Raw genomic sequence first — 68,223 nt, 5'->3', positions numbered from 1 at the left:
ACGCCACCTCTTCCTGTGCCGCGGGAGCGCGCACGCCGCCTTTCCCTGTGCCTGGGGAGCGCGCACGCTGCCTGTCCCAGTGCTGCGGGAGCGCGCACGCCGCCTTTCCCTGTGCCAGGGGAGCGCGCACGCCGCCTCTCCCTGGGCCAAGGGAGTGCGCACGCCGCCTCTCCCTGGGCCAATGGAGCGCACACGCCGCCTTTCCCTGTGCCTGGGGAGCGCGCACGCCGCCTCTCCCTGTGCCCGGGGAGCGCGCACGCCGCCTTTCCCTGTGCCTGGGGAGCGCGCACGCTGCCTCTCCCTGTGCCGAGGGAGCGCGCACGCCGCCTCTCCCTGTGACGAGGGAGCGCGCACGCCACCTCTCCCTGTGCCTGGGGAGCGCGCGCGCCGCCTCTCGCTGTGCCTGGCGAGCGCGCACGCCGCCGCTCCCTGGGCCGAGGGAGCGCGCACGCCGCCTCTCCCTGTGCCTGGGGAGCGCGCACGCCGCGGCTCCCTGGTCCGAGGGAGCGCGCACGCCGCCTCTCCCTGTGTCGCGGGAGCGCGCACGCAGCCTCTCCCTGTGCCGGGGGAGCGCGCACGCCGCCTCTCCCTGTGCCGGGGGAGCGCGCACGCCGCCTCTCCCTGTGCCCGGGGAGCGCGCACGCCGCCTCTCCCTGTGCCGGGGGAGCGCACACGCCGCCTCTCCCTGGGCCGAGGGAGCGCGCACGCCACCTCTTCCTGTGCCGCGGGAGCGCGCACGCCGCCTTTCCCTGTGCCCGGGGAGCGCGCACGCCGCCTATCCCTGGGCCGCGAGAGCGCGCACGCCACCTCTTCCTGTGCCGCGGGAGCGCGCACGCCGCCTTTCCCTGTGCCAGGGGAGTGCGCACGCTGCCTCTCCCTGGGCCAAGGGAGTGCGCACGCCGCCTCTCCCTGGGCCAAGGGAGCGCACACGCCGCCTTTCCCTGTGCCTGGGGAGCGCGCACGCCGCCTTTCCCTGTGCCTGGGGAGCGCACACGCCGCCTCTCCCTGTGACGAGGGAGCACGCACGCCACCTCTCCCTGTGCCTGGGGAGCGCGCGCGCCGCCTCTCGCTGTGCCTGGGGAGCGCGCACGCCGCCTCTCCCTGTGCTGAGGGAGCGCGCACGCCACCTCTCCCTGTGCCTGGGGAGCGCGCACGCCGCCTTTCCCTGTGCCTGGGGAGCGCGCACGCTGCCTGTCCCAGTGCTGCGGGAGCGCGCACGCCGCCTTTCCCTGTGCCAGGGGAGCGCGCACGCCGCCTCTCCCTGGGCCAAGGGAGTGCGCACGCCGCCTCTCCCTGGGCCAATGGAGCGCACACGCCGCCTTTCCCTGTGCCTGGGGAGCGCGCACGCCGCCTCTCCCTGTGCCTGGGGAGCGCGCACGCCGCCTCTCCCTGTGCCCGGGGAGCGCGCACGCCGCCTTTCCCTGTGCCTGGGGAGCGCGCACGCTGCCTCTCCCTGTGCCGAGGGAGCGCGCACGCCACCTCTCCCTGTGACGAGGGAGCGCGCACGCCACCTCTCCCTGTGCCTGGGGAGCGCGCGCGCCGCCTCTCGCTGTGCCTGGGGAGCGCGCACGCCGCCTCTCGCTGTGACGAGGGTGCGCGCACGCCACCTCTCCCTGTGCCTGGGGAGCGCGCGCGCCGCCTCTCGCTGTGCCTGGGGAGCGCGCACGCCGCCGCTCCCTGGGCCGAGGGAGCGCGCACGCCGCCTCTCCCTGTGCCTGGGGAGCGCGCACGCCGCGGCTCCCTGGGCCGAGGGAGCGCGCACGCCGCCTCTCCCTGTGTCGCGGGAGCGCGCACGCAGCCTCTCCCTGTGCCGGGCGAGCGCGCACGCCGCCTCTCCCTGTGCCGGGGGAGCGCGCACGCCGCCTCTCCCTGTGCCCGGGGAGCGCGCACGCCGCCTCTCCCTGTGCCGGGGGAGCGCACACGCCGCCTCTCCCAGGGCCGAGGGAGCGCGCACGCCACCTCTTCCTGTGCCGCGGGAGCGCGCACGCCACCTTTCCCTGTGCCCGGGGAGCGCGCACGCCGCCTATCCCTGGGCCGCGGGAGCGCGCACGCCGCCTCTCCCTGTGCCCGGTGAGCGCGCACGCCGCCTTTCCCTGTGCCTGGGGAGCGCGCGCGCCGCCTATCCCTGGGCCGCGGGAGCGCGCACGCCGCCTTTCCCTGTGCCTGGGGAGCGCGCACGCCGCCTCTCCCTGTGCCTGGGGAGCGCGCGCGCCGCCTCTCGCTGTGCCTGGGGAGCGCGCACGCCGCCTCTCGCTGTGACGAGGGTGCGCGCACGCCACCTCTCCCTGTGCCGCGGGAGCGCGCACGCCGCCTTTCCCTGTGCCTGGGGAGCGCGCGCGCCGCCTCTCGCTGTGCCTGGGGAGCGCGCACGCCGCCTCTCCCTGGGCCGAGGGAGCGCGCACGCCACCTCTTCCTGTGCCGCGGGAGCGCGCACGCCGCCTTTCCCTGTGCCTGGGGAGCACGCACGCTGCCTGTCCCAGTGCTGCGGGAGCGCGCACGCCGCCTTTCCCTGTGCCAGGGGAGCGCGCACGCCGCCTCTCCCTGGGCCAAGGGAGTGCGCACGCCGCCTCTCCCTGGGCCAATGGAGCGCACACGCCGCCTTTCCCTGTGCCTGGGGAGCGCGCACGCTGCCTCTCCCTGTGCCGAGGGAGCGCGCACGCCGCCTCTCCCTGTGACGAGGGAGCGCGCACGCCACCTCTCCCTGTGCCTGGGGAGCGCGCGCGCCGCCTCTCGCTGTGCCTGGCGAGCGCGCACGCCGCCGCTCCCTGGGCCGAGGGAGCGCGCACGCCGCCTCTCCCTGTGCCTGGGGAGCGCGCACGCCGCGGCTCCCTGGGCCGAGGGAGCGCGCACGCCGCCTCTCCCTGTGTCGCGGGAGCGCGCACGCAGCCTCTCCCTGTGCCGGGGGAGCGCGCACGCCGCCTCTCCCTGTGCCGGGGGAGCGCGCACGCCGCCTTTCCCTGTGCCTGGGGAGCGCGCACGCCGCCTTTCCCTGTGCCTGGGGAGCGCGCACGCTGCCTGTCCCAGTGCTGCGGGAGCGCGCACGCCGCCTTTCCCTGTGCCAGGGGAGCGCGCACGCCGCCTCTCCCTGGGCCAAGGGAGTGCGCACGCCGCCTTTCCCTGTGCCAGGGGAGCGCGCACGCCGCCTCTCCCTGGGCCAATGGAGCGCACACGCCGCCTTTCCCTGTGCCAGGGGAGCGCGCACGCCGCCTCTCCCTGTGCCGCGGGAGCGCGCACGCCGCCTTTCCCTGTGCCTGGGGAGCGCGCACGCCGCCTCTCCCTGTGCTGAGGGAGCGCGCACGCCACCTCTCCCTGTGCCTGGGGAGCGCGCACGCCGCCTTTCCCTGTGCCTGGGGAGCGCGCACGCTGCCTGTCCCAGTGCTGCGGGAGCGCGCACGCCGCCTTTCCCTGTGCCAGGGGAGCGCGCACGCCGCCTCTCCCTGGGCCAAGGGAGTGCGCACGCCGCCTCTCCCTGGGCCAATGGAGCGCACACGCCGCCTTTCCCTGTGCCCGGGGAGCGCGCACGCCGCCTATCCCTGGGCCGCGAGAGCGCGCACGCCACCTCTTCCTGTGCCGCGGGAGCGCGCACGCCGCCGCTCCCTGGGCCGAGGGAGCGCGCACGCCGCCTCTCCCTGTGTCGCGGGAGCGCGCACGCAGCCTCTCCCTGTGCCGGGGGAGCGCGCACGCCGCCTCTCCCTGTGCCGGGGGAGCGCGCACGCCACCTCTCCCTGTGCCCGGGGAGCGCGCACGCCGCCTCTCCCTGTGCCGGGGGAGCGCACACGCCGCCTCTCCCTGGGCCGAGGGAGCGCGCACGCCACCTCTTCCTGTGCCGCGGGAGCGCGCACGCCGCCTTTCCCTGTGCCCGGGGAGCGCGCACGCCGCCTATCCCTGGGCCGCGAGAGCGCGCACGCCACCTCTTCCTGTGCCGCGGGAGCGCGCACGCCGCCTTTCCCTGTGCCTGGGGAGCGCGCACGCTGCTTGTCCCAGTGCTGTGGGAGCGCGCACGCCGCCTTTCCCTGTGCCAGGGGAGCGCGCACACCGCCTTTCCCTGTGCCAGGGGAGTGCGCACGCTGCCTCTCCCTGGGCCAAGGGAGTGCGCACGCCGCCTCTCCCTGGGCCAAGGGAGCGCACACGCCGCCTTTCCCTGTGCCTGGGGAGCGCGCACGCCGCCTCTCCCTGTGCCCGGGGAGCGCGCACGCCGCCTTTCCCTGTGCCTGGGGAGCGCACACGCCGCCTCTCCCTGTGACGAGGGAGCGCGCACGCCACCTCTCCCTGTGCCTGGGGAGCGCGCGCGCCGCCTCTCGCTGTGCCTGGGGAGCGCGCACGCCGCCTCTCCCTGTGCTGAGGGAGCGCGCATGCCACCTCTCCCTGTGCCTGGGGAGCGCGCACGCCGCCTTTCCCTGTGCCTGGGGAGCGCGCACGCTGCCTGTCCCAGTGCTGCGGGAGCGCGCACGCCGCCTTTCCCTGTGCCAGGGGAGCGCGCACGCCGCCTCTCCCTGGGCCAATGGAGCGCACACGCCGCCTTTCCCTGTGCCTGGGGAGCGCGCACGCCGCCTCTCCCTGTGCCTGGGGAGCGCGCACGCCGCCTCTCCCTGTGCCCGGGGAGCGCGCACGCCGCCTTTCCCTGTGCCTGGGGAGCGCGCACGCTGCCTCTCCCTGTGCCGAGGGAGCGCGCACGCCGCCTCTCCCTGTGACGAGGGAGCGCGCACGCCACCTCTCCCTGTGCCTGGGGAGCGCGCACGCCGCCTTTCCCTGTGCCTGGGGAGCGCGCACGCTGCCTGTCCCTGTGCCTGGGGAGCGCGCACGCCGCCTCTCCCTGTGCCCGGGGAGCGCGCACGCCGCCTTTCCCTGTGCCTGGGGAGCGCGCACGCTGCCTCTCCCTGTGCCGAGGGAGCGCGCACGCCGCCTCTCCCTGTGACGAGGGAGCGCGCACGCCACCTCTCCCTGTGCCTGGGGAGCGCGCGCGCCGCCTCTCGCTGTGCCTGGGGAGCGCGCACGCCGCCTCTCGCTGTGACGAGGGTGCGCGCACGCCACCTCTCCCTGTGCCTGGGGAGCGCGCGCGCCGCCTCTCGCTGTGCCTGGGGAGCGCGCACGCCGCCGCTCCCTGGGCCGAGGGAGCGCGCACGCCGCCTCTCCCTGTGCCTGGGGAGCGCGCACGCCGCCGCTCCCTGGGCCGAGGGAGCGCGCACGCCGCCTCTCCCTGTGCCTGGGGAGCGCGCACGCCGCGGCTCCCTGGGCCGAGGGAGCGCGCACGCCGCCTCTCCCTGTGACGCGGGAGCGCGCACGCAGCCTCTCCCTGTGCCGGGCGAGCGCGCACGCCGCCTCTCCCTGTGCTGGGGGAGCGCGCACGCCGCCTCTCCCTGTGCCCGGGGAGCGCGCACGCCGCCTCTCCCTGTGCCGGGGGAGCGCACACGCCGCCTCTCCCAGGGCCGAGGGAGCGCGCACGCCACCTCTTCCTGTGCCGCGGGAGCGCGCACGCCACCTTTCCCTGTGCCCGGGGAGCGCGCACGCCGCCTATCCCTGGGCCGCGAGAGCGCGCACGCCGCCTCTCCCTGTGCCCGGTGAGCGCGCACGCCGCCTTTCCCTGTGCCTGGGGAGCGCGCACGCCGCCTATCCCTGGGCCGCGGGAGCGCGCACGCCACCTCTCCCTGGGCCGCGGGAGCGCGCACGCCGCCTTTCCCTGTGCCTGGGGAGCGCGCACGCCGCCTATCCCTGGGCCGCGAGAGCGCGCACGCCACCTCTTCCTGTGCCGCGGGAGCGCGCACGCCGCGGCTCCCTGGGCCGAGGGAGCGCGCACGCCACCTCTTCCTGTGCCGCGGGAGCGCGCACGCCGCCTTTCCCTGTGCCTGGGGAGCGCGCACGCCGCCTATCCCTGGGCCGAGGGAGCGCGCACGCCACCTCTTCCTGTGCCGCGGGAGCGCGCACGCCGCCTTTCCCTGTGCCTGGGGAGCGCGCGCGCCGCCTCTCGCTGTGCCTGGGGAGCGCGCACGCCGCCTCTCGCTGTGACGAGGGTGCGCGCACGCCACCTCTCCCTGTGCCTGGGGAGCGCGCGCGCCGCCTCTCGCTGTGCCTGGGGAGCGCGCACGCCGCCGCTCCCTGGGCCGAGGGAGCGCGCACGCCGCCTCTCCCTGTGCCTGGGGAGCGCGCACGCCGCCGCTCCCTGGGCCGAGGGAGCGCGCACGCCGCCTCCCCCTGTGTCGCGGGAGCGCGCACGCCGCCTCTCCCTGGGCCGCGAGAGCACGCACGCCACCTCTTCCTGTGCCGCGGGAGCGCGCACGCCGCCTTTCCCTGTGCCTGGGGAGCGCGCACGCTGCCTGTCCCAGTGCTGCGGGAGCGCGCACGCCGCCTTTCCCTGTGCCAGGGGAGCGCGCACGCCGCCTCTCCCTGTGCCGGGGGAGCGCACACGCCGCCTCTCCCTGGGCCGAGGGAGCGCGCACGCCACCTCTTCCTGTGCCGCGGGAGCGCGCACGCCGCCTTTCCCTGTGCCCGGGGAGCGCGCACGCCGCCTATCCCTGGGCCGCGAGAGCGCGCACGCCACCTCTTCCTGTGCCGCGGGAGCGCGCACGCCGCCTTTCCCTGTGCCTGGGGAGCGCGCACGCTGCTTGTCCCAGTGCTGTGGGAGCGCGCACGCCGCCTTTCCCTGTGCCAGGGGAGCGCGCACACCGCCTTTCCCTGTGCCAGGGGAGTGCGCACGCTGCCTCTCCCTGGGCCAAGGGAGTGCGCACGCCGCCTCTCCCTGGGCCAAGGGAGCGCACACGCCGCCTTTCCCTGTGCCTGGGGAGCGCGCACGCCGCCTCTCCCTGTGCCCGGGGAGCGCGCACGCCGCCTTTCCCTGTGCCTGGGGAGCGCACACGCCGCCTCTCCCTGTGACGAGGGAGCGCGCACGCCACCTCTCCCTGTGCCTGGGGAGCGCGCGCGCCGCCTCTCGCTGTGCCTGGGGAGCGCGCACGCCGCCTCTCCCTGTGCTGAGGGAGCGCGCATGCCACCTCTCCCTGTGCCTGGGGAGCGCGCACGCCGCCTTTCCCTGTGCCTGGGGAGCGCGCACGCTGCCTGTCCCAGTGCTGCGGGAGCGCGCACGCCGCCTTTCCCTGTGCCAGGGGAGCGCGCACGCCGCCTCTCCCTGGGCCAATGGAGCGCACACGCCGCCTTTCCCTGTGCCTGGGGAGCGCGCACGCCGCCTCTCCCTGTGCCTGGGGAGCGCGCACGCCGCCTCTCCCTGTGCCCGGGGAGCGCGCACGCCGCCTTTCCCTGTGCCTGGGGAGCGCGCACGCTGCCTCTCCCTGTGCCGAGGGAGCGCGCACGCCGCCTCTCCCTGTGACGAGGGAGCGCGCACGCCACCTCTCCCTGTGCCTGGGGAGCGCGCACGCCGCCTTTCCCTGTGCCTGGGGAGCGCGCACGCTGCCTGTCCCTGTGCCTGGGGAGCGCGCACGCCGCCTCTCCCTGTGCCCGGGGAGCGCGCACGCCGCCTTTCCCTGTGCCTGGGGAGCGCGCACGCTGCCTCTCCCTGTGCCGAGGGAGCGCGCACGCCGCCTCTCCCTGTGACGAGGGAGCGCGCACGCCACCTCTCCCTGTGCCTGGGGAGCGCGCGCGCCGCCTCTCGCTGTGCCTGGGGAGCGCGCACGCCGCCTCTCGCTGTGACGAGGGTGCGCGCACGCCACCTCTCCCTGTGCCTGGGGAGCGCGCGCGCCGCCTCTCGCTGTGCCTGGGGAGCGCGCACGCCGCCGCTCCCTGGGCCGAGGGAGCGCGCACGCCGCCTCTCCCTGTGCCTGGGGAGCGCGCACGCCGCCGCTCCCTGGGCCGAGGGAGCGCGCACGCCGCCTCTCCCTGTGCCTGGGGAGCGCGCACGCCGCGGCTCCCTGGGCCGAGGGAGCGCGCACGCCGCCTCTCCCTGTGACGCGGGAGCGCGCACGCAGCCTCTCCCTGTGCCGGGCGAGCGCGCACGCCGCCTCTCCCTGTGCTGGGGGAGCGCGCACGCCGCCTCTCCCTGTGCCCGGGGAGCGCGCACGCCGCCTCTCCCTGTGCCGGGGGAGCGCACACGCCGCCTCTCCCAGGGCCGAGGGAGCGCGCACGCCACCTCTTCCTGTGCCGCGGGAGCGCGCACGCCACCTTTCCCTGTGCCCGGGGAGCGCGCACGCCGCCTATCCCTGGGCCGCGAGAGCGCGCACGCCGCCTCTCCCTGTGCCCGGTGAGCGCGCACGCCGCCTTTCCCTGTGCCTGGGGAGCGCGCGCGCCGCCTATCCCTGGGCCGCGGGAGCGCGCACGCCACCTCTCCCTGGGCCGCGGGAGCGCGCACGCCGCCTTTCCCTGTGCCTGGGGAGCGCGCACGCCGCCTATCCCTGGGCCGCGAGAGCGCGCACGCCACCTCTTCCTGTGCCGCGGGAGCGCGCACGCCGCGGCTCCCTGGGCCGAGGGAGCGCGCACGCCACCTCTTCCTGTGCCGCGGGAGCGCGCACGCCGCCTTTCCCTGTGCCTGGGGAGCGCGCACGCCGCCTATCCCTGGGCCGAGGGAGCGCGCACGCCACCTCTTCCTGTGCCGCGGGAGCGCGCACGCCGCCTTTCCCTGTGCCTGGGGAGCGCGCGCGCCGCCTCTCGCTGTGCCTGGGGAGCGCGCACGCCGCCTCTCGCTGTGACGAGGGTGCGCGCACGCCACCTCTCCCTGTGCCTGGGGAGCGCGCGCGCCGCCTCTCGCTGTGCCTGGGGAGCGCGCACGCCGCCGCTCCCTGGGCCGAGGGAGCGCGCACGCCGCCTCTCCCTGTGCCTGGGGAGCGCGCACGCCGCCGCTCCCTGGGCCGAGGGAGCGCGCACGCCGCCTCCCCCTGTGTCGCGGGAGCGCGCACGCCGCCTCTCCCTGGGCCGCGAGAGCACGCACGCCACCTCTTCCTGTGCCGCGGGAGCGCGCACGCCGCCTTTCCCTGTGCCTGGGGAGCGCGCACGCTGCCTGTCCCAGTGCTGCGGGAGCGCGCACGCCGCCTTTCCCTGTGCCAGGGGAGCGCGCACGCCGCCTCTCCCTGGGCCAAGGGAGTGCGCACGCCGCCTTTCCCTGTGCCAGGGGAGCGCGCACGCCGCCTCTCCCTGGGCCAAGGGAGCACACACGCCGCCTTTCCCTGTGCCTGGGGAGCGCGCACGCCGCCTCTCCCTGTGCCCGGGGAGCGCGCACGCCGCCTTTCCCTGTGCCTGGGAAGCGCGCACGCCGCCTCTCCCTGTGACGAGGGAGAGCGCACGCCACCTCTCCCTGTGCCTGGGGAGCGCGCACGCCGCCTCTCCCTGTGCCCGGGGAGCGCGCACGCCGCCTTTCCCTGTGACGAGGGAGCGCGCACGCCACCTCTCCCTGTGCCTGGGGAGCGCGCACGCCGCCTCTACCTGTGCCCGGGGAGCGCGCACGCCGCCTTTCCCTGTGACGAGGGAGCGCGCACGCCACCTCTCCCTGTGCCTGGGGAGCGCGCGCGCCGCCTCTCGCTGTGCCTGGGGAGCGCGCACGCTGCCTCTCGCTGTGACGAGGGTGCGCGCACGCCACCTCTCCCTGTGCCTGGGGAGCGCGCGCGCCGCCTCTCGCTGTGCCTGGGGAGCGCGCACGCCGCCGCTCCCTGTGTCGCGGGAGCGCGCACGCCGCCTCTCCCTGTGCCCGGGGAGCGCGCACGCCGCCGCTCCCTGGGCCGAGGGAGCGCGCACGCCGCCTCTCCCTGGGCCGAGGGAGCGCGCACGCCGCCTCTCCCTGTGCCTGGGGAGCGCGCACGCCGCCGCTCCCTGGGCCGAGGGAGCGCGCACGCCGCCTCTCCCTGTGTCGCGGGAGCGCGCACGCCGCCTCTCCCTGTGCCCGGGGAGCACGCACGCAGCCTCTCCCTGTGCCTGGGGAGCGTGCACGCCGCCTTTCCCTGTGTCGAGGGAGCGCGCACGCCACCTCTCCCTGTGTCGAGGGAGCGCGCACGCCGCCTCTCCCTGTGTCTGGGGAGCGCGCACGCCGCCTCTCCCTGTGTCTGGGGAGCGCGCACGCTCCTGTGCCTGGGAAGCGCGCAGGCCGCCGCTCCCTGTGTCTGGGGAGCGCGCACGCCGCCTCTCCCTGTGCCGGGGGAGCGCGCACGCCCCTGTGCCTGGGAAGCGCGCAGGCCGCCTCTCCCTGTGCCTGGGGAGCGCGCAGGCCGCCTCTCCCTGTGCCTGGGGAGCGCGCACGCCGCCTCTCCTTGTGCCGGTGGACCGCGCACGCCGCCTCTCCCTGTGCTTGGGGAGCGCGCACGCCGCCTCTCCCTGTGCCTGGGGAGCGCGCATGCCCCTGTTCCTGGGAAGCGCGCACGCCGCCCCTCCCTGTGTCGAGGGAGCGCGCACGCCACCTCTCCCTGTGTCGAGGGAGCGCGCACGCCGCCTCTCCCTGTGTCTGGGGAGCGCGCACGCCGCCTCTCCCTGTGTCTGGGGAGCGCGCACGCTCCTGTGCCTGGGAAGCGCGCAGGCCGCCTCTCCCTGTGTCTGGGGAGCGCGCACGCCGCCTCTCCCTGTGCCGGGGGAGCGCGCACGCCCCTGTGCCTGGGAAGCGCGCAGGCCGCCTCTCCCTGTGCCTGGGGAGCGCGCAGGCCGCCTCTCCCTGTGCCTGGGGAGCGCGCACGCCGCCTCTCCTTGTGCCGGTGGACCGCGCACGCCGCCTCTCCCTGTGCTTGGGGAGCGCGCACGCCGCCTCTCCCTGTGCCTGGGGAGCGCGCATGCCCCTGTTCCTGGGAAGCGCGCACGCCGCCCCTCCCTGTGTCGCGGGAGCGCGCACGCCGCCTCTCCCTGTGCCTGGGGAGCGCGCACGCCGCCTCTCCCTGTGCCTGGGGAGCACGCACGCCGCCTCTCCTTGTGCCGGGGGACCGCGCACGCCGCCTCTTCCTGTGCCTGGGGAGCGCGCATGCCCCTGTTCCTGGGGAGCGCGCACGCCGCCCCTCCCTGTGTCGCGGGAGCGCGCACGCCGCCCCTCCCTGTGTCGCGGGAGCGCGCACGCCCCTGTGCATGGGGAGCGCGCACGCCGCCTCTCCCTGTGCTTGGGGAGCGCGCACGCCGCCTCTCCTTGTGCCGGGGGACCGCGCACGCCGCCTCTCCTTGTGCCTGGGGAGCGCGCACGCCGCCTCTCCCTGTGCCTGGGGAGCGCGCACGCCGCCTCTCCCTGTGCCTGGGGAGCGCGCACGCCGCCTCTCCCTGTGCCTGGAGAGCGCGCACGCCGCCCCTCCCTGTGCCCGGGGAGCGCGCACGCCGCCTCTCCCTGTGCCTGGGGAGTGCGCACGCCGCCTCTCCCTGTGTCTGGGGAGCGCACACGCCACCTCACCCTGTGCCTGGGGAGCGCGCACGCCGCCTCTCCCTGTGCCTGGGGAGCGCGCACGCCGCCTCTCCCTGTGCCTTGGGAGCACGCACGCCGCCTCTCCTTGTGCCGGGGGACCGCGCACACCGCCTCTTCCTGTGCCTGGGGAGCGCGCATGCCCCTGTTCCTGGGGAGCGCGCACGCCGCCCCTCCCTGTGTCGCGGGAGCGCGCACGCCGCCCCTCCCTGTGTCGCGGGAGCGCGCACGCCCCTGTGCATGGGGAGCGCGCACGCCGCCTCTCCCTGTGCTTGGGGAGCGCGCACGCCGCCTCTCCTTGTGCCGGGGGACCGCGCACGCCGCCTCTCCTTGTGCCTGGGGAGCGCGCACGCCGCCTCTCCCTGTGCCTGGGGAGCGCGCACGCCGCCTCTCCCTGTGCCTGGGGAGCGCGCACGCCGCCTCTCCCTGTGCCTGGAGAGCGCGCACGCCGCCCCTCCCTGTGCCCGGGGAGCGCGCACGCCGCCTCTCCCTGTGCCTGGGGAGTGCGCACGCCACCCCTCCCTGTGTCTGGGGAGCGCACACGCCACCTCTCCCTGTGCCTGGGGAGCGCGCAAGCCACCTCTCCCTGTGCCTGGGGAGCGCGCACGCTGCCTCTCCCTGTGCCTGGGGAGCGCGCACGCCGCCTCTCCCTGTGTCGCGGGAGCGCGCACGCCACCTCTCCCTGTGCCTGGGGAGCGCGCACGCCACCTCTCCCTGTGCCTGGGGAGCGCGCACGCCGCCTCTCCCTGTGTCTGGGGAGCGCGCACACCTCCTCTCCCTGTGCCTGGGGAGCGCGCACGCCGCCTTTCCCTGTGCCTGGGGAGCGCGCACGCTGCCTGTCCCAGTGCTGCGGGAGCGCGCACGCCGCCTTTCCCTGTGCCAGGGGAGCGCGCACGCCGCCTCTCCCTGGGCCAAGGGAGTGCGCACGCCGCCTTTCCCTGTGCCAGGGGAGTGCGCACGCCGCCTCTCCCTGGGCCAAGGGAGCACACACGCCGCCTTTCCCTGTGCCTGGGGAGCGCGCACGCCGCCTCTCCCTGTGCCCGGGGAGCGCGCACGCCGCCTTTCCCTGTGCCTGGGAAGCGCGCACGCCGCCTCTCCCTGTGCCGGGGGAGAGCGCACGCCGCCTCTCCCTGTGACGAGGGAGCGCGCACGCCACCTCTCCCTGTGCCTGGGGAGCGCGCACGCCGCCTCTACCTGTGCCCGGGGAGCGCGCACGCCGCCTTTCCCTGTGACGAGGGAGCGCGCACGCCACCTCTCCCTGTGCCTGGGGAGCGCGCGCGCCGCCTCTCGCTGTGCCTGGGGAGCGCGCACGCTGCCTCTCGCTGTGACGAGGGTGCGCGCACGCCACCTCTCCCTGTGCCTGGGGAGCGTGCACGCCGCCTTTCCCTGTGACGAGGGAGCGCGCACGCCACCTCTCCCTGTGCCTGGGGAGCGCGCACGCTGCCTCTCGCTGTGACGAGGGTGCGCGCACGCCACCTCTCCCTGTGCCTGGGGAGCGCGCGCGCCGCCTCTCGCTGTGCCTGGGGAGCGCGCACGCCGCCGCTCCCTGTGTCGCGGGAGCGCGCACGCCGCCTCTCCCTGTGCCCGGGGAGCGCGCACGCCGCCGCTCCCTGGGCCGAGGGAGCGCGCACGCCGCCTCTCCCTGGGCCGAGGGAGCGCGCACGCCGCCTCTCCCTGTGCCTGGGGCGTGCGCCGCTCCCTGGGCCGAGGGAGCGCGCACGCCGCCTCTCCCTGTGTCGCGGGAGCGCGCACGCCGCCTCTCCCTGTGTCGCGGGAGCGCGCACGCCGCCTCTCCCTGTGCCCGGGGAGCACGCACGCAGCCTCTCCCTGTGCCTGGGGTGTGCGCACGCCGCCTCTCCCTGCGGCAGTTGGGAGCGCGCACGCCGCCTCTCCCTGTGCCTGGGGAGCGTGCACGCCGCCTTTCCCTGTGTCGAGGGAGCGCGCACGCCACCTCTCCCTGTGTCGAGGGAGCGCGCACGCCGCCTCTCCCTGTGTCTGGGGAGCGCGCACGCCGCCTCTCCCTGTGTCTGGGGAGCGCGCACGCCGCCTCTCCCTGTGCCGGGGGAGCGCGCACGCCCCTGTGCCTGGGAAGCGCGCAGGCCGCCTCTCCCTGTGCCTGGGGAGCGCGCAGGCCGCCTCTCCCTGTGCCTGGGGAGCGCGCACGCCGCCTCTCCTTGTGCCGGTGGACCGCGCACGCCGCCTCTCCCTGTGCTTGGGGAGCGCGCACGCCGCCTCTCCCTGTGCCTGGGGAGCGCGCATGCCCCTGTTCCTGGGAAGCGCGCACGCCGCCCCTCCCTGTGTCGCGGGAGCGCGCACGCCGCCTCTCCCTGTGCCTGGGGAGCGCGCACGCCGCCTCTCCCTGTGCCTGGGGAGCGCGCACGCCGCCTCTCCTTGTGCCGGGGGACCGCGCACGCCGCCTCTCCCTGTGCCTGGGGAGCGCGCATGCCCCTGTTCCTGGGAAGCGCGCACGCCGCCCCTCCCTGTGTCGCGGGAGCGCGCACGCCGCCCCTCCCTGTGTCGCGGGAGCGCGCACGCCCCTGTGCATGGGGAGCGCGCACGCCGCCTCTCCCTGTGCTTGGGGAGCGCGCACGCCGCCTCTCCTTGTGCCGGGGGACCGCGCACGCCGCCTCTCCTTGTGCCTGGGGAGCGCGCACGCCGCCTCTCCCTGTGCCTGGGGAGCGCGCACGCCGCCTCTCCCTGTGCCTGGGGAGCGCGCACGCCGCCTCTCCCTGTGCCTGGAGAGCGCGCACGCCGCCCCTCCCTGTGCCCGGGGAGCGCGCACGCCGCCTCTCCCTGTGCCTGGGGAGTGCGCACGCCACCCCTCCCTGTGTCTGGGGAGCGCACACGCCACCTCACCCTGTGCCTGGGGAGCGCGCACGCCACCTCTCCCTGTGCCTGGGGAGCGCGCACGCTGCCTCTCCCTGTGCCTGGGGAGCGCGCACGCCGCCTCTCCCTGTGTCGCGGGAGCGCGCACGCCGCCTCTCCCTGTGCCTGGGGAGCGCGCACGCCACCTCTCCCTGTGTCGAGGGAGCGCGCACGCCACCTCTCCCTGTGTCGAGGGAGCGCGCACGCCACCTCTCCCTGTGCCCGGGGAGCGCGCACGCCGCCTCTCCCTGTGCCTGGGGAGCGCGCACGCCGCCTCTCCCTGTGCCTGGGGAGCGCGCACGCCGCCTCTCCCTGTGCCTGGGGAGCGCGCACGCCGCCTCTCCCTGTGCCTGGGGAGTGCGCACGCTGCCTCTCGCTGTGCCGAGGGAGCGTGCACGCCGCCTTTCCCTGTGTCGAGGGAGCGCGCACGCCGCCTCCCCCTGTGCCGAGGGAGCGCGCACGCCGCCTCTCCCTGTGCCTGGGGAGCGCGCACGCCGCCTCTCCCTGTGTCTGGGGAGCGCGCACGCCGCCTCTCGCTGTGTCTGGGGAGCGCACACGCCGCCTCTCCCTGTGCCTGGGAAGCGCGCACGCCGCCTCTCCCTGTGTCTGGGGAGCGCGCAGGCCGCCTCTCCCTGTGTCTGGGGAGCGCGCACGCCGCCTCTCCCTGTGTCTGGGGAGCGCGCACGCCGCCTCTCCCTGGGCCAAGGGAGCGCACACGCCGCCTTTCCCTGTGCCTGGGGAGCGCGCACGCCGCCTCTCCCTGTGCCCGGGGAGCGCGCACGCCGCCTTTCCCTGTGCCTGGGGAGCGCGCACGCCGCCTCTCCCTGTGACGAGGGAGCGCGCACGCCACCTCTCCCTGTGCCTGGGGAGCGCGCACGCCACCTCTCCCGGGCCAAGGGAGCGCGCACGCCGCCTCTCCCTGTGCCGGGGGAGCGCACACGCCGCCTCTCCCTGGGCCGAGGGAGCGCGCACGCCACCTCTTCCTGTGCCGCGGGAGCGCGCACGCCGCCTTTCCCTGTGCCCGGGGAGCGCGCACGCCGCCTATCCCTGGGCCGCGAGAGCGCGCACGCCACCTCTTCCTGTGCCGCGGGAGCGCGCACGCCGCCTTTCCCTGTGCCTGGGGAGCGCGCACGCTGCCTGTCCCAGTGCTGCGGGAGCGCGGACGCCGCCTTTCCCTGTGCCAGGGGAGCGCGCACGCCGCCTCTCCCTGGGCCAAGGGAGTGCGCACGCCGCCTCTCCCTGGGCCAATGGAGCGCACACGCCGCCTTTCCCTGTGCCTGGGGAGCGCGCACGCCGCCTCTCCCTGTGCCCGGGGAGCGCGCACGCCGCCTTTCCCTGTGCCTGGGGAGCGCGCACGCCGCCTCTCCCTGGGCCAAGGGAGCGCGCACGCCGCCTCTCCCTGTGCCTGGGGAGCGCGCACGCCGCCGCTCCCTGGGCCGAGGGAGCGCGCACGCCGCCTCTCCCTGTGTCGCGGGAGCGCGCACGCCGCCTCTCCCTGTGCCTGGGGAGCGCGCGCGCCGCCTCTCCCTGTGCCGGGGGATCGCGCACGCCGCATCTCCCTGTGTCGAGGGAGCGCGCACACAGCCTCTCCCTGTGCCTGGGGAGCGCGCACACCTCCTCTCCCTGTGCCTGGGGAGCGCGCACGCCGCCTCTCCCTGTGTCGAGGGAGCGCGCACACAGCCTCTCCCTGTGCCTGGGGAGCGCGCACACCTCCTCTCGCTGTGCCGAGGGAGCGCGCACGCCGCCTCTCCCTGTGCCTGGGGAGCGCGCACGCTGCCTCTCCCTGTGCCGGGGGAGCGCGCACGCTGCCTCTCCCTGTGCCTGGGGAGCGCGCACGCCGCCTCTCCCTGTGCCGGGGGAGCGCGCACGCCGCCTCTCCCTGTGCCTGGGGAGCGCGCACGCTGCCTCTCCCTGTGCCGGGGGAGCGCGCACGCCGCCTCTCCCTGTGCTTGGGGAGCGCGCACGCCGCGGCTCCCTGGGCCGAGGGAGCGCGCACGCCGCCTCTCCCTGTGCCCGGGGAGCGCGCACGCCGCCTCTCCCTGTGCCGGGGGAGCGCACACGCCGCCTCTCCCTGGGCCGAGCACGCCGCCTTTCCCTGTGTCGCGGGAGCGCGCACGCCGCCTATCCCTGGGCCGAGCACGCCGCCTCTCCCTGTGTCGCGGGAGCGCGCACGCCGCCTATCCCTGGGCCGCGAGAGCGCGCACGCCACCTCTTCCTGTGCCGCGGGAGCGCGCACGCCGCCTTTCCCTGTGCCAGGGGAGCGCGCACGCCGCCTCTCCCTGTGCCTGGGGAGCGCGCACGCCGCCTCTCCCTGTGACGAGGGAGCGCGCACGCCACCTCTCCCTGTGCCTGGGGAGCGCGCGCGCCGCCTCTCGCTGTGCCTGGGGAGCGCGCACGCCGCCGCTCCCTGGGCCGAGGGAGCGCGCACGCCGCCTCTCCCTGTGCCTGGGGAGCGCGCACGCCGCCGCTCCCTGGGCCGAGGGAGCGCGCACGCCGCCTCCCCCTGTGTCGCGGGAGCGCGCACGCCGCCTCTCCCTGTGCCGCGAGAGCACGCACGCCACCTCTTCCTGTGCCGCGGGAGCGCGCACGCCGCCTTTCCCTGTGCCTGGGGAGCGCGCACGCTGCCTGTCCCAGTGCTGTGGGAGCGCGCACGCCGCCTTTCCCTGTGCCAGGGGAGCGCGCACGCCGCCTCTCCCTGGGCCAAGGGAGTGCGCACGCCGCCTTTCCCTGTGCCAGGGGAGCGCGCACGCCGCCTCTCCCTGGGCCAAGGGAGCACACACGCCGCCTTTCCCTGTGCCTGGGGAGCGCGCACGCCGCCTCTCCCTGTGCCCGGGGAGCGCGCACGCCGCCTTTCCCTGTGCCAGGGGAGCGCGCACGCCGCCTCTCCCTGTGTCTGGGGAGCGCACACGCCGCCTCTCGCTGTGTCTGGGGAGCGCACACGCCGCCTCTCCCTGTGCCTGGGAAGCGCGCACGCCGCCTCTCCCTGTGACGAGGGAGAGCGCACGCCACCTCTCCCTGTGCCTGGGGAGCGCGCACGCCGCCTCTCCCTGTGCCCGGGGAGCGCGCACGCCGCCTTTCCCTGTGACGAGGGAGCGCGCACGCCACCTCTCCCTGTGCCTGGGGAGCGCGCACGCCGCCTCTCCCTGTGCCCGGGGAGCGCGCACGCCGCCTCTCCCTGTGCCGGGGGAGCGCGCACGCCGCCTCTCCCTGTGCCGGGGGAGCGCGCACGCCGCCTCTCCCTGTGCTTGGGGAGCGCGCACGCCGCGGCTCCCTGGGCCGAGGGAGCGCGCACGCCGCCTCTCCCTGTGCCCGGGGAGCGCGCACGCCGCCTCTCCCTGTGCCGGGGGAGCGCACACGCCGCCTCTCCCTGGGCCGAGGGAGCGCGCACGCCACCTCTTCCTGTGCCGGGGGATCGCGCACGCCGCCTCTCCCTGTGTCACGGGAGCGCGCACGCCGCCTCTCCCTGTGCCGGGGGAGCGCGCACGCCGCCTCACCCTGTGTCCGGGGAGCGCGCACGCCGCCTCTCCCTGTGCCGGGGGAGCGCACACGCCGCCTCTCCCTGGGCCGAGCACGCCGCCTTTCCCTGTGCCCGGGGAGCGCGCACGCCGCCTATCCCTGGGCCGCGAGAGCGCGCACGCCACCTCTTCCTGTGCCGCGGGAGCGCGCACGCCGCCTTTCCCTGTGCCTGGGGAGCGCGCACGCTGCCTGTACCAGTGCTGCGGGAGCGCGCACGCCGCCTTTCCCTGTGCCAGGGGAGCGCGCACGCCGCCTCTCCCTGGGCCAAGGGAGCGCGCACGCCGCCTCTCCCTGTGACGAGGGAGCGCGCACGCCACCTCTCCCTGTGCCTGGGGAGCGCGCGCGCCGCCTCTCGCTGTGCCTGGGGAGCGCGCACGCCGCCTCTCGCTGTGACGAGGGTGCGCGCACGCCACCTCTCCCTGTGCCTGGGGAGCGCGCGCGCCGCCTCTCGCTGTGCCTGGGGAGCGCGCACGCCGCCGCTCCCTGGGCCGAGGGAGCGCGCACGCCGCCTCTCCCTGTGCCTGGGGAGCGCGCACGCCGCCGCTCCCTGGGCCGAGGGAGCGCGCACGCCGCCTCCCCCTGTGTCGCGGGAGCGCGCACGCCGCCTCTCCCTGGGCCGCGAGAGCACGCACGCCACCTCTTCCTGTGCCGCGGGAGCGCGCACGCCGCCTTTCCCTGTGCCTGGGGAGCGCGCACGCTGCCTGTCCCAGTGCTGCGGGAGCGCGCACGCCGCCTCTCCCTGGGCCAAGGGAGTGCGCACGCCGCCTTTCCCTGTGCCAGGGGAGCGCGCACGCCGCCTCTCCCTGGGCCAAGGGAGCACACACGCCGCCTTTCCCTGTGCCAGGGGAGCGCGCACGCCGCCTCTCCCTGGGCCAAGGGAGCACACACGCCGCCTTTCCCTGTGCCTGGGGAGCGCGCACGCCGCCTCTCCCTGTGCCCGGGGAGCGCGCACGCCGCCTCTCCCTGGGCCAAGGGAGTGCGCACGCCGCCTCTCCCTGGGCCAATGGAGCGCACACGCCGCCTTTCCCTGTGCCTGGGGAGCGCGCACGCCGCCTCTCCCTGTGCCCGGGGAGCGCGCACGCCGCCTTTCCCTGTGCCTGGGGAGCGCGCACGCTGCCTCTCCCTGTGACGAGGTAGCGCGCACGCCACCTCTCCCTGTGCCTGGGGAGCGCGCGCGCCGCCTCTCGCTGTGCCTGGGGAGCGCGCATGCCGCCGCTCCCTGGGCCGAGGGAGCGCGCACGCCACCTCTTCCTGTGCCGCGGGAGCGCGCACGCCGCCTTTCCCTGTGCCCGGGGAGCGCGCACGCCGCCTATCCCTGGGCCGCGAGAGCGCGCACGCCGCCTCTCCCTGTGCCCGGTGAGCGCGCACGCCGCCTTTCCCTGTGCCTGGGGAGCGCGCACGCCGCCTCTCCCTGTGACGAGGGAGCGCGCACGCCACCTCTCCCTGTGCCTGGGGAGCGCGCGCGCCGCCTCTCGCTGTGCCTGGGGAGCGCGCACGCCGCCTCTCGCTGTGACGAGGGTGCGCGCACGCCACCTCTCCCTGTGCCTGGGGAGCGCGCGCGCCGCCTCTCGCTGTGCCTGGGGAGCGCGCACGCCGCCTCTCCCTGTGCTGAGGGAGCGCGCACGCCACCTCTCCCTGTGCCTGGGGAGCGCGCGCGCCGCCTCTCGCTGTGCCTGGGGAGCGCGCACGCCGCCGCTCCCTGGGCCGAGGGAGCGCGCACGCCGCCGCTCCCTGGGCCAAGGGAGCGCGCACGCCGCCTCTCCCTGTGCCTGGGGAGCGCGCACGCCGCCGCTCCCTGGGCCGAGGGAGCGCGCACGCCGCCTCTCCCTGTGTCGCGGGAGCGCGCACGCCGCCTCTCCCTGTGCCTGGGGAGCGCGCGCGCCGCCTCTCCCTGTGCCGGGGGATCGCGCACGCCGCATCTCCCTGTGTCGAGGGAGCGCGCACACAGCCTCTCCCTGTGCCTGGGGAGCGCGCACACCTCCTCTCCCTGTGCCTGGGGAGCGCGCACGCCGCCTCTCCCTGTGTCGAGGGAGCGCGCACACAGCCTCTCCCTGTGCCTGGGGAGCGCGCACACCTCCTCTCGCTGTGCCGAGGGAGCGCGCACGCCGCCTCTCCCTGTGCCTGGGGAGCGCGCACGCTGCCTCTCCCTGTGCCGGGGGAGCGCGCACGCTGCCTCTCCCTGTGCCTGGGGAGCGCGCACGCTGCCTCTCCCTGTGCCGGGGGAGCGCGCACGCCGCCTCTCCCTGTGCCGGGGGAGCGCGCACGCCGCCTCTCCCTGTGCCGGGGGAGCGCGCACGCCGCCTCTCCCTGTGCTTGGGGAGCGCGCACGCCGCGGCTCCCTGGGCCGAGGGAGCGCGCACGCCGCCTCTCCCTGTGCCCGGGGAGCGCGCACGCCGCCTCTCCCTGTGCCGGGGGAGCGCACACGCCGCCTCTCCCTGGGCCGAGGGAGCGCACACGCCGCCTCTCCCTGGGCCGAGCACGCCGCCTTTCCCTGTGTCGCGGGAGCGCGCACGCCGCCTATCCCTGGGCCGAGCACGCCGCCTCTCCCTGTGTCGCGGGAGCGCGCACGCCGCCTATCCCTGGGCCGCGAGAGCGCGCACGCCACCTCTTCCTGTGCCGCGGGAGCGCGCACGCCGCCGCTCCCTGGGCCGAGGGAGCGCGCACGCCGCCTCTCCCTGTGCCTGGGGAGCGCGCACACCGCCGCTCCCTGGGCCGAGGGAGCGCGCACGCCGCCTCTCCCTGTGCCTGGGGCGTGCGCCGCTCCCTGGGCCGAGGGAGCGCGCACGCCGCCTCTCCCTGTGTCGCGGGAGCGCGCACGCCGCCTCTCCCTGTGTCGCGGGAGCGCGCACGCCGCCTCTCCCTGTGCCCGGGGAGCACGCACGCAGCCTCTCCCTGTGCCTGGGGTGTGCGCACGCCGCCTCTCCCTGCGGCAGTTGGGAGCGCGCACGCCGCCTCTCCCTGTGCCTGGGGAGCGTGCACGCCGCCTTTCCCTGTGTCGAGGGAGCGCGCACGCCACCTCTCCCTGTGTCGAGGGAGCGCGCACGCCGCCTCTCCCTGTGTCTGGGGAGCGCGCACGCCGCCTCTCCCTGTGTCTGGGGAGCGCGCACGCCGCCTCTCCCTGTGCCGGGGGAGCGCGCACGCCCCTGTGCCTGGGAAGCGCGCAGGCCGCCTCTCCCTGTGCCTGGGGAGCGCGCAGGCCGCCTCTCCCTGTGCCTGGGGAGCGCGCACGCCGCCTCTCCTTGTGCCGGTGGACCGCGCACGCCGCCTCTCCCTGTGCTTGGGGAGCGCGCACGCCGCCTCTCCCTGTGCCTGGGGAGCGCGCATGCCCCTGTTCCTGGGAAGCGCGCACGCCGCCCCTCCCTGTGTCGCGGGAGCGCGCACGCCGCCTCTCCCTGTGCCTGGGGAGCGCGCACGCCGCCTCTCCCTGTGCCTGGGGAGCGCGCACGCCGCCTCTCCTTGTGCCGGGGGACCGCGCACGCCGCCTCTCCCTGTGCCTGGGGAGCGCGCATGCCCCTGTTCCTGGGAAGCGCGCACGCCGCCCCTCCCTGTGTCGCGGGAGCGCGCACGCCGCCCCTCCCTGTGTCGCGGGAGCGCGCACGCCCCTGTGCATGGGGAGCGCGCACGCCGCCTCTCCCTGTGCTTGGGGAGCGCGCACGCCGCCTCTCCTTGTGCCGGGGGACCGCGCACGCCGCCTCTCCTTGTGCCTGGGGAGCGCGCACGCCGCCTCTCCCTGTGCCTGGGGAGCGCGCACGCCGCCTCTCCCTGTGCCTGGGGAGCGCGCACGCCGCCTCTCCCTGTGCCTGGAGAGCGCGCACGCCGCCCCTCCCTGTGCCCGGGGAGCGCGCACGCCGCCTCTCCCTGTGCCTGGGGAGTGCGCACGCCACCCCTCCCTGTGTCTGGGGAGCGCACACGCCACCTCACCCTGTGCCTGGGGAGCGCGCACGCCACCTCTCCCTGTGCCTGGGGAGCGCGCACGCTGCCTCTCCCTGTGCCTGGGGAGCGCGCACGCCGCCTCTCCCTGTGTCGCGGGAGCGCGCACGCCGCCTCTCCCTGTGCCTGGGGAGCGCGCACGCCACCTCTCCCTGTGTCGAGGGAGCGCGCACGCCACCTCTCCCTGTGTCGAGGGAGCGCGCACGCCACCTCTCCCTGTGCCCGGGGAGCGCGCACGCCGCCTCTCCCTGTGCCTGGGGAGCGCGCACGCCGCCTCTCCCTGTGCCTGGGGAGCGCGCACGCCGCCTCTCCCTGTGCCTGGGGAGCGCGCACGCCGCCTCTCCCTGTGCCTGGGGAGTGCGCACGCTGCCTCTCGCTGTGCCGAGGGAGCGTGCACGCCGCCTTTCCCTGTGTCGAGGGAGCGCGCACGCCGCCTCCCCCTGTGCCGAGGGAGCGCGCACGCCGCCTCTCCCTGTGCCTGGGGAGCGCGCACGCCGCCTCTCCCTGTGTCTGGGGAGCGCGCACGCCGCCTCTCGCTGTGTCTGGGGAGCGCACACGCCGCCTCTCCCTGTGCCTGGGAAGCGCGCACGCCGCCTCTCCCTGTGTCTGGGGAGCGCGCAGGCCGCCTCTCCCTGTGTCTGGGGAGCGCGCACGCCGCCTCTCCCTGTGTCTGGGGAGCGCGCACGCCGCCTCTCCCTGGGCCAAGGGAGCGCACACGCCGCCTTTCCCTGTGCCTGGGGAGCGCGCACGCCGCCTCTCCCTGTGCCCGGGGAGCGCGCACGCCGCCTTTCCCTGTGCCTGGGGAGCGCGCACGCCGCCTCTCCCTGTGACGAGGGAGCGCGCACGCCACCTCTCCCTGTGCCTGGGGAGCGCGCACGCCACCTCTCCCGGGCCAAGGGAGCGCGCACGCCGCCTCTCCCTGTGCCGGGGGAGCGCACACGCCGCCTCTCCCTGGGCCGAGGGAGCGCGCACGCCACCTCTTCCTGTGCCGCGGGAGCGCGCACGCCGCCTTTCCCTGTGCCCGGGGAGCGCGCACGCCGCCTATCCCTGGGCCGCGAGAGCGCGCACGCCACCTCTTCCTGTGCCGCGGGAGCGCGCACGCCGCCTTTCCCTGTGCCTGGGGAGCGCGCACGCTGCCTGTCCCAGTGCTGCGGGAGCGCGGACGCCGCCTTTCCCTGTGCCAGGGGAGCGCGCACGCCGCCTCTCCCTGGGCCAAGGGAGTGCGCACGCCGCCTCTCCCTGGGCCAATGGAGCGCACACGCCGCCTTTCCCTGTGCCTGGGGAGCGCGCACGCCGCCTCTCCCTGTGCCCGGGGAGCGCGCACGCCGCCTTTCCCTGTGCCTGGGGAGCGCGCACGCCGCCTCTCCCTGTGACGAGGTAGCGCGCACGCCACCTCTCCCTGTGCCTGGGGAGCGCGCGCGCCGCCTCTCGCTGTGCCTGGGGAGCGCGCATGCCGCCGCTCCCTGGGCCGAGGGAGCGCGCACGCCACCTCTTCCTGTGCCGCGGGAGCGCGCACGCCGCCTTTCCCTGTGCCCGGGGAGCGCGCACGCCGCCTATCCCTGGGCCGCGAGAGCGCGCACGCCGCCTCTCCCTGTGCCCGGTGAGCGCGCACGCCGCCTTTCCCTGTGCCTGGGGAGCGCGCACGCCGCCTCTCCCTGTGACGAGGGAGCGCGCACGCCACCTCTCCCTGTGCCTGGGGAGCGCGCGCGCCGCCTCTCGCTGTGCCTGGGGAGCGCGCACGCCGCCTCTCGCTGTGACGAGGGTGCGCGCACGCCACCTCTCCCTGTGCCTGGGGAGCGCGCGCGCCGCCTCTCGCTGTGCCTGGGGAGCGCGCACGCCGCCTCTCCCTGTGCTGAGGGAGCGCGCACGCCACCTCTCCCTGTGCCTGGGGAGCGCGCGCGCCGCCTCTCGCTGTGCCTGGGGAGCGCGCACGCCGCCGCTCCCTGGGCCGAGGGAGCGCGCACGCCGCCGCTCCCTGGGCCAAGGGAGCGCGCACGCCGCCTCTCCCTGTGCCTGGGGAGCGCGCACGCCGCCGCTCCCTGGGCCGAGGGAGCGCGCACGCCGCCTCTCCCTGTGTCGCGGGAGCGCGCACGCCGCCTCTCCCTGTGCCTGGGGAGCGCGCGCGCCGCCTCTCCCTGTGCCGGGGGATCGCGCACGCCGCATCTCCCTGTGTCGAGGGAGCGCGCACACAGCCTCTCCCTGTGCCTGGGGAGCGCGCACACCTCCTCTCCCTGTGCCTGGGGAGCGCGCACGCCGCCTCTCCCTGTGTCGAGGGAGCGCGCACACAGCCTCTCCCTGTGCCTGGGGAGCGCGCACACCTCCTCTCGCTGTGCCGAGGGAGCGCGCACGCCGCCTCTCCCTGTGCCTGGGGAGCGCGCACGCTGCCTCTCCCTGTGCCGGGGGAGCGCGCACGCTGCCTCTCCCTGTGCCTGGGGAGCGCGCACGCCGCCTCTCCCTGTGCCGGGGGAGCGCGCACGCCGCCTCTCCCTGTGCCGGGGGAGCGCGCACGCCGCCTCTCCCTGTGCCGGGGGAGCGCGCACGCCGCCTCTCCCTGTGCTTGGGGAGCGCGCACGCCGCGGCTCCCTGGGCCGAGGGAGCGCGCACGCCGCCTCTCCCTGTGCCCGGGGAGCGCGCACGCCGCCTCTCCCTGTGCCGGGGGAGCGCACACGCCGCCTCTCCCTGGGCCGAGCACGCCGCCTTTCCCTGTGTCGCGGGAGCGCGCACGCCGCCTATCCCTGGGCCGAGCACGCCGCCTCTCCCTGTGTCGCGGGAGCGCGCACGCCGCCTATCCCTGGGCCGCGAGAGCGCGCACGCCACCTCTTCCTGTGCCGCGGGAGCGCGCACGCCGCCTTTCCCTGTGCCAGGGGAGCGCGCACGCCGCCTCTCCCTGTGACGAGGGAGCGCGCACGCCACCTCTCCCTGTGCCTGGGGAGCGCGCGCGCCGCCTCTCGCTGTGCCTGGGGAGCGCGCACGCCGCCTCTCGCTGTGACGAGGGTGCGCGCACGCCACCTCTCCCTGTGCCTGGGGAGCGCGCGCGCCGCCTCTCGCTGTGCCTGGGGAGCGCGCACGCCGCCGCTCCCTGGGCCGAGGGAGCGCGCACGCCGCCTCTCCCTGTGCCTGGGGAGCGCGCACGCCGCCGCTCCCTGGGCCGAGGGAGCGCGCACGCCGCCTCCCCCTGTGTCGCGGGAGCGCGCACGCCGCCTCTCCCTGTGCCGCGAGAGCACGCACGCCACCTCTTCCTGTGCCGCGGGAGCGCGCACGCCGCCTTTCCCTGTGCCTGGGGAGCGCGCACGCTGCCTGTCCCAGTGCTGTGGGAGCGCGCACGCCGCCTTTCCCTGTGCCAGGGGAGCGCGCACGCCGCCTCTCCCTGGGCCAAGGGAGTGCGCACGCCGCCTTTCCCTGTGCCAGGGGAGCGCGCACGCCGCCTCTCCCTGGGCCAAGGGAGCACACACGCCGCCTTTCCCTGTGCCTGGGGAGCGCGCACGCCGCCTCTCCCTGTGCCCGGGGAGCGCGCACGCCGCCTTTCCCTGTGCCAGGGGAGCGCGCACGCCGCCTCTCCCTGTGTCTGGGGAGCGCACACGCCGCCTCTCGCTGTGTCTGGGGAGCGCACACGCCGCCTCTCCCTGTGCCTGGGAAGCGCGCACGCCGCCTCTCCCTGTGACGAGGGAGAGCGCACGCCACCTCTCCCTGTGCCTGGGGAGCGCGCACGCCGCCTCTCCCTGTGCCCGGGGAGCGCGCACGCCGCCTTTCCCTGTGACGAGGGAGCGCGCACGCCACCTCTCCCTGTGCCTGGGGAGCGCGCACGCCGCCTCTACCTGTGCCCGGGGAGCGCGCACGCCGCCTCTCCCTGTGCCGGGGGAGCGCGCACGCCGCCTCTCCCTGTGCCGGGGGAGCGCGCACGCCGCCTCTCCCTGTGCTTGGGGAGCGCGCACGCCGCGGCTCCCTGGGCCGAGGGAGCGCGCACGCCGCCTCTCCCTGTGCCCGGGGAGCGCGCACGCCGCCTCTCCCTGTGCCGGGGGAGCGCACACGCCGCCTCTCCCTGGGCCGAGGGAGCGCGCACGCCACCTCTTCCTGTGCCGGGGGATCGCGCACGCCGCCTCTCCCTGTGTCACGGGAGCGCGCACGCCGCCTCTCCCTGTGCCGGGGGAGCGCGCACGCCGCCTCACCCTGTGTCCGGGGAGCGCGCACGCCGCCTCTCCCTGTGCCGGGGGAGCGCACACGCCGCCTCTCCCTGGGCCGAGCACGCCGCCTTTCCCTGTGCCCGGGGAGCGCGCACGCCGCCTATCCCTGGGCCGCGAGAGCGCGCACGCCACCTCTTCCTGTGCCGCGGGAGCGCGCACGCCGCCTTTCCCTGTGCCTGGGGAGCGCGCACGCTGCCTGTACCAGTGCTGCGGGAGCGCGCACGCCGCCTTTCCCTGTGCCAGGGGAGCGCGCACGCCGCCTCTCCCTGGGCCAAGGGAGCGCGCACGCCGCCTCTCCCTGTGACGAGGGAGCGCGCACGCCACCTCTCCCTGTGCCTGGGGAGCGCGCGCGCCGCCTCTCGCTGTGCCTGGGGAGCGCGCACGCCGCCTCTCGCTGTGACGAGGGTGCGCGCACGCCACCTCTCCCTGTGCCTGGGGAGCGCGCGCGCCGCCTCTCGCTGTGCCTGGGGAGCGCGCACGCCGCCGCTCCCTGGGCCGAGGGAGCGCGCACGCCGCCTCTCCCTGTGCCTGGGGAGCGCGCACGCCGCCGCTCCCTGGGCCGAGGGAGCGCGCACGCCGCCTCCCCCTGTGTCGCGGGAGCGCGCACGCCGCCTCTCCCTGGGCCGCGAGAGCACGCACGCCACCTCTTCCTGTGCCGCGGGAGCGCGCACGCCGCCTTTCCCTGTGCCTGGGGAGCGCGCACGCTGCCTGTCCCAGTGCTGCGGGAGCGCGCACGCCGCCTCTCCCTGGGCCAAGGGAGTGCGCACGCCGCCTTTCCCTGTGCCAGGGGAGCGCGCACGCCGCCTCTCCCTGGGCCAAGGGAGCACACACGCCGCCTTTCCCTGTGCCAGGGGAGCGCGCACGCCGCCTCTCCCTGGGCCAAGGGAGCACACACGCCGCCTTTCCCTGTGCCTGGGGAGCGCGCACGCCGCCTCTCCCTGTGCCCGGGGAGCGCGCACGCCGCCTCTCCCTGGGCCAAGGGAGTGCGCACGCCGCCTCTCCCTGGGCCAATGGAGCGCACACGCCGCCTTTCCCTGTGCCTGGGGAGCGCGCACGCCGCCTCTCCCTGTGCCCGGGGAGCGCGCACGCCGCCTTTCCCTGTGCCTGGGGAGCGCGCACGCTGCCTCTCCCTGTGACGAGGTAGCGCGCACGCCACCTCTCCCTGTGCCTGGGGAGCGCGCGCGCCGCCTCTCGCTGTGCCTGGGGAGCGCGCATGCCGCCGCTCCCTGGGCCGAGGGAGCGCGCACGCCACCTCTTCCTGTGCCGCGGGAGCGCGCACGCCGCCTTTCCCTGTGCCCGGGGAGCGCGCACGCCGCCTATCCCTGGGCCGCGAGAGCGCGCACGCCGCCTCTCCCTGTGCCCGGTGAGCGCGCACGCCGCCTTTCCCTGTGCCTGGGGAGCGCGCACGCCGCCTCTCCCTGTGACGAGGGAGCGCGCACGCCACCTCTCCCTGTGCCTGGGGAGCGCGCGCGCCGCCTCTCGCTGTGCCTGGGGAGCGCGCACGCCGCCTCTCGCTGTGACGAGGGTGCGCGCACGCCACCTCTCCCTGTGCCTGGGGAGCGCGCGCGCCGCCTCTCGCTGTGCCTGGGGAGCGCGCACGCCGCCTCTCCCTGTGCTGAGGGAGCGCGCACGCCACCTCTCCCTGTGCCTGGGGAGCGCGCGCGCCGCCTCTCGCTGTGCCTGGGGAGCGCGCACGCCGCCGCTCCCTGGGCCGAGGGAGCGCGCACGCCGCCGCTCCCTGGGCCAAGGGAGCGCGCACGCCGCCTCTCCCTGTGCCTGGGGAGCGCGCACGCCGCCGCTCCCTGGGCCGAGGGAGCGCGCACGCCGCCTCTCCCTGTGTCGCGGGAGCGCGCACGCCGCCTCTCCCTGTGCCTGGGGAGCGCGCGCGCCGCCTCTCCCTGTGCCGGGGGATCGCGCACGCCGCATCTCCCTGTGTCGAGGGAGCGCGCACACAGCCTCTCCCTGTGCCTGGGGAGCGCGCACACCTCCTCTCCCTGTGCCTGGGGAGCGCGCACGCCGCCTCTCCCTGTGTCGAGGGAGCGCGCACACAGCCTCTCCCTGTGCCTGGGGAGCGCGCACACCTCCTCTCGCTGTGCCGAGGGAGCGCGCACGCCGCCTCTCCCTGTGCCTGGGGAGCGCGCACGCTGCCTCTCCCTGTGCCGGGGGAGCGCGCACGCTGCCTCTCCCTGTGCCTGGGGAGCGCGCACGCTGCCTCTCCCTGTGCCGGGGGAGCGCGCACGCCGCCTCTCCCTGTGCCGGGGGAGCGCGCACGCCGCCTCTCCCTGTGCCGGGGGAGCGCGCACGCCGCCTCTCCCTGTGCTTGGGGAGCGCGCACGCCGCGGCTCCCTGGGCCGAGGGAGCGCGCACGCCGCCTCTCCCTGTGCCCGGGGAGCGCGCACGCCGCCTCTCCCTGTGCCGGGGGAGCGCACACGCCGCCTCTCCCTGGGCCGAGGGAGCGCACACGCCGCCTCTCCCTGGGCCGAGCACGCCGCCTTTCCCTGTGTCGCGGGAGCGCGCACGCCGCCTATCCCTGGGCCGAGCACGCCGCCTCTCCCTGTGTCGCGGGAGCGCGCACGCCGCCTATCCCTGGGCCGCGAGAGCGCGCACGCCACCTCTTCCTGTGCCGCGGGAGCGCGCACGCCGCCGCTCCCTGGGCCGAGGGAGCGCGCACGCCGCCTCTCCCTGTGCCTGGGGAGCGCGCACACCGCCGCTCCCTGGGCCGAGGGAGCGCGCACGCCGCCTCCCCCTGTGTCGCGGGAGCGCGCACGCCGCCTCTCCCTGGGCCGCGAGAGCACGCACGCCACCTCTTCCTGTGCCGCGGGAGCGCGCACGCCGCCTTTCCCTGTGCCTGGGGAGCGCGCACGCTGCCTGTCCCAGTGCTGTGGGAGCGCGCACGCCGCCTTTCCCTGTGCCAGGGGAGCGCGCACGCCGCCTCTCCCTGGGCCAAGGGAGTGCGCACGCCGCCTTTCCCTGTGCCAGGGGAGCGCGCACGCCGCCTCTCCCTGGGCCAAGGGAGCACACACGCCGCCTTTCCCTGTGCCTGGGGAGCGCGCACGCCGCCTCTCCCTGTGCCCGGGGAGCGCGCACGCCGCCTTTCCCTGTGCCAGGGGAGCGCGCACGCCGCCTCTCCCTGTGTCTGGGGAGCGCGCACGCCGCCTCTCGCTGTGCCTGGGGAGCGCACACGCCGCCTCTCCCTGTGCCTGGGAAGCGCGCACGCCGCCTCTCCCTGTGACGAGGGAGAGCGCACGCCACCTCTCCCTGTGCCTGGGGAGCGCGCACGCCGCCTCTCCCTGTGCCCGGGGAGCGCGCACGCCGCCTTTCCCTGTGCCTGGGGAGCGCGCACGCTGCCTCTCCCTGTGACGAGGTAGCGCGCACGCCACCTCTCCCTGTGCCTGGGGAGCGCGCGCGCCGCCTCTCGCTGTGCCTGGGGAGCGCGCATGCCGCCGCTCCCTGGGCCGAGGGAGCGCGCACGCCACCTCTTCCTGTGCCGCGGGAGCGCGCACGCCGCCTTTCCCTGTGCCCGGGGAGCGCGCACGCCGCCTATCCCTGGGCCGCGAGAGCGCGCACGCCGCCTCTCCCTGTGCCCGGTGAGCGCGCACGCCGCCTTTCCCTGTGCCTGGGGAGCGCGCACGCCGCCTCTCCCTGTGACGAGGGAGCGCGCACGCCACCTCTCCCTGTGCCTGGGGAGCGCGCGCGCCGCCTCTCGCTGTGCCTGGGGAGCGCGCACGCCGCCTCTCGCTGTGACGAGGGTGCGCGCACGCCACCTCTCCCTGTGCCTGGGGAGCGCGCGCGCCGCCTCTCGCTGTGCCTGGGGAGCGCGCACGCCGCCTCTCCCTGTGCTGAGGGAGCGCGCACGCCACCTCTCCCTGTGCCTGGGGAGCGCGCGCGCCGCCTCTCGCTGTGCCTGGGGAGCGCGCACGCCGCCGCTCCCTGGGCCGAGGGAGCGCGCACGCCGCCGCTCCCTGGGCCAAGGGAGCGCGCACGCCGCCTCTCCCTGTGCCTGGGGAGCGCGCACGCCGCCGCTCCCTGGGCCGAGGGAGCGCGCACGCCGCCTCTCCCTGTGTCGCGGGAGCGCGCACGCCGCCTCTCCCTGTGCCTGGGGAGCGCGCGCGCCGCCTCTCCCTGTGCCGGGGGATCGCGCACGCCGCATCTCCCTGTGTCGAGGGAGCGCGCACACAGCCTCTCCCTGTGCCTGGGGAGCGCGCACACCTCCTCTCCCTGTGCCTGGGGAGCGCGCACGCCGCCTCTCCCTGTGTCGAGGGAGCGCGCACACAGCCTCTCCCTGTGCCTGGGGAGCGCGCACACCTCCTCTCGCTGTGCCGAGGGAGCGCGCACGCCGCCTCTCCCTGTGCCTGGGGAGCGCGCACGCTGCCTCTCCCTGTGCCGGGGGAGCGCGCACGCTGCCTCTCCCTGTGCCTGGGGAGCGCGCACGCTGCCTCTCCCTGTGCCGGGGGAGCGCGCACGCCGCCTCTCCCTGTGCCGGGGGAGCGCGCACGCCGCCTCTCCCTGTGCCGGGGGAGCGCGCACGCCGCCTCTCCCTGTGCTTGGGGAGCGCGCACGCCGCGGCTCCCTGGGCCGAGGGAGCGCGCACGCCGCCTCTCCCTGTGCCCGGGGAGCGCGCACGCCGCCTCTCCCTGTGCCGGGGGAGCGCACACGCCGCCTCTCCCTGGGCCGAGGGAGCGCACACGCCGCCTCTCCCTGGGCCGAGCACGCCGCCTTTCCCTGTGTCGCGGGAGCGCGCACGCCGCCTATCCCTGGGCCGAGCACGCCGCCTCTCCCTGTGTCGCGGGAGCGCGCACGCCGCCTATCCCTGGGCCGCGAGAGCGCGCACGCCACCTCTTCCTGTGCCGCGGGAGCGCGCACGCCGCCGCTCCCTGGGCCGAGGGAGCGCGCACGCCGCCTCTCCCTGTGCCTGGGGAGCGCGCACGCCGCCGCTCCCTGGGCCGAGGGAGCGCGCACGCCGCCTCCCCCTGTGTCGCGGGAGCGCGCACGCCGCCTCTCCCTGGGCCGCGAGAGCACGCACGCCACCTCTTCCTGTGCCGCGGGAGCGCGCACGCCGCCTTTCCCTGTGCCTGGGGAGCGCGCACGCTGCCTGTCCCAGTGCTGTGGGAGCGCGCACGCCGCCTTTCCCTGTGCCAGGGGAGCGCGCACGCCGCCTCTCCCTGGGCCAAGGGAGTGCGCACGCCGCCTTTCCCTGTGCCAGGGGAGCGCGCACGCCGCCTCTCCCTGGGCCAAGGGAGCACACACGCCGCCTTTCCCTGTGCCTGGGGAGCGCGCACGCCGCCTCTCCCTGTGCCCGGGGAGCGCGCACGCCGCCTTTCCCTGTGCCAGGGGAGCGCGCACGCCGCCTCTCCCTGTGTCTGGGGAGCGCGCACGCCGCCTCTCGCTGTGCCTGGGGAGCGCACACGCCGCCTCTCCCTGTGCCTGGGAAGCGCGCACGCCGCCTCTCCCTGTGACGAGGGAGAGCGCACGCCACCTCTCCCTGTGCCTGGGGAGCGCGCACGCCGCCTCTCCCTGTGCCCGGGGAGCGCGCACGCCGCCTTTCCCTGTGACGAGGGAGCGCGCACGCCGCCTCTCCCTGTGCCGGGGGAGCGCGCACGCCGCCTCTCCCTGTGTCCGGGGAGCGCGCACGCCGCCTCTCCCTGTGCCGGGGGAGCGCACACGCCGCCTCTCCCTGGGCCGAGCACGCCGCCTTTCCCTGTGCCCGGGGAGCGCGCACGCCGCCTATCCCTGGGCCGCGAGAGCGCGCACGCCACCTCTTCCTGTGCCGCGGGAGCGCGCACGCCGCCTTTCCCTGTGCCTGGGGAGCGCGCACGCTGCCTGTACCAGTGCTGCGGGAGCGCGCACGCCGCCTTTCCCTGTGCCAGGGGAGCGCGCACGCCGCCTCTCCCTGGGCCAAGGGAGCGCGCACGCCGCCTCTCCCTGTGACGAGGGAGCGCGCACGCCACCTCTCCCTGTGCCTGGGGAGCGCGCGCGCCGCCTCTCGCTGTGCCTGGGGAGCGCGCACGCCGCCTCTCGCTGTGACGAGGGTGCGCGCACGCCACCTCTCCCTGTGCCTGGGGAGCGCGCGCGCCGCCTCTCGCTGTGCCTGGGGAGCGCGCACGCCGCCGCTCCCTGGGCCGAGGGAGCGCGCACGCCGCCTCTCCCTGTGCCTGGGGAGCGCGCACGCCGCCGCTCCCTGGGCCGAGGGAGAGCGCACGCCGCCTCCCCCTGTGTCGCGGGAGCGCGCACGCCGCCTCTCCCTGGGCCGCGAGAGCACGCACGCCACCTCTTCCTGTGCCGCGGGAGCGCGCACGCCGCCTTTCCCTGTGCCTGGGGAGCGCGCACGCTGCCTGTCCCAGTGCTGCGGGAGCGCGCACGCCGCCTCTCCCTGGGCCAAGGGAGTGCGCACGCCGCCTTTCCCTGTGCCAGGGGAGCGCGCACGCCGCCTCTCCCTGGGCCAAGGGAGCGCACACGCCGCCTTTCCCTGTGCCTGGGGAGCGCGCACGCCGCCTCTCCCTGTGCCCGGGGAGCGCGCACGCCGCCTTTCCCTGTGCCTGGGAAGCGCGCACGCCGCCTCTCCCTGTGACGAGGGAGAGCGCACGCCACCTCTCCCTGTGCCTGGGGAGCGCGCACGCCGCCTCTCCCTGTGCCCGGGGAGCGCGCACGCCGCCTTTCCCTGTGACGAGGGAGCGCGCACGCCACCTCTCCCTGTGCCTGGGGAGCGCGCACGCCGCCTCTACCTGTGCCCGGGGAGCGCGCACGCCGCCTTTCCCTGTGACGAGGGAGCGCGCACGCCACCTCTCCCTGTGCCTGGGGAGCGCGCGCGCCGCCTCTCGCTGTGCCTGGGGAGCGCGCACGCTGCCTCTCGCTGTGACGAGGGTGCGCGCACGCCACCTCTCCCTGTGCCTGGGGAGCGCGCGCGCCGCCTCTCGCTGTGCCTGGGGAGCGCGCACGCCGCCGCTCCCTGTGTCGCGGGAGCGCGCACGCCGCCTCTCCCTGTGCCCGGGGAGCGCGCACGCCGCCGCTCCCTGGGCCGAGGGAGCGCGCACGCCGCCTCTCCCTGGGCCGAGGGAGCGCGCACGCCGCCTCTCCCTGTGCCTGGGGAGCGCGCACGCCGCCGCTCCCTGGGCCGAGGGAGCGCGCACGCCGCCTCTCCCTGTGTCGCGGGAGCGCGCACGCCGCCTCTCCCTGTGCCCGGGGAGCACGCACGCAGCCTCTCCCTGTGCCTGGGGTGTGCGCACGCCGCCTCTCCCTGCGGCAGTTGGGAGCGCGCACGCCGCCTCTCCCTGTGCCTGGGGAGCGTGCACGCCGCCTTTCCCTGTGTCGAGGGAGCGCGCACGCCACCTCTCCCTGTGTCGAGGGAGCGCGCACGCCGCCTCTCCCTGTGTCTGGGGAGCGCGCACGCCGCCTCTCCCTGTGTCTGGGGAGCGCGCACGCCCCTGTGCCTGGGAAGCGCGCAGGCCGCCTCTCCCTGTGTCTGGGGAGCGCGCACGCCGCCTCTCCCTGTGCCGGGGGAGCGCGCACGCCCCTGTGCCTGGGAAGCGCGCAGGCCGCCTCTCCCTGTGCCTGGGGAGCGCGCAGGCCGCCTCTCCCTGTGCCTGGGGAGCGCGCACGCCGCCTCTCCTTGTGCCGGTGGACCGCGCACGCCGCCTCTCCCTGTGCTTGGGGAGCGCGCACGCCGCCTCTCCCTGTGCCTGGGGAGCGCGCATGCCCCTGTTCCTGGGAAGCGCGCACGCCGCCCCTCCCTGTGTCGCGGAAGCGCGCACGCCGCCTCTCCCTGTGCCTGGGGAGCGCGCACGCCGCCTCTCCCTGTGCCTGGGGAGCGCGCACGCCGCCTCTCCTTGTGCCGGGGGACCGCGCACGCCGCCTCTTCCTGTGCCTGGGGAGCGCGCATGCCCCTGTTCCTGGGGAGCGCGCACGCCGCCCCTCCCTGTGTCGCGGGAGCGCGCACGCCGCCCCTCCCTGTGTCGCGGGAGCGCGCACGCCCCTGTGCATGGGGAGCGCGCACGCCGCCTCTCCCTGTGCTTGGGGAGCGCGCACGCCGCCTCTCCTTGTGCCGGGGGACCGCGCACGCCGCCTCTCCTTGTGCCTGGGGAGCGCGCACGCCGCCTCTCCCTGTGCCTGGGGAGCGCGCACGCCGCCTCTCCCTGTGCCTGGGGAGCGCGCACGCCGCCTCTCCCTGTGCCTGGAGAGCGCGCACGCCGCCCCTCCCTGTGCCCGGGGAGCGCGCACGCCGCCTCTCCCTGTGCCTGGGGAGTGCGCACGCCGCCTCTCCCTGTGTCTGGGGAGCGCACACGCCACCTCACCCTGTGCCTGGGGAGCGCGTACGCCACCTCTCCCTGTGCCTGGGGAGCGCGCACGCTGCCTCTCCCTGTGCCTGGGGAGCGCGCACGCCGCCTCTCCCTGTGTCGCGGGAGCGCGCACGCCACCTCTCCCTGTGCCTGGGGAGCGCGCACGCCGCCTCTCCCTGTGCCTGGGGAGCGTGCACGCCGCCTTTCCCTGTGTCGAGGGAGCGCGCACGCCACCTCTCCCTGTGCCCGGGGAGCGCGCACGCCGCCTTTCCCTGTGTCGAGGGAGCGCGCACGCCACCTCTCCCTGTGCCCGGGGAGCGCGCACGCCGCCTTTCCCTGTGCCGAGGGAGCGTGCACGCCGCCTCTCCCTGTGCCTGGGGAGCGCGCACGCCGCCTCTCCCTGTGCCTGGGGAGCGCGCACGCCGCCTCTCCCTGTGCCTGGGGAGTGCGCACGCCGCCTTTCCCTGTGTCGAGGGAGCGTGCACGCCGCCTTTCCCTGTGTCGAGGGAGCGCGCACGCCGCCTCCCCCTGTGCCGAGGGAGCGCGCACGCCGCCTCTCCCTGTGCCTGGGGAGTGCGCACGCTGCCTCTCGCTGTGCCGAGGGAGCGTGCACGCCGCCTTTCCCTGTGTCGAGGGAGCGCGCACGCCGCCTCCCCCTGTGCCGAGGGAGCGCGCACGCCGCCTCTCCCTGTGCCTGGGGAGCGCGCACGCCGCCTCTCCCTGTGTCTGGGGAGCGCGCACGCCGCCTCTCGCTGTGTCTGGGGAGCGCACACGCCGCCTCTCCCTGTGCCTGGGAAGCGCGCACGCCGCCTCTCCCTGTGTCTGGGGAGCGCGCAGGCCGCCTCTCCCTGTGTCTGGGGAGCGCGCACGCCGCCTCTCCCTGTGTCTGGGGAGCGCGCACGCCGCCTCTCCCTGGGCCAAGGGAGCGCACACGCCGCCTTTCCCTGTGCCTGGGGAGTGCGCACGCCACCTCTCCCTGTGCCCGGGGAGCGCGCACGCCGCCTTTCCCTGTGCCTGGGGAGCGCGCACGCCGCCTCTCCCTGTGACGAGGGAGCGCGCACGCCACCTCTCCCTGTGCCTGGGGAGCGCGCACGCCGCCTCTCCCTGTGCCCGGGGAGCGCGCACGCCGCCTTTCCCTGTGACGAGGGAGCGCGCACGCCACCTCTCCCTGTGCCTGGGGAGCGCGCACGCCGCCACTACCTGTGCCCGGGGAGCGCGCACGCCGCCTTTCCCTGTGACGAGGGAGCGCGCACGCCACCTCTCCCTGTGCCTGTGGAGCGCGCGCGCCGCCTCTCCCTGTGCCTGGGGAGCGCGCACGCCGCCTCTCCCTGTGCCTTGGGAGCACGCACGCCGCCTCTCCTTGTGCCGGGGGACCGCGCACGCCGCCTCTTCCTGTGCCTGGGGAGCGCGCATGCCCCTGTTCCTGGGGAGCGCGCACGCCGCCCCTCCCTGTGTCGCGGGAGCGCGCACGCCGCCCCTCCCTGTGTCGCGGGAGCGCGCACGCCCCTGTGCATGGGGAGCGCGCACGCCGCCTCTCCCTGTGCTTGGGGAGCGCGCACGCCGCCTCTCCTTGTGCCGGGGGACCGCGCACGCCGCCTCTCCTTGTGCCTGGGGAGCGCGCACGCCGCCTCTCCCTGTGCCTGGGGAGCGCGCACGCCGCCTCTCCCTGTGCCTGGGGAGCGCGCACGCCGCCTCTCCCTGTGCCTGGAGAGCGCGCACGCCGCCCCTCCCTGTGCCCGGGGAGCGCGCACGCCGCCTCTCCCTGTGCCTGGGGAGTGCGCACGCCACCCCTCCCTGTGTCTGGGGAACGCACACGCCACCTCTCCCTGTGCCTGGGGAGCGCGCACGCCACCTCTCCCTGTGCCTGGGGAGCGCGCACGCTGCCTCTCCCTGTGCCTGGGGAGCGCGCACGCCGCCTCTCCCTGTGTCGTGGGAGCGCGCACGCCACCTCTCCCTGTGCCTGGGGAGCGCGCACGCCACCTCTCCCTGTGCCTGGGGAGCGCGCACGCCGCCTCTCCCTGTGTCTGGGGAGCGCGCACACCTCCTCTCCCTGTGCCTGGGGAGCGCGCACGCCGCCTCTCCCTGTGTCTGGGGAGCGCGCACGCCGCGTCTCCCTGTGCCTGGGGAGCGCGCACGCCGCCTCTCCCTGTGCCTGGGGAGCGCGCACGCCGCCTTTCCCTGTGCCTGGGGAGCGCGCACGCTGCCTGTCCCAGTGCTGCGGGAGCGCGCACGCCGCCTCTCCCTGTGCCTGGGGAGCGCGCACGCTGCCTGTCCCAGTGCTGCGGGAGCGCGCACGCCGCCTTTCCCTGTGCCAGGGGAGCGCGCACGCCGCCTTTCCCTGTGCCTGGGGAGCGCGCACGCTGCCTGTCCCAGTGCTGCGGGAGCGCGCACGCCGCCTTTCCCTGTGCCAGGGGAGCGCGCACGCCGCCTCTCCCTGGGCCAAGGGAGTGCGCACGCCGCCTTTCCCTGTGCCAGGGGAGCGCGCACGCCGCCTCTCCCTGGGCCAAGGGAGCACACACGCCGCCTTTCCCTGTGCCTGGGAAGCGCGCACGCCGCCTCTCCCTGTGACGAGGGAGAGCGCACGCCGCCTCTCCCTGTGACGAGGGAGCGCGCACGCCACCTCTCCCTGTGCCTGGGGAGCGCGCACGCCGCCTCTACCTGTGCCCGGGGAGCGCGCACGCCGCCTTTCCCTGTGACGAGGGAGCGCGCACGCCACCTCTCCCTGTGCCTGGGGAGCGCGCGCGCCGCCTCTCGCTGTGCCTGGGGAGCGCGCACGCTGCCTCTCGCTGTGACGAGGGTGCGCGCACGCCACCTCTCCCTGTGCCTGGGGAGCGCGCGCGCCGCCTCTCGCTGTGCCTGGGGAGCGCGCACGCCGCCGCTCCCTGTGTCGCGGGAGCGCGCACGCCGCCTCTCCCTGTGCCCGGGGAGCGCGCACGCCGCCGCTCCCTGGGCCGAGGGAGCGCGCACGCCGCCTCTCCCTGGGCCGAGGGAGCGCGCACGCCGCCTCTCCCTGTGCCTGGGGCGTGCGCCGCTCCCTGGGCCGAGGGAGCGCGCACGCCGCCTCTCCCTGTGTCGCGGGAGCGCGCACGCCGCCTCTCCCTGTGCCCGGGGAGCACGCACGCAGCCTCTCCCTGTGCCTGGGGTGTGCGCACGCCGCCTCTCCCTGCGGCAGTTGGGAGCGCGCACGCCGCCTCTCCCTGTGCCTGGGGAGCGTGCACGCCGCCTTTCCCTGTGTCGAGGGAGCGCGCACGCCACCTCTCCCTGTGTCGAGGGAGCGCGCACGCCGCCTCTCCCTGTGTCTGGGGAGCGCGCACGCCGCCTCTCCCTGTGTCTGGGGAGCGCGCACGCCCCTGTGCCTGGGAAGCGCGCAGGCCGCCTCTCCCTGTGTCTGGGGAGCGCGCACGCCGCCTCTCCCTGTGCCGGGGGAGCGCGCACGCCCCTGTGCCTGGGAAGCGCGCAGGCCGCCTCTCCCTGTGCCTGGGGAGCGCGCAGGCCGCCTCTCCCTGTGCCTGGGGAGCGCGCACGCCGCCTCTCCTTGTGCCGGTGGACCGCGCACGCCGCCTCTCCCTGTGCTTGGGGAGCGCGCACGCCGCCTCTCCCTGTGCCTGGGGAGCGCGCATGCCCCTGTTCCTGGGAAGCGCGCACGCCGCCCCTCCCTGTGTCGCGGGAGCGCGCACGCCGCCTCTCCCTGTGCCTGGGGAGCGCGCACGCCGCCTCTCCCTGTGCCTGGGGAGCGCGCACGCCGCCTCTCCTTGTGCCGGGGGACCGCGCACGCCGCCTCTTCCTGTGCCTGGGGAGCGCGCATGCCCCTGTTCCTGGGGAGCGCGCACGCCGCCCCTCCCTGTGTCGCGGGAGCGCGCACGCCGCCCCTCCCTGTGTCGCGGGAGCGCGCACGCCCCTGTGCATGGGGAGCGCGCACGCCGCCTCTCCCTGTGCCTGGGGAGCGCGCACGCCGCCTCTCCCTGTGCCTGGGGAGCGCGCACGCCGCCTCTCCCTGTGCCTGGAGAGCGCGCACGCCGCCCCTCCCTGTGCCCGGGGAGCGCGCACGCCGCCTCTCCCTGTGCCTGGGGAGTGCGCACGCCACCCCTCCCTGTGTCTGGGGAGCGCACACGCCACCTCACCCTGTGCCTGGGGAGCGCGCACGCCACCTCTCCCTGTGCCTGGGGAGCGCGCACGCTGCCTCTCCCTGTGCCTGGGGAGCGCGCACGCCGCCTCTCCCTGTGTCGCGGGAGCGCGCACGCCACCTCTCCCTGTGCCTGGGGAGCGCGCACGCCGCCTCTCCCTGTGCCTGGGGAGCGTGCACGCTGCCTTTCCCTGTGTCGAGGGAGCGCGCACGCCACCTCTCCCTGTGTCGAGGGAGCGCGCACGCCACCTCTCCCTGTGCCTGGGGAGCGCGCACGCCGCCTTTCCCTGTGCCGAGGGAGCGTGCACGCCGCCTCTCCCTGTGCCTGGGGAGCGCGCACGCCGCCTCTCCCTGTGCCTGGGGAGCGCACACGCCGCCTCTCCCTGTGCCTGGGGAGTGCGCACGCTGCCTCTCGCTGTGCCGAGGGAGCGTGCACGCCGCCTTTCCCTGTGTCGAGGGAGCGCGCACGCCGCCTCCCCCTGTGCCGAGGGAGCGCGCACGCCGCCTCTCCCTGTGCCTGGGGAGCGCGCACGCCGCCTCTCCCTGTGTCTGGGGAGCGCGCACGCCGCCTCTCGCTGTGTCTGGGGAGCGCACACGCCGCCTCTCCCTGTGCCTGGGAAGCGCGCACGCCGCCTCTCCCTGTGTCTGGGGAGCGCGCAGGCCGCCTCTCCCTGTGTCTGGGGAGCGCGCACGCCGCCTCTCCCTGTGTCTGGGGAGCGCGCACGCCGCCTCTCCCTGGGCCAAGGGAGCGCACACGCCGCCTTTCCCTGTGCCTGGGGAGCGCGCACGCCGCCTCTCCCTGTGCCTGGGGAGCGCGCACGCCGCCTCTCCCTGTGTCTGGGGAGCGCGCACGCCGCCTCTCCCTGGGCCAAGGGAGCGCACACGCCGCCTTTCCCTGTGCCTGGGGAGCGCGCACGCCGCCTTTCCCTGTGCCTGGGGAGCGCGCACGCCGCCTCTCCCTGTGCCTGGGGAGCGCGCACGCCGCCTCTCCCTGTGCCCGGGGAGCGCGCACGCCGCCTTTCCCTGTGACGAGGGAGCGCGCACGCCACCTCTCCCTGTGCCTGGGGAGCGCGCACGCCGCCACTACCTGTGCCCGGGGAGCGCGCACGCCGCCTTTCCCTGTGACGAGGGAGCGCGCACGCCACCTCTCCCTGTGCCTGGGGAGCGCGCGCGCCGCCTCTCCCTGTGCCTGGGGAGCGCGCACGCCGCCTCTCCCTGTGCCTTGGGAGCACACACGCCGCCTCTCCTTGTGCCGGGGGACCGCGCACGCCGCCTCTTCCTGTGCCTGGGGAGCGCGCATGCCCCTGTTCCTGGGGAGCGCGCACGCCGCCCCTCCCTGTGTCGCGGGAGCGCGCACGCCGCCCCTCCCTGTGTCGCGGGAGCGCGCACGCCCCTGTGCATGGGGAGCGCGCACGCCGCCTCTCCCTGTGCTTGGGGAGCGCGCACGCCGCCTCTCCTTGTGCCGGGCGACCGCGCACGCCGCCTCTCCTTGTGCCTGGGGAGCGCGCACGCCGCCTCTCCCTGTGCCTGGGGAGCGCGCACGCCGCCTCTCCCTGTGCCTGGAGAGCGCGCACGCCGCCCCTCCCTGTGCCCGGGGAGCGCGCACGCCGCCTCTCCCTGTGCCTGGGGAGTGCGCACGCCACCCCTCCCTGTGTCTGGGGAGCGCACACGCCACCTCTCCCTGTGCCTGGGGAGCGCGCACGCCACCTCTCCCTGTGCCTGGGGAGCGCGCACGCTGCCTCTCCCTGTGCCTGGGGAGCGCGCACGCCGCCTCTCCCTGTGTCGCGGGAGCGCGCACGCCACCTCTCCCTGTGCCTGGGGAGCGCGCACGCCGCCTCTCCCTGTGTCTGGGGAGCGCGCACACCTCCTCTCCCTGTGCCTGGGGAGCGCGCACGCCGCCTCTCCCTGTGTCTGGGGAGCGCGCACGCCGCCTCTCCCTGTGCCTGGGGAGCGCGCACGCCGCCTCTCCCTGTGTCTGGGGAGCGCGCACGCCGCCTCTCCCTGTGCCTGGGGAGCGCGCACGCCGTCTTTCCCTGGGCCTTGGGTACGCGCACGCAGCCTCTCCCTGTGCCTGGGGAGCGCGCGCGCCGCCTCTCGCTGTGCCTGGGGAGCGCGCACGCCGCCTCTCCCTGTGCTGAGGGAGCGCGCACGCCACCTCTCCCTGTGCCTGGGGAGCGCGCACGCCACCTCTCCCTGTGCCTGGGGAGCGCGCACGCCGCCTCTCCCTGTGTCTGGGGAGCGCGCACACCTCCTCTCCCTGTGCCTGGGGAGCGCGCGCGCCGCCTCTCGCTGTGCCTGGGGAGCGCGCACGCCGCCGCTCCCTGGGCCGAGGGAGCACGCACGCCGCCGCTCCCTGGGCCGAGGGAGCGCGCACGCCACCTCTCCCTGTGCCTGGGGAGCGCGCACGCCGCTGCTCCCTGGGCCGAGGGAGCGCGCACGCCGCCTCTCCCTGTGTCGCGGGAGCGCGCACGCCGCCTCTCCCTGTGCTTGGGGAGCGCGCGCGCCGCCTCTCCCTGTGCCGGGGGATCGCGCACGCCGCCTCTCCCTGTGTCGAGGGAGCGCGCACACAGCCTCTCCCTGTGCCTGGGGAGCGCGCACACCTCCTCTCCCTGTGCCTGGGGAGCGCGCACGCCGCCTCTCCCTGTGTCGAGGGAGCGCGCACACAGCCTCTCCCTGTGTCTGGGGAGTGCGCACACCTCCTCTCCCTGTGCCGAGGGAGCGCGCACGCCGCCTCTCCCTGTGCCTGGGGAGCGCGCACGCTGCCTCTCCCTGTGCCGGGGGAGCGCGCACGCTGCCTCTCCCTGTGCCTGGGGAGCGCGCACGCCGCCTCTCCCTGTGCCGGGGGAGCGCGCACGCCGCCTCTCCCTGTGCCGGGGGAGCGCGCACGCCGCCTCTCCCTGTGCCGGGGGAGCGCGCACGCCGCCTCTCCCTGTGCTTGGGGAGCGCGCACGCCGCGGCTCCCTGGGCCGAGGGAGCGCGCACGCCGCCTCTCCCTGTGCCCGGGGAGCGCGCACGCCGCCTCTCCCTGTGCCGGGGGAGCGCACACGCCGCCTCTCCCTGGGCCGAGGGAGCGCGCACGCCACCTCTTCCTGTGCCGGGGGATCGCGCACGCCGCCTCTCCCTGTGTCGCGGGAGCGCGCACGCCGCCTCTCCCTGTGCCGGGGGAGCGCGCACGCCGCCTCTCCCTGTGCCCGGGGAGCGCGCACGCCGCCTCTCCCTGTGCCGGGGGAGCGCACACGCCGCCTCTCCCTGGGCCGAGGGAGCGCGCACGCCACCTCTTCCTGTGCCGTGGGAGCGCGCACGCCGCCTTTCCCTGTGCCCGGGGACCGCGCACGCCGCCTATCCCTGGGCCGCGAGGGCGCGCACGCCACCTCTTCCTGTGCCGCGGGAGCGCGCACGCCGCCTTTCCCTGTGCCTGGGGAGCGCGCACGCTGCCTGTACCAGTGCTGCGGGAGCGCGCACGCCGCCTTTCCCTGTGCCAGGGGAGCGTGCACGCCGCCTCTCCCTGGGCCAAGGGAGCGCGCACGCCGCCTCTCCCTGTGACGAGGGAGCGCGCACGCCACCTCTCCCTGTGCCTGGGGAGCGCGCGCGCCGCCTCTCGCTGTGCCTGGGGAGCGCGCACGCCGCCTCTCGCTGTGACGAGGGTGCGCGCACGCCACCTCTCCCTGTGCCTGGGGAGCGCGCGCGCCGCCTCTCGCTGTGCCTGGGGAGCGCGCACGCCGCCGCTCCCTGGGCCGAGGGAGCGCGCACGCCGCCTCTCCCTGTGCCTGGGGAGCGCGCACGCCGCCGCTCCCTGGGCCGAGGGAGCGCGCACGCCGCCTCCCCCTGTGTCGCGGGAGTGCGCACGCCGCCTCTCCCTGGGCCGCGAGAGCACGCACGCCACCTCTTCCTGTGCCGCGGGAGCGCGCACGCCGCCTTTCCCTGTGCCCGGGGAGCGCGCACGCTGCCTGTCCCAGTGCTGCGGGAGCGCGCACGCCGCCTTTCCCTGTGCCAGGGGAGCGCGCACGCCGCCTCTCCCTGGGCCAAGGGAGTGCGCACGCCGCCTTTCCCTGTGCCAGGGGAGCGCGCACGCCGCCTCTCCCTGGGCCAAGGGAGCGCACACGCCGCCTTTCCCTGTGCCTGGGGAGCGCGCACGCCGCCTCTCCCTGTGCCCGGGGAGCGCGCACGCCGCCTTTCCCTGTGCCTGGGGAGCGCGCACGCCGCCTCTCCCTGTGACGAGGGAGCGCGCACGCCACCTCTCCCTGTGCCTGGGGAGCGCGCACGCCGCCTCTCCCTGTGCCCGGGGAGCGCGCACGCCGCCTTTCCCTGTGACGAGGGAGCGCGCACGCCACCTCTCCCTGTGCCTGGGGAGCGCGCACGCGCCTCTACCTGTGCCCGGGGAGCGCGCACGCCGCCTTTCCCTGTGACGAGGGAGCGCGCACGCCACCTCTCCCTGTGCCTGGGGAGCGCGCGCGCCGCCTCTCGCTGTGCCTGGGGAGCGCGCACGCTGCCTCTCGCTGTGACGAGGGTGCGCGCACGCCACCTCTCCCTGTGCCTGGGGAGCGCGCACGCCGCCGCTCCCTGGGCCGAGGGAGCGCGCACGCCGCCTCTCCCTGTGTCGCGGGAGCGCGCACGCCGCCTCTCCCTGTGCCCGGGGAGCGCGCACGCCGCCGCTCCCTGGGCCGAGGGAGCGCGCACGCCGCCTCTCCCTGGGCCGAGGGAGCGCGCACGCCGCCTCTCCCTTTGCCTGGGGAGCGCGCACGCCGCCTCTCCCTGTGTCGCGGGAGCGCGCACGCCGCCTCTCCCTGTGCCCGGGGAGCACGCACGCAGCCTCTCCCTGTGCCTGGGGTGTGCGCACGCCGCCTCTCCCTGTGCCTGGGGAGCGTGCACGCCGCCTTTCCCTGTGTCGAGGGAGCGCGCACGCCACCTCTCCCTGTGTCGAGGGAGCGCGCACGCCACCTCTCCCTGTGCCCGGGGAGCGCGCACGCCGCCTTTCCCTGTGCCGAGGGAGCGTGCACGCCGCCTCTCCCTGTGCCTGGGGAGCGCGCACGCCGCCTCTCCCTGTGCCTGGGGAGCGCGCACGCCGCCTCTCCCTGTGCCTGGGGAGCGCGCACGCCGCCTCTCCCTGTGCCTGGGGAGTGCGCACGCTGCCTCTCGCTGTGCCGAGGGAGCGTGCACGCCGCCTTTCCCTGTGTCGAGGGAGCGCGCACGCCGCCTCCCCCTGTGCCGAGGGAGCGCGCACGCCGCCTCTCCCTGTGTCGAGGGAGCGCGCACGCCGCCTCTCCCTGTGCCGAGGGAGCGCGCACGCCGCCTCTCCCTGTGCCTGGGGAGCGCGCACGCCGCCTCTCCCTGTGCCGAGGGAGCGCGCACGCCGCCTCTCCCTGTGCTGAGGGAGCGCGCACGCCGCCTCTCGCTGTGTCTGGGGAGCGCGCACGCCGCCTCTCGCTGTGTCTGGGGAGCGCACACGCCGCCTCTCCCTGTGTCTGGGGAGCGCGCACGCCGCCTCTCGCTGTGTCTGGGGAGCGCACACGCCGCCTCTCCCTGTGCCTGGGAAGCGCGCACGCCGCCTCTCCCTGTGTCTGGGGAGCGCACACGCCGCCTCTCCCTGTGTCTGGGGAGCGCGCACGCCCCTGTGCCTGGGAAGCGCGCAGGCCGCCTCTCCCTGTGTCTGGGGAGCGCGCACGCCGCCTCTCGCTGTGTCTGGGGAGCGCACACGCCGCCTCTCCCTGTGCCTGGGAAGCGCGCACGCCGCCTCTCCCTGTGTCTGGGGAGCGCACACGCCGCCTCTCCCTGTGTCTGGGGAGCGCGCACGCCCCTGTGCCTGGGAAGCGCGCAGGCCGCCTCTCCCTGTGTCTGGGGAGCGCGCACGCCGCCTCTCCCTGTGCCGGGGGAGCGCGCACGCCCCTGTGCCTGGGAAGCGCGCAGGCCGCCTCTCCCTGTGCCTGGGGAGCGTGCACGCCCCTGTGCCTGGGGAGCGCGCAGGCCGCCTCTCCCTGTGCCTGGGGAGCGCGCACGCCGCCTCTCCTTGTGCCGGTGGACCGCGCACGCCGCCTCTCCCTGTGCTTGGGGAGCGCGCACGCCGCCTCTCCCTGTGCCTGGGGAGCGCGCATGCCCCTGTTCCTGGGAAGCGCGCACGCCGCCCCTCCCTGTGTCGCGGGAGCGCGCACGCCGCCTCTCCCTGTGCCTGGGGAGCGCGCACGCCGCCTCTCCCTGTGCCTGGGGAGCGCGCACGCCGCCTCTCCTTGTGCCGGGGGACCGCGCACGCCGCCTCTTCCTGTGCCTGGGGAGCGCGCATGCCCCTGTTCCTGGGGAGCGTGCACGCCGCCCCTCCCTGTGTCGCGGGAGCGCGCACGCCGCCCCTCCCTGTGTCGCGGGAGCGCGCACGCCCCTGTGCATGGGGAGCGCGCACGCCGCCTCTCCCTGTGCTTGGGGAGCGCGCACGCCGCCTCTCCCTGTGCCTGGGGAGCGCGCATGCCCCTGTTCCTGGGAAGCGCGCACGCCGCCCCTCCCTGTGTCGCGGGAGCGCGCACGCCGCCTCTCCCTGTGCCTGGGGAGCGCGCACGCCGCCTCTCCCTGTGCCTGGGGAGCGCGCACGCCGCCTCTCCTTGTGCCGGGGGACCGCGCACGCCGCCTCTTCCTGTGCCTGGGGAGCGCGCATGCCCCTGTTCCTGGGGAGCGCGCACGCCGCCCCTCCCTGTCTCGCGGGAGCGCGCACGCCGCCCCTCCCTGTGTCGCGGGAGCGCGCACGCCCCTGTGCATGGGGAGCGCGCACGCCGCCTCTCCCTGTGCTTGGGGAGCGCGCACGCCGCCTCTCCTTGTGCCGGGGGAGCGCGCACGCCGCCTCTCCTTGTGCCTGGGGAGCGCGCACGCCGCCTCTCCCTGTGCCTGGGGAGCGCGCACGCCGCCTCTCCCTGTGCCTGGGGAGCGCGCACGCCGCCTCTCCCTGTGCCTGGAGAGCGCGCACGCCGCCCCTCCCTGTGCCCGGGGAGCGCGCACGCCGCCTCTCCCTGTGCCTGGGGAGTGCGCACGCCACCCCTCCCTGTGTCTGGGGAGCGCACACGCCACCTCTCCCTGTGCCTGGGGAGCGCGCACGCCACCTCTCCCTGTGCCTGGGGAGTGCGCACGCAGCCTCTCCCTGTGCCTGGGGAGCGCGCACGCCATCTCTCCCTGTGCCGGGAGAGCGTGCACGCAGCCTCTCCCTGTGCCGGGGGTGCGCACGCCGTCTTTCCCTGGGCCTTGGGTGCGCGCACGCATCCTTTCCCTGTGCCTGGGGAGCGCGCGCGCCGCCTCTCCCTGTGCCTGGGGAGCGCGCACGTCGCCTCTCCCTGTGCCTGGGGAGCGCGCACGTCGCCTCTCCCTGTGCCTGGGGAGCGCGCACGCCCCTGTGCCTGGGGAGCGCGCACGCCCCTGTGCCTGGGGAGAGCGCACGCCGCCCCTCCCTGTGCCTGGGGAGCGCGCACGCCGCCTCTCCCTGTGCCTGGGGAGCGCGCACGCCCCTGTGCCTGGGGAGCGCGCACGCCGCCCCTCCCTGTGCCTGGGGAGCGCGCACGCCGCCCCTCCCTGTGCCTGGGGAGCGCGCACGCCGCCCCTCCCTGTGCCTGGGGAGCGCGCACGCCGCCTCTCCCTGCGGCAGTTGGGAGCGCGCACGCCGCCTCTCCCTGTGCCTGGGGAGCGCGCACGCCGCCTCTCCCTGCGGCAGTTGGGAGCGCGCACGCCGCCCCTCCCTGCGGCAGTTGGGAGCGCGCACGCCGCCCCTCCCTGCGGCAGTTGGGAGCGCGCACGCCGCCCCTCCCTGTGCCTGGGGAGCGCGCACGCCGCCTCTCCCTGTGCCTGGGGAGCGCGCACGCCGCCTCTCCCTGTGCCTGGGGAGCGCGCACGCCGCCTCTCCCTGTGCCTGGGGAGCGCGCACGCCGCCCCTCCCTGCGGCAGTTGGGAGCGCGCACGCCGCCCCTCCCTGTGCCTGGGGAGCGCGCACGCCGCCTCTCCCTGCGGCAGTTGGGAGCGCGCACGCCGCCTCTCCCTGCGGCAGTTGGGAGCGCGCACGCCGCCCCTCCCTGTGCCTTGGGAGCGCGCACGCCGCCTCTCCCTGCGGCAGTTGGGAGCGCGCACGCCGCCCCTCCCTGTGCCTGGGGAGCGCGCACGCCGCCCCTCCCTGCGGCAGTTGGGATGGCGGGAAAAGCCGAGCGAGCGGGAGACGGTCGGGCGGTTTCTAACGTTATTTATTTCGATTAAAACCGAACCCGGAGGCGCTTTTGGGACTTGCCGCCTCCTCGGGGGAACTCTCCGGAGAGACTTTCACCTCAGCATTTCCAGCTCGGGGTCCCGCCGAGTTAGATAACATTATATTTTTAATTTCAGGTGATTTTCTCTCTCTCTCTCTCTCCCTAAAATCCAAACTGAATGTGTTTCGCCTGAGCCGTCGACCGACCGTCGTCTCAGCGGTGCAGCCATTCGGCCCTTCTGCTCCCTACTAGCCCCACGTTGTGAGAGTGCTTTTGGGGGGCGGTGTTTCCCCCCCCCCCCTTTCGATCCGCGCCCCTCATTATGGAAACAAAAGCAAAAAATAAATAAATAAAATTGCTGTGTTTCCCCCACAACCCTCGCAATGCTGCTGGCTGTGGGATCTTGCTGTGCTCTAATTGGCCACTGCCTCATGTAGGCTAATGGGATGACCCAAAGAGGTGTTGAATTGCAAGCCTCTTTTTGTCCCCCTTTGGATGTCACTCCACGTCCCCTCCAACGCCTCATCAACCCCCTCCCCAAAAGGTAAACCCCCTTCCCCCCCCCCCCAATTTCCACCCCATCTCCTGCCTTTGACTCCCTACGTTGCCCATCCCCATCCATGCCCTGTTTCCCCCCTCCTGGACTCCCAATAAAGCCCCCTTCGTCCCCCCCGTTCAATGTGTGCACACTCCCCCCCCCCCCCCCCCCAACCCTAGACTCCAATAAAGCCCCCTTCGTCCCCCCTGTTCAATGTGTGCGCACCCCACCTCAACCCTGGACACCAATAAAGCCCCCTTCGTCCCGCCTGTTCAATGTGTGCGCACCCCACCTCAACCCTGGACACCAATAAAGCCCCCTTCGTCCCGCCTGTTCAATGTGTGCGCACCCCACCTCAACCCTGGACTCCAATAAAGCCCCCTTCGTCCCGCCTGTTCAATGTGTGCGCACCCCACCTCAACCTTGGACTCCAATAAAGCCCCCTTCGTCCTGCCTGTTCAATGTGTGCGATGTTGGGGGGCAGTGGTACCCATAGTTGAATGGGTGTGATGTCGGTGATCTGCTTCCCAGAAACAAGAGACCGAAATGATTATTGTGCATTGCCCAGTGTAACGTGTCTTATTTGTGAATTTTGTTTCAGCCTGCCTTCTGTCAACAGACATCCTTGATCACCCATGAAGCGCAAAAAGAGGTCTGGAAACCCAAAGATAGAGGAATGCGACATTTGGTTGGACACAAGGGAGCTAAAGAGGAAGAAAGTGGAGGTTTGTATTTTTTGGGGGTTGGCATCATCTTCAAAATATCATAACACAAATCATGTTTTTCTCCTCGTTTATCAATGATTATCTCCACACATGGAGCAGGTGCAGAAGACGTTTACCAGGAAGCTGCCAGGATTGGAAGGTTAAAAATCACACAACACCAGGTTATAGTCCAACAGGTTTAATTGGAAGCACACTAGCTTTCGGAGCGACGCTCCTTTATCAGGACAATCACCTGATGAAGGAGCGTCGCTCCGAAAGCTAGTGTGCTTCCAATTAAACCTGTTGGACTATAACCTGGTGTTGTGTGATTTTTAATTGTGTACACCCCAGTCCAACACAGGCATCTGCAAATCAGGATTAGAAGGTGTGGGCTATAAGGAGACGGCAGAAAAACTCAGGTTGTTTTCTCTGGAGACTGAGGAGAAAGAAGTCTATAAATCATGTGATGCATAGAGTTGATGGTCAGCATCTTTTTCCAAGAGTTGGAATAGCTAATACTAGGGGCCATGTGTTTATGGCGAGATGGGGAAAGTTCAAAGAAGGATGTGCGGGGCAAGTGTTTTTACACAATGTGGTAGGAGTCTGTTTGGTGCTGGCAGTAGTGGTGGAGGAGGGCAGGACCAAGGGCAGAGAGAAGGGATTAGTTTAATTTGGTGTCATAAATGGCCACTCCAGTCATGTACTGTTCTGTGTTGTGCAATTTCAAATTGATGTCTGAGAATCGCTCCAGTAAAGTGTGTTGGAACATTTAACAATGTTAAAGACACTATATGACTGTATGTTGTCACCAGTCAGTAGGGTGTCTGTAATGTGTAACTGATCTTCTAATTATTCAGCAACTCATTCTCTATAAAATTGACTGAGGATGTACTTACTCTGCACTTAGCAATACCATAAATTCTCCCCGTTTCAGAGTCAAGGCATGAGCTGCTTATTCATAGCTATATAAGTTGGCTGAGTGATCTTGTTCTATTTTAGTTTACTTATTTCTAGTTTCTGTCTTTGTATTTCAGGAAGACGTTACAGCCAGAACACAGGAAATATTCCTGTTTAGTCAGCTCAAAGTTGAAGCTTCTCCATTCCAGTCATAGCAAACTACATTGCGGAAGAACACTATTTGGTTATCCGTGCTTGAGCAGTCTCTTTCGAGAAATCAGAAACAGAAATTGCTGGAGAAACTCAACAGGTCTGACAACATCTGTGGAGAGAGAGAAACGGTTAACGTTTCACGTCCAGTCATAGAGATTTATAGCATGGAAACAGACTCTTCGGTCCAACCCGTCCATGCCGACCCAATCTAGTCCCACCTGCCAGCACCTGGCCCAAAGCCCTCCAAACTTTTCCTATTCATATACCCATCCAAATGCCTTTTAAATGTTGCAATTGTACCAGCCTCCACCACTTCCTCTGGCAGCTCATTCCATACAAGTACCACCCTCTGCGTGAAAAAGTTGCCCCTTAGGTCTCTTTTATATCTTTCTTCAGAGCACAGTTCTGAAGAAGGGTGAGTAGACTCGAAATGTTAACTCTAATATTTCTCCAGCTATTTGTGTTTTTAATTTCAGATTTCCAGCATCTGCAGTGTTTTATTTTATCTTTTTAAGGGAGCAGTTGTGTTTAGTATCACACCTGCGTTTTGTCCATAATCTTGGGAAGTTCTTCATCCACAAATGCATACTTTTTTAGAAATATTTATGGAATGATCTTCCAAATCCAACAACTCCTTTTTGTGAAACAATTTCTCCTTACCTCCCACTAGATCCTCATAGACAGAAAGAGACCATTCAGCCCATCAAGTTTGCATTGACCCTCTGAAGAGCATCCTACCCAGACCCAGCCTTCCACGCAACCCTGGATCCACCACCTGCACATCTTTCCCACCTAACCTGCACATCTTTCGACCCTGGGGGAAACTGGAGCACCCGGCAGAAACCCATGTAGACACGAGGAGAATGTGCACATTCCAAATTTTCTTTCTTATGCCTTTGAATGTGTTCTAGTGTTAACACCTAAGAAAATATATTTTTCTTTCTCTACCAGAGCATCTCATCATCATCTTGTTTTCACCTCCCAACCGTTGCTCCAAGGAGAATAATCTGAATTTTTCCAACCTTTCCTCTTAACTGAAGTCCCTTGTCCCTGTGTTAAGGTACACAGTGAGAAGACTCAGGGAATCCCTCTCACTGTTTTCCCCTGAGATTGTACTCTTTGAAGTCTGGAATAAAAAAAACTCTTACAGACAGTTTCGTTTAATTTTAACTATCCCCTTTATTAATAGCATCTCTGTTACGACATAACACTGATACTTATAAGTCAAGCTTACTGGATTCTATTAACCCAGGAATCACTGGCCGGCTACTCTATTATACTATTACAGACTATTTTTATACACAAGTTTACAAAGGCGGTACTGTCACAAACACAAAAGTTAATGAAAGCACTGCATGTTTTGAACTAGATAGATAATAGCGAAGGACAATAATTCGGGAGAGAAGATAATTGATACCGAGTTTTATTCCGAGGTCAGAATTAAACATTATTTATGAATTTCACAAAGGAACAGCTGTGAATGTTATCACTCGGTGTCCTGTTTGTATAGATTCACTGATGTTAAGGCAAATATTCTTAATAATCTTACCCTCCCTGCCTGTCTGTTTTCTAGTGTGCAGTAAATGTGTTCTATAATTCAATTACATTTAGTCTAAATGGTTAAGGACATGATTTGGAGATGTCAGTGTTGGATTGGGTTGTGGAGAACCACAACCACCTGATGAAGGAGCAGCGCTCCGAAAGCTAGTGCTTCCAAATAAACCTGTTGGACTATAACCTGGTGTTGTGTGAGTTTTAACTTTGTTTAAGGACAAGTTTTAAGGCTATAAACTTTCTCACCTGATAGCTTTTTTTTTAAGACCTTTACCTTTTTTGCTGGTCAGCCAGTTGGTGTTAAGATAGGAGCAGAAGGGATTCTCTTCATGCAGATGGTGATGAATCTGTGGCATTCTCTACCACAGAGGACTGTGGAGGCCCAGTCATTGTGTGCATTTGAGGCAGAAGTTAATAGATTAAGGAATTTAGGGATAATGTGGAAAAATGGCATTGAGATAGAAGATTAACCATGATCTAGTTGAATGGCAGAGCTGGATTGAGGGGCCAAATGGCCTACTACTCCAATTTCCTGTGAAATCTGGTGACATGAATTAGCCACAATACTCTACCTGAGGCCTACACAGTGATATACGTAAATGATATATTATTTTCTCAGTTTGCGCTGGTGACAAGTTATTCCTAACTTGTTTTATTTTTAAATTTCATTTCAGTCCCATTCCATTTCAAAGCTGCTGAAGCCACTGTCCAGAAGGAATCACACTGCCGAGGTTGCTGTAAATTTCACTCAGGCAAGGGCTCCTCAGCAGTGCATAAAACAGACAACAGTCTCTTCCTTCTTCTTTCCAAAGGCTCAAGGTATGAAAACCTATTTTGCTATGTGTCATTGAGATAGCTGTGGGCACTAACATAAATTCGAATCACATTCAGCAATGCTGAGTTGGTGGAGTCTGAGCAGTCCCACATGGACCCTATAGTATACTGTGAGAAAGTTATCCAGTCGAGATTGTGGTACAAGAGACTAAGGGGTTCAACAGAATCTAAGTAGGTCTGGCAGCATCTTTAGAAAGAAAACAAAAGTTACTGTTTCAAGGTCAAAATGACTCTTTTGAGATCTTGTTAGATCAGCCTCATCATTAGAATGATACAGCACGGAATGAAGACATTCGTCCCATTGTGCCCATTCTGGCTCTTTGAAAGAATTGTCCAATTAATCCCATGTCACCCGCATCCCAAAAGTTGTTTTCTCCTTCAAGTATTTATTCAATTCCTTTTTGAAAGCTCCTATAAAATCTGTTTCCACTGGCCATTTGGGCACTGTGTTCTAGATTACAATAACTCATTGAGTAAAATAACTTCTCTTAATCTTCCTTTGTCAGTCAGTATCCCTCTAGTTACCAACAGTGGAAAGGTTCTCCTTAATTACTCTATCAAAACCCTCAATAGTGAATTGAATATTGTCTTAATCTTCTGCTCTATGCAGAACAATCCCCATTGAATCAATGATGTTTGTGTTTGATTTTTATTTTAAGGTACACACTGTTATGTTCTTTTTATGATTTGTTTTGAAAGGTGGCGATAGGGTAGAAGTGTTTACTTCACAGATAATAATATGTAACCACTCCACCTTGGCAACTAGCAAATGTCAAAATGACTTCTCAGAACCATCTGAGTCATTCCTAATTACCAGATTCTCTTTCTGCTTTGCAAGTGTAGGAAATGATGGGATGTTTGGAAGCGAAGTATTAAGTGCCTGTTTGAACCAGCAAATAAGCTTTGTTTTTCCAAAAATATTCGCTGTTCATAAAATGTGTAAAAGTACATTTTATACCCAAGTCAACTTTATATAAAGTGCAAAGCAGGTCAGTTTGTTTCAGCACAGTATGTGGCAACACACTTACGATCACAGCTTCTGTTCACTACAGCAAGTATACAGCATGAAGGAGCTTTACACAAGTGGGTGGCACGGTGGTACAGTGGTTAGCACTGCTGCCTCACAGCGCCAGAGACCCGGGTTCAATTCCCGACTCAGACGACTGACTGTGTGGAGTTTGCACATTCTCCCCGTGTCTGCGTGGGTTTCCTCCGGGTGCTCCGGTTTCCTCCCACAGTCCAAAGATGTGCAGGTTAGGTGAATTGGTCATGCTAAATTGCCTGTAGTGTTAGGTATGGGTGGGTTGCGCTTCGGCGGGTCGGTGTGGACTTGTTGGGCCGAAGGGCCTGTTTCCACACTGTAAGTAATCTAATCAGTTATCAACTACGATGGAAGGGCCTCCAGCAAGTGACCTTTCTCCATTGAATCTCTGCAGCGGCACCCCAAGCTTCTAATGCATCTCTTAGCAGAAAACAGTTAAAATAAATTACAGTAACAGAAAGTATGCTGCAGAATCTCTGGGCAGAAAGAAGAATTAATATTTTTAATTCAGTGACTCTTCATCAGATCAGTTCTGATGACAAGTCACCAGACTCTGCTTTTTTCCCCCCACAAATGCTGTTCATCTAGCTCTTTCTGTTTTTGTGTCACACCTCCAGCATCCACAATTCTTTTAATAATTGATTTCCTGTGGTGTTCCTTTGCAGTCAGCTTAGGATCTGCACACAGTTTAAAAAAAAAACTCAATACAGGTTGGTTTTCTGGTGGGAGGTTGGGTAGAAGCTATCTGCAGTGTTCCTCATCAAGGTAAGCCTGTGGCTGCATTTGCAAAATGAGAACCGTTAGGTGTATGTAAGTCAGACCAAGTTCTGTGCAGGATTCCAGGGTTAATGTAATTAGAATTTTAAAAGAAAATCCTTTCCTAGTGGCTTATGAGAATACAGGTGGAGATGAATAGTATTGATACGTTGAAAGGGAAGCTGGATTAACAAATCATGGAGAATATGTTGATAGGCTTAAATTTAGATGGGGATGAGATGAGGCTCATGAATTACCAGCACAGAGCAGAGGAGGTGAATACCTTGTTCCTGTATTGTAAATTCACTGTAGCTCTATTTTATAAATTCAGTGATTGGACAGTGAGGAATGACAATTGTAATGATCAATAATACTGATAAATATCCCAGTTTCTCTTTATCATTTATCCTTCACAGGTAAACTTGCAGACCCCACACGCACATCAATCCTGAGTGCTGTGGGTGCTGCCTCCTCAAATTCTGTCACTGAAAAGGAAACATACACAGATCAGCCTGAGCTGATCACTGACAATGATTTCTGCAGAGACAACTTTGGCTGCTCCACTCCTGTGAGCCACGAGGAGAGGTTACCATCAATCTTAAGAGCTGTCCACTGCAACTCAGAGGAGAGAGTGCCTCTTTGTGGAACTACACATGGCAACACTGCCCACATTCCAAATAAGCAGGCTCACCAGCTGTTCAAGGAAAGAGAACATTCCTGTCTTAAGGGTGGTGCCAACATCAATATTGTAGAGTATGAGTTACCATCTGCACATGGTGCTGCAGGAGTAACATGTGCATCTGTTGCCACTCCGAGTGAGCCTCCTAATGATTTTACTCAGCTGGATTTCACTCAAGACTCGCAAGGAAATAGAGTTATCTCGCACAGGAAGGTAACCAGATCACCAGTCATGAATTACACATCATATAAGGGCATGCCTGTTCCCAACGGGAAGTCCACTGACTTTCCAGCCGCTGCGTCAGAAATCCTGAGCATGCAGAGTTTCGAAACAGGGTTACTTGGCAAGCTTACCTCCACACAACAAAATGTGAACAGACAAAAGAAGTTATCGAAAAGGCAAGAAGTGGCACACTTGCCTAAGAAATTAAATTCAGATTGTTTCAGAGATGTATTTCCAGAGAACAAAGAAAATGTCTTTGGGCCCATGTTGAACTTTAATCTAGCATCTTTGGAAAGACCTTCGCTATCACCAGGAACCAAATCATTTCTGCACCATTGGAATGTACCCCAAGGTACTGAGGCTTTCCAACAGCCCAAAACAGCATGCAGTGATCAGAGTGTGCTGTCACTCCTGTTCAGCCAAGACTCCCAGGGAAACAGAGTTATCTCTCACCGGCGCACAGACAGCAGGCACGGAGCAGTTGTTTCCAACAATCAGAACCTTCCATTGGGCGTCAGTGGGGGCATATGCTATAATGTTCCTCTGAAAGAGAGACTGCATCATTCAGGCCTCTGGTGTGAATCATCCAGCATAGCACAGTTGAAATATGATGATCCACAAGCAGATTTGCTGTTTACACAAGATTCTGAAGGCTATGCAGTGATCAAACATTGTTAAAGATGGGTGTATTGATTGCTATTTTATCTCTTTGATTGTCTGCTTTCTCCCTCGTGTTCTGTAGGCAAGTTAAAGATGTTATAAAGAATAAAGATTTTTCTAGTGCAATCAAAACTTGTACTCAATGTGCAGCATTTAAATTGTGCACAAATTCAATCAAGAATACAACAAAGCACTGAGCATTTCACTTCCTGCCTGCCCCCTTACAGATATTCTATTTTCAAACTGAGGATTCATGTGACAAATACCAGGTCCATACAGTGTGCAAAAGTTTCTTATGCCTCACCCTAGAGGCTCCCAGGGTCAATACTGAGGGAGTGCTGTACAGGTTAGAAGTGTTGACTTTTGAATGAGTTGTTAAACTGCGGGCCCAGTAAATGCAAAAGATATCAAAGTGCTGTTTCAATGAAAAGCATGGAGTTCTCCCCCATTATCCTGTTCAGTATTTATCCCTAAACCAACACTACTAAAGGTAGGGTATCTAGTCAAGATCATGCTGTTGACTGTGGTAGCTTGGATGCATGACATTATAACTGACTTCAAAAGCACTGCATTATCTATGAAATGTTTTGAGACATTCTGAATAGTATAAATGCAGGTCTTTTCTCAAAGGATAGTTGGCATGGGAAATAGGTAGTACCTCATTGGTGCATTACATATGAACAACAGTGAACTGGGAAAGATCCTGGCCCGTCCATAACACCATAAGAGCAGAATTTGGTAATTTGATCCATTGAGTCCTCTCTGGCATTCAATCATGGCTGATATGTTTCTCAGCTGAAACTGTGTTGCTGGAAAAGTGCAGCAGGTCAGGCAGCATCCAAGGAACAGGAGAATCGACGTTTCGGGCATAAGCCCTTCTTCAGGAATATGTTATGTTTCTCAACCTTATTCTCCTGCCTTGATCCCCATACTAATAAAAAAAACTATCTCTGTCTTAAAGACATTCAATGACTTGGTCTCCACAGTCCTCTGTGACAATTAGTTCCACAGATTCACTGCTCTCTGGCTGAAGAAATTCCTCCTCCTCTCACTTCTGAAGGGTCATCCCTTCACTCAGGCTGTGCTTGCAGGTTTTAGTCTTTCTTATTCATGGAAGCAAAGTCTCCACATCCATTCTATGTAGTCCTCTCAGGATTCTGTAAGTTGTAATGAGATTCCTTCCTCATCCTTCTCAACTCTTATCAAGTACAAACCCAGAGTCCTTAACTGCCCCTCAAATAACAAGCCCTTTTCATCCCCAGGATCTGGAATGTCTTGTCTGAGAGTGTAGTCAAGGTGGGTTCAGCTGAGGCTTTCATTAATGCATTGGGTAATTATTTGTAAACAAAAAACACTAGGGCTGTGGCACTTCGGTGAATAGCTCTATCAGAGAGAGGGAGAGACCACAGATGTGGCAGGTTGAATGACCTCATGTTCTGTAGTTATGTTTAGAGACATAAAATCAAAGAGATGTATAGCATGGAAACACCTTTTGGTCCAACTCATTCATGCCGACCAGATCTTCTAAACTAATCTAGTTCCATTTCAGCACTTGGCTGATATCCCTCTAAACCCTTCTTATCCATAAACCCATTCAGATGCCTTTTAAATATTGTAGTTGTACCAGCCTTCATCACTTCCTCTGGCAACTCATACCATACATGCACCACCCTCTCTGTGAAAATTTGCCTATTAGGTCTTTTTAAAATTTTTCCCTTCTCACCCTAAACCTGTGCCCTCTAATTCTGGGCCCACCCCACCCGAGGGAAAAGACGTTGTCTATTTACCCTATCCATGCCCCTCATGATTTTTTATAAACCTCTATAAGGTCAACCCTCAGCCTCTGACACTCCAGGCAAAGCAGCCTTAGCCTATTCAGCCTCTCTCTGTATTTCAAGCACTCCAACTCCAACAACATCCTTGTAAGTTTTTTTTCTGAACCCTTTCAAGTTCTTTTGATAGGAGGGAGACCATTTCTTTGATCGCAATAAATGCACCGCACACTTCTATAATCTCCTTAATAAGCCCAGGGCAATATTGTGGAATGAATGGTGGATCTTAAAACCAAAGGTGTCAGATCCCCTACCACTGACATTGCTCACGTTGAACTGTAGGGGGGAAGAGTCACATATTTCAAATCTCCGAGGAGCAACAGTGGGTACGTCAGTGTGATTCACTGTGAGCCCAGTATATGTCCCCATGAATAACAAAAGTGAAAGCAAGTCACAGCGAGGAATCAAGGCAGTGCATCATATTTATGTGAGTAAGTTATGCTTCGCTGTGTGAGATGCCAAATTGAAATTTATAAAGATTGACATGCAACTTATGGAGTTAAGGGAGGAGGCAAATGAAGTAAATTTTTGTTCAATTATCTGTCATGGAATTTTACTGCACCAAAGGAAGTCATTTGGCCTACTGTGCCAGTTCCTACCACTTGAAAATGTTATCCAATTAGATTCACCCGATTCCACCTATTCTTCTTCCACAGCTCTGCAAATTTGAGTATCTCATCCACTCGTGAAGGTTCTTATTCAATGTACTTTCCTTGCCATTTGAAACAGCATATTCCAGATCACAATAATTCACGGTATTAAAAACAATTCTTGTCTATTTCCTCAAGCCCCAGGTTCTCTTCCCATTCAGTCCATTATGGAATTTGGGAAAAACTGATGAGAATATGGAACTCACTACCATAGGGTGCGATATAGGGAAATTGTATATATGTATTTGATGGGTAGCATAAAGACGTGAGAGAAAACGCAGTAAATGAAAAGGGGATGGGATGAAGCTCGTGTGAAGCAGGAACAGCCAGACAGCAGATGAGCCACATGGCCTATCTTACTGCTGGCATTACAAGTACGCATTTATCTTAGTGATTTGAAATGTTTTCTGGAATATAGTTCCATGAATGCTATCAGACTGAATGCTTATAAATCTTTATGTGGAAAGGAGTTTAGTGAGCTGATCAACCATGTGGAATGACAAATGTGCACAATTTCATGATCATTGCTTTGTCTGAGCAACAAGCAGACTTTTACTGAAGTAAGGAAGAAGAAAGTCTGTCAGTTTCCCTTCCCATTCCCATTCTCAGCTAGTTATTGGCACTTTCTGTACTGAGATTTGGTAATATTTATCCATGACTCTTGTAGTAAACTCATCTATGATGTGATTTTGCACTGTTAGAATGCTACCACCAGGTAGCCTTTGTGAGCTATCGATTGTAGACGTTCTCTTCAGTGGTAATTATGGTTTGACAGCATTTACTGCAACAACTTGCATTGTACAACTCTTTTATCTGTGAAAGCCGTTGCTTCCCAGGAGCGTTACCCGACAAACGCTGACTACGGGCCACATCAAGGTGATTGGAGGACAGGTGACGAAAAGTTTGGTCAAAGTGAACAACTTAAAAGAAGAGAAAGGTGTGGAGAGATTTAGGGAGCTAATTTCAGAGGCCAGGGCTAAGACTGCTGAAGACACAACCTCCAGTCACAGGGTTGAACAAGAGACTAGATTTGGATGATTGCAGAGACCTTGGAGAGTTGTGGGTATAAAAGCCATCTATGTGCCTACCTGTTCAGAATGCACCAGGCTAGCATGGTAATGGTCATGTCACTGAACTTGTAATCAAACACCTGAGGCTATTTTGTTAATTATTTTATTCATTCATGCGATGAGGGTGTCACTGGGTGGGCCAGCATTCAATGATGATCCCTAGTTGCTTCGAGGGCAGTTAAGAGTCAACCACATCGCTGTGGGTCTGAAGTCACATGTAGGGCAGACAGTGCCCTCCCCTAAAGGGCATGAGTGAACCAGGTAGGTTTTTCCAACTATCAACAATGGATTCTTAAATTCCAGATTTTTATTGAATTCAAATTCCATTATCTGCCGTGCCAGGATTTGAACTCAGGTCCCCAGAACATGGCTTCAGTCTCTGAATTAATAGTCCACCTATAATACTACTTGGCATTGTTCTGGGGATGCACAGTAGTTGGCAGAACTTAAATTCAATGAATAAAATATCTGGACTGAAAGCTAGTCTCAGTAATGTTGATCACGAAACTATCATTGATTGTTGGAAAAACCCATTGGTTCACTAATGTCCGTGAAGGAAGGAAATCTGCTGCCCTTTCCTAGTCAATCCTACATGTGACTCTAGATCCACAGCAAAGTGAGTGAACCAAGGGCAATTAGGGATGGCCAACAATTGCTAGCCTTGCTGGTGATGCTTACATGTCACCAATGAATAAATTACAAAAAGAGACAAACAGAACACAAGACAGCCTTACAGAAATTGTGTACTGCAACAGATGGGCTAGGTACGGCAAAGGAATATCAGAGAGAACATTGGTTGTAAAACAGTATGAGGCTACAGAGAGGTAAAGGGGTGGTGAAGCCACAGCAGAACTTGAACATTAAAGTAAGCATTTCAAAATGGAGGCACTGAGGCCAGACTGGGAGTCAATTCAGGTAAACACAGCCAGAGCAGGTAGATCTTGCATAGTTCTACACCCGGGACTGTGTAAACATAGGTGCACCAAGTAGACCAGCCTGGGTCAACTTTTAAAATGTAGATTGTCTTAGGAGGACAATATTTGGCCTCGAATCATTGAGCATCATGAGAAAATACGTCAGGCGGATAGGCTTGTATTGTACATGTACTTGGGTGACATAAAGAACAAAACCAATCTGATCTTGGAGATGTTATTGATCTGAAAATAAATTTTGCTGTTGAAAGGAGCATAACTAGATGTGGTCCAAACATTTAAGACACAGTGGCTTTGGCAGTGGGAACTAATTATCATTAAAATGGTGAGGTTTCGGGTTCTTGGGGACTTTTGATCAACTGTTGCTGAGCCTGGCATAAACAGACACAACTCATAGAATCCAGCACAGAGGAAACCACTTTGGGAGAGCTATCCCAATTAGTTGCATTCCTGTTCTCTTTCACCTTTGTTCTGTAATTGTTGTTCCCTATAACAATTCAGTTCTCTTCTGAAAGTTGCCACTGAGTGTGTTTCCACCACTCTTTCAGGCAGCGCACTCAAGATCACCACAACTAGATGTGTAAAAAGAAATTTTCTCACATTGCCTGTGATTCTTTGTCATGTCACACACTTAACAATCTCATGAGAAAGTCCCTGGTACTTAAATCTTGAATGCATTCCAAGTAAGGGATTGTGTTTTATCATCAATGCAGAACGAGGCCATTTGACCCATCGATTGCACTGATTGCAAAGGATATGCCACACAGACCCAACTCCTGTAGTCCAGCATGTGGTGTTTTCTTTTACCATGGCTAACTCACCGAACCTGCACGTCTTTGGACTGTAGGAGGAAACTGGAGAAACAGAGGGAACCCACACAGACATGGGGAGAGTGTGCAAACTCCACACAGACAGTCCCCCGAGGGTGGAATCAAATCCAGTTCCCTGGAACTGTGAGGCAGCAGGGCTAACCACTGTGCCATCCGATCACCCCAACTTTACAGCATTTCCAAGACCTTGAATTTATAGAGTCATAGTCATAGAGATGTACAGCATGGACGCAATATAATGTGTATTACATCATCCTGCAATACCCCCGCGTTGACCAGTAGAAATATATGACAGTAATCTTCGAGTAAAATGTGAGGTCTGTAGATGCTGGAGATCAGAGCTGAAAATGTGTTGCTGGTTAAAGCGCAGCAGGTCAGGCAGCATCCAAGGAACAGGAAATTCGACGTTTCGAGCAAAAGCCCTTCATCAGGAATGAGGAAGGGCTGATGAAGGGCTTTTGCCCGAAACGTCGAATTTCCTGTTCCTTGGATGCTGCCTGACCTGCTGCGCTTTAACCAGCAACACATTTTCAGCTCTGACAGTAATCTCCCAGGTAAGGATAAGGTTCCCATATACATGTAATTTTGTTTAGTATCTTAATAATTCTGCCTTCAAAAAGGGCAACTTTAATTGCCTCAGTGTTCATACCGAAGTTACTGTATCCTATGTGAGACCAGGAACAGCATGATAATAAATAAAACCATCTCATAAAGTTATGAACACACTGCATTTTTAAAACCAATTTCTGTCTGATTTCAATGTCTGCAACATTTGCTTTCTCATCTCCCACAGGCTTGGTAAAACCCGAGACTGTGTTTTTGTAATCATTCAGGATGGTAACTTAAGTGAGCTAGCTGAACAAAGTCTCTTATCAACTGAAGACTCACCAGGTCATGCAATCATCTCCTAAATCTCTCAAGTTAAATGGTCCTAGTTACAAATATAGAAATAACTGCTTCCTTAAAACTTGTACTAAACTCACTCCTGCATTTTATAGAAAAAAGTTAATTTAATAAAAATTTGATGTCACAGAGAAAGGAACCATTCAAGCCACCTTGTTCTTGGAAAGAACTACTGTATCCAATTATTCCTGCACTCCATGGTCTTCTCCACAGCTGTACAAAGGTAAGTTCTCTTCAAGTGCCTATATTTGAAAATTTCCATGGAATCTGATTTGACCACCCTAAAATCTCAGGATTAGATTAGATTACTTACAGTGTGGAAACAGGCCCTACAAGTCCACACTGACCCGCCGAAGCGCAACCCACCCATACCCCTACATTTACCCCTTACCTAACACTACGGGCAATTGAGCATGGCCAATTCACCTGACCCGCTCATCTTTGGACTGTGGGAGGAAACCGGAGCAAACCCACGCAGACACGGGGAGAACGTGCAAACTCCCCACAGTCAGTCGCCTGAGTCGGGAATTGAACCCGGGTCTCAGGCGCTGTGAGGCAGCAGTGCTAACCACTGTGCCACCGTGCGCTAGATTAGCTGAGGAACTTGCTAGACCACTGGTGCTTAACCATATAGTTTACAAATAGAGTCACATGTGTATCACACCAGCTGGTGGGATTTCGGGAAGCTAAAGAACTTTGGTTGAGCTTTTACCATCAGACAATTCCTTAGCAGCAGCCGAGAATGATAGTGGCGCAGAAGGAGCCCCCCCCACCCCCACCCCCACCTCCAAGTAAGTCATATTCCCTGTTCTATGCTGCAACCTTTGGAGTAAGTCTTGGATTCACAACTGTTAAACCCATGGAGAGGAATCCTTTTATATGTCACATGATGATCCTTTCATTATAAATCAGCACATAATCTCATTATCAGTCAAGTCAGAGCGACTTGGATACTAAAAATACCCCAGAGCAGTACAAACTGTGACATTCTCACTCATCTACTTCCAGATTTGGGGATGGCCTTCACTGGCAAAGCTGTTTTCAGTCACAGCCTCAGTTTGTTTTGTTTCAGTGGTAAAGTCACTCACCCCAGTAAACTGTAAATGGCAGTTGATAAGAAGCTTTCTTCTCAGGTCAAGGCAAGGGCTTGGGAAATGAACAGTAATAGATTGCTTAGTGGCTCCAAAGAGTTGGGGTGAGTATCATAGTTTTGAAGGAATTTCCCTAAAACTGACCCAATGTGTTTTCAAAATCCCACCCACCATCTAATTTTACACTGGTAGGGAATTTCCAGACAAAATCACAAATATGATTGCCATTAGCAGTTGAGTAAAGAGTTTGGGAGGAATTTCTTTACTCACAGGAAAATAAGTGAGATCATGGAACTTGTTTTAATAGGGAGTGGTTGAAGCAGAGAGCCACCCCAACAGTTTGAGGGGAAAGATTGATCTTAAGACCATAAGAAATAGGAGTGGAAGTAAGGCCATTCGGCCCATCGAGTCCACTCCACCATTCAGTGATTGCTGATGGGCATTTCAACACTACTTATCCGCACTCTCCTAGTATCCTTTAATTCCTTGTGACATTAAGAATCTACCATTCTCTGCCTTGAAGACATTTAGCATCCCGGCTCCACTGCGCTCCATGGCAACGAATCCCACAGGCCCACCACTCTCTGGCTGAAGAAATGTCTCCTCATGTCCGTTCTGAATTGACCCCCTCGAATTTTAAGGCTGTGCTCACTAGTCCTAGTATCCCCGCCTGACGGAAACAATTTCCCAGTATCCACCCTTTCTAAGCCATGCATTATCTAGTAAGTTTCTATTAGATCTCCCCTCAACCTTCTAAACTCTAATGAATACAATCCCAGGATCCTCAGCCGTTCCTCGTATGTTAGACCTACCATTCCAGGGATCACCCGTGTGAATTTCCGCTGAACACGTTCCAGTGCCAGTGTGTCCTTCCCGTAGTGTGAGATAGAAGAAAATAGAGGAAAGTTAAAGTGAGAAGAGGTGATTAAAGAAATAGAAAGCTGATTGAGAGTGTTACGATTCCCAGCTGATGTTATTGCTTGACAAGTCAGATCCCAAAATGAAGTTTGACTTGATAGATCATATTTTTGTTTTGGTTTGTACGAGGTGGCCCTACATTGAAATGTTGCAAATTTAGTTTAACAAGAAAACAAATTCATTATATATAATAAAAATCAAAATAGAGTAAACCAAAATATCTACATATAACACAAATTGAAAGATTTTGAAACATGGTCAAATATAATCCCATTAGGACTAACAGCAGTCCTTTTGAGTACTCACACAAGAGAGAATTCCCCTCTCAAGGCTTCATTTAACTGTGGCTTCAATTCCCCGTTTTCATAATCTGGTAGTCTCTTCCTTGGAACTGACCTTAGAATTTCTCAGCTTCAAATAATCTCTAGTGGATTTTAACAAAACACATCTGGTCTGGATCTTTCAAACTAAACTCCTTACACTGAGATAACCTGAAACTATCCCCTTTCTTCAAGAGCAACTGTCCTATGCTTTCAGTTTCAGACAAGACTTTTGCAAAACCTGAAATGAAAATAACTTTCTTGAAGCTATGGGAGTTCTCCTGCACATTGTTTGTATACAGTCACCTAATGCCCTCTTGAATACCTAATTTGAACCTGCTGATGCAATGATTCCAGTGTTTTCCAGACTCGAACCACTCACTGTGTGTAAAGGTTTTTCTCATGTCTCATTCATCTGTTTGCAAACCACCTTAAATCTGTGCTCCCTTGTCCTCGACCTTAATGTGAACTGAAGTGGTTTCTGCCTGTCTGCTTTGTCCAGCTCCTCATGGTTTTGAAAACCTGGATCAAATCTCCCTTTAGTGTCCCCCTCTCCAAGGAGTAAAGCCCTAACTTCTCCAATCTGTCTTTGTCACTGAAGTTTTTCATTCCTGAGATCATTTTCTGCAGTGCACTCACATCATTCCTAAAGTATGGTGTCCAGAACTGTGTAGAATACTTCAGCTGAAGCCTCGAGGAGAAAGTGAGGTCTGCAGATGCTAGAGATCAGAGCTGAAAATGTGTTGCTGGAAAAGCGCAGCAGGTCAGGCAGCATCCAAGGAACTGGAGATACGACGTTTCGGGCATAAGCCCTTCTTCAGGAATGATTCCTGAAGAAGGGCTTATGCCCGAAACGTCGAATCTCCTGTTCCTTGGATACTGCTTGACCTACTGCGCTTTTCCAGCAACACATTTTCAGTTCAGCTGAAGCCTAATTAGTATCATATTCAAGTCCAGTAAGACCTCCTTGCTGCTATACTCTACACCACTATTAAGAGAGTCCAGGATACTGTCTGCTATATTAACTGCTCTCCCTTCAAGTCTTGCCACGTTCAATGCATCTGTACAGGACATTGGTTAGGCCACTTTTGGAATATTGTGTGCAATTCTGGTCTCCCTCCTATCGGAAGAATGTTGTAAGACATTGAAAGGGTTCAGAAAAGATTTACAAGGATGTTGCCAGGGTTGCAGAGTTATAGCTATAGGGAGAGGCTGAAAAGGCGAGGCCTGTTTTCCTGGAGTGTCAGAGGCTGAGGAGTGACCTTGTAGAGGTTTATAGAATCACGACGGGCATGGATAGGATAAATAGACAAGGTCTTTTCCCTGAGGTACGGGAATCCAGAATTAGAGGGCATAGGTTTAAGGGGAGTGGGGAAGATATAAAAGGGACCTAAGGGGTGACTTTTTCTCACAGAGGGTGGTGCATGTATGGAATGAGCTGCCAAAGGAAGTGGTGGAGGCTGGTACAGTTACAACATTGAAGAGGCATGTGGATGGAGATATGATTAGGAAGGGTTTAGAGGGATATGGGCCAAATGCTGGCAAATGGGACTAGATGGTCGAGTTGGTTGAGTTGAACCGAAGGATTTGTTTCTGTGTTGTACATCTCAATGACTCTATGACTTACTCTTTACTTTCCATTATTCTTTGCTTCCTGTTATGCACATGACCCTCAGAAGCCATGCAGAGCCAGTACAAAAATGAGAAAAAATGCTGCTCAGGGATTGCTGAACTATTGGAGGGTCAGTGCTGAGAGAGTGCCGCACTTTTGGAAAGTAATTACTGAGGGCATGCCACACTGTTGGTGGGTCAGTGCTGAGGGAGCGCTGCACGGTTGGACGGTCAGTACTAAGGGAGCGCCACACTGTTGGAGGGTCAGTGCTGAGGGAGTGTTGTATTACAGGTATATCAGCGCTGAGGGAACGCCGCAGCGTTGGAGGTTCAATACTGAGGGAGCACTACACTGTTGGAGTGGTGCTGAGCAAGTGCCGCTCTGTGAAAGGGTGAATGCTAATGGAACACTGCATTGTTCGATGGTCAGTTCTGAGGGAGTGCCGCACTTTCAGAGGGTCAGTTCTGATGGAGTGCTGCATTGTTGGACAATCAGTGCTGAGGGAGCACTGTGCTGTTGGAGGGTCAGTGCTGAGGGAGCATTGCATTGTTGGAGGGTCAGTACTAAGGGAGTGCCACACTGTTGGAGGGTCATTGCTGAGGGAGTACTGTACTACATGTGTATCAGTGCTGAGGGAACACTGCACTGTCAGGGGAGCAGTACTGGAGGAGCACTACACTGTCGGAGGGTCAGTGCTGAGTGAGTGACATAGTGTCAGAGAGTCAGTGCTGAGCGAGTGCCACTCCGTCAAAGGGGGAATGCTAATGGAACACTGCACTGTTGAAATATCAGTGCTGAGGGAGTGCTGCATTGTTGGAGGTCAGTGCTGACGGAGTGCCGCACTTTTGGAGGGTCAGTTCTGAGAGAGCACTGCTCTGTTGGAGAGGCAGTGCTGAGGGAGCGCTGCACTGTCAGAGGGTCAGTGTTGACCGAGCATCGCATTGTTACAGGGTCAATGCTGAGGGAACACCACACTGTCGCAGGGTCATTTCTGAGGGAGCGGGCACTGTCAGAGGGTTAGTGCCAAGGGAGTGCTGCACTTTTCGAGAGTCAGTGCTGAGTGCTGCACTGTCGGAGGGTCAATGCTGAGAAAGTGCCGCACTTTTGGAGGGTCAGTGCGGAGGGAGTGCTGCACTATTGGAGGGTCAGTGCTGAGGGAGCATCGACTGTTGGAGGGTCAGTACTCAGGGACTGCCACACTGCCAGAGGGTCAGTACTGAGGGAGCTCCACACTGTGGGAGGATCAGTGCTGAGGAGCTCCACACTATGGGAGGATCGGTGCTGAGGGAGTGCAGAACTAATGGATGGTTAGTGCTGTGCTGTTGGAGGGTTCCTACTTAGAAATTCTGCACTTTCAGAAGCCTAATAACAAGGGAGCTCTGCCCTATGAGAGATCCATTCTTTCAGGGGAAAAAAAACATTATACCGAAGCCTATCTGTCCTTTCAAGAGTGTAGAATAGAAAATTAGGGGACCCCTCTCTTTTGTCCTGTGTGCTCAACCAACATCACTAAAAATGATTAATCCAGTTATTTTCATTTTGTGGTTTGTAGGAATTTGCTGTATGATAATTAGATGCCATATTTCCTCATTACACATTCATTGCACTTCAAACATCCACTGTAAAGCAATTTAGGATTTAGTGAGGCTGTGTAATAGAGGTGTGTAATTTGATGAAGTGGTATTGCTGTCACACTAACATAGGCATCTCAGGCAGCAGAACTGGCATCTCATTCCAGTCTCTTCAGTCGCTTAAATAATAATCTGGTTTCAATGCATCTGACAAATAAACTAAGACACAAACATAGACTGGATCCTAGAGGAAGCCTTTGATTAGAGAACTGTCAGGAGAGGATAGTAATTCACAAGAAAATGGTCATTCTCAAATATTTGTTGACAAATCTTGGATTTATAGGCTTTTCACTCTATAATCCACACAGAGAACTCAGTGAGTAGGCTGACCTCTGGAAAATCAAATGGTACTGCTCATTTCAGAATGCTTCACAGATGGTCTTTACTCTTCAATAGATAATAATGAATGACATTTACAGAAAGAGATGGAAAGTAGTTTCAATTTTAGTACTTAGTGAACAGACATATTTGCATAAGGTACTTACCAGTAAGAACAGCTCTGCTCTTAAAGTGTCATACTGCTGTATAACTTCATCCTGTTAAGCAAAGATTCATTTTTATCTTACCCCATTTCCTTCCCCTTCATGGCAGCCACCTGCGCAGTTTGAATTGGAGGTGATTTGTCAGGTGATGAACTTGATCATGGCCTGCTTTGCTTTTCATTTGCATTTCCACAAATGTGCTAGTGATTCTCTGGCAACCCTTCCCCCAGTGGCCAGTCTCTGTGCAACCCTCCCCTTGCACCCACACAATAGTTGCTCAGCATTGGTAACCTTTTTCATGGAGGTCAGCTTGTAACTAATTCACAGGTTGTGAGCCTCGCTGATGAGTCTAGCATTTAAAGCTCACTCCTAGGTGCCCCTTGGGAAGGTGCTGGTGTATCATCTTGAACCGCGAACACTTATGTGATGGAGGTGCTCCAACAGTGCTGACTGTGAGGAATTTCTAGTATAGGGAGAGAGTGAGGTCTGCAGATGCTGGAGATCAGAGCTGAAAATGTGTTGCTGGAAAAGCGCAGCAGGTCAGGCAGCATCCAAGGAACAGGAGAATCGACGTTTCGGGCATAAGCCCTTATGCTCGAAACGTCGAATTTCCTGTTCCTTGGATGCTGCCTGACCTGCTGCGCTTTTCCAGCAACACATTTTCAGCCCGGAATTTCTAGTATCTTGACCTAGCAATGGTGAAGGGTCAGAGATAATTGTCCAGTCCAGTGTGTGACCCAGGGGCCAACGTGAAGCTGGGGTGGCGTTTCCATGCTCCTGCTGTCCTTCGCCCAGACTGGTAGAAGTCGCGGGTTTTGAAAGGACTGTACTTTCTATACAAAAAATGAGGAAGAAGTGCTGTGAATATATGCTGTACTGAGAAGCTCTCTGGTGGATTCCCATTTACTGTACATGCAGCAATCAGGCAAAACAAAATGAAACCACAGAAAACATTTTGAATCTTTGCACTGAAATATGTAAAGGTGCTATTTCCCGTATCTGCAGTAATTCAGTACTTGTGGAATTGCTCAGAATTGCTTTTGACCCACTACCACCCCCTGATTCTTTTGTCTGAAACAGTGTTTGCCTTTTGTTAGAAATTCTCAGCTTGCTAAGCTGACAAATGGACCCTCAGTCCCAAACACAAACACGATGCCAGCGGAGTAAGACACTCCAGCTGGAGATTCTCGGCTCTGCTCATTCTTTTCCATTTTCTTTTTCCTCTCTTTGCTCCCCCCTTTCTGCAGTTTCATTTTTCAACTAATGACTTAGACATACCCGGAGAAATATGGAGGAGCTGGCAAATCCTGGAGCAGAGGATGGTGGGGGGAAGCAGTCCCAGAGTGGAGGCAGGTGCGGGAAATTGAGTCCCGGGGGGAGGCTGGAGCCTGGAAGCAGTCCCGGAGCAGAGACTGGTGCAGGGGAAGCAGTCCTGGAGCAGAGGCCGGTGAGGGAAAGCAGTCCTGGAGCA

General features: G+C 66.1%; 1 protein-coding gene across 2 annotated transcripts; it reads left to right on the top strand.

Moving 5' to 3' along the window:
• The first annotated feature begins 46,326 nt into the window (after positions 1 to 46,326).
• Positions 46,327 to 54,581, top strand: LOC132835262 (uncharacterized). Of its 2 annotated transcripts, XR_009647291.1 has the most exons (5): positions 46,327 to 46,518; positions 47,522 to 47,645; positions 48,659 to 48,831; positions 50,963 to 51,107; positions 53,337 to 54,581. XR_009647291.1 is itself a non-coding variant. In XM_060854654.1 (4 exons), exons 2-4 carry the CDS (start codon positions 47,556 to 47,558, stop codon positions 54,497 to 54,499), a joined length of 1,398 nt encoding a protein of 465 aa, XP_060710637.1. In that variant the 5' UTR covers positions 46,327 to 46,518; positions 47,522 to 47,555; the 3' UTR covers positions 54,500 to 54,581. The 2 variants fall into 2 exon arrangements, 1 of the variants encoding a protein (XP_060710637.1); XM_060854654.1 differs by lacking the exon at positions 48,659 to 48,831.
• The last annotated feature ends 13,642 nt before the right edge of the window (positions 54,582 to 68,223 follow it).

Source organism: Hemiscyllium ocellatum, chromosome 44 (genome assembly GCF_020745735.1).
Source record: "Hemiscyllium ocellatum isolate sHemOce1 chromosome 44, sHemOce1.pat.X.cur, whole genome shotgun sequence".
Taxonomy (NCBI): domain Eukaryota; kingdom Metazoa; phylum Chordata; class Chondrichthyes; order Orectolobiformes; family Hemiscylliidae; genus Hemiscyllium; species Hemiscyllium ocellatum.
This window is presented reverse-complemented; position numbering and strand designations above follow the sequence as displayed.

Coding starts and splice junctions, on each gene's coding strand:
- LOC132835262 (XM_060854654.1), top strand. CDS start 47,556: ATGAAGCGCAAAAAGAGGTCTGGAAACCCAAAGATAGAGGAATGCGAC. Junction 47,646..50,962: donor TAAAGAGGAAGAAAGTGGAG/GTTTGTATTTTT, acceptor ATTTCATTTCAG/TCCCATTCCATTTCAAAGCT. Junction 51,108..53,336: donor CTTCTTTCCAAAGGCTCAAG/GTATGAAAACCT, acceptor TATCCTTCACAG/GTAAACTTGCAGACCCCACA.